At 38.1% G+C, this 72,089-nt stretch overlaps 1 long non-coding RNA gene across 2 annotated transcripts; it reads left to right on the top strand.

Moving 5' to 3' along the window:
* The first annotated feature begins 43,076 nt into the window (after window positions 1-43,076).
* Window positions 43,077-71,505, top strand: LOC107967882 (uncharacterized). Of its 2 annotated transcripts, none has more exons than XR_010150430.1 (3): window positions 43,077-43,187; window positions 60,737-60,953; window positions 67,934-71,505. It is a non-coding gene; the product is annotated as an uncharacterized LOC107967882 (long non-coding RNA). The 2 variants fall into 2 exon arrangements; XR_010150431.1 differs by lacking the exon at window positions 67,934-71,505 and adding an exon at window positions 62,593-62,868.
* The last annotated feature ends 584 nt before the right edge of the window (window positions 71,506-72,089 follow it).

Raw genomic sequence — 72,089 nt, 5'->3', positions numbered from 1 at the left:
AGCCTTAAGCATGGCCATAAACATTTATGGTTATCATTCATCTGCCTGATTCTTCTTCCCTTTGCCATCTGGGGATTTGACCTCAAACTTCAGCTGAAAGAAAATTGTCCTCTGTATCCCTCTCGGATTCACCCTGATGCCAGAGCTGCTCATGTGGGATCACATTGTACAGCCATGGACATGTGAGTGCTGTTTTGCAGCTGCATGCTGCACCCAGACTAGGCCCATCCATGGACCTCTCCTCTCCCTCAGTGCCCACTTGGTACACAATCAGTCTTCCTACTCCTTTTTTCAACTACCACAGAAGATTGTAAAGCTAATAACATAATCTATTCCCAAATATTTAGTACAAGAGGAAAGAAAGAAGAAAGGAAAAATTACTTCCATATTAAAAAAAAAAAAAAAACTATGGGGAAAGAGATCCAGTGGAAGATACCAGTCTAATTGGGCTTCCTAGACAATTATACCTAAGGTGATCTTGAAAATTCACTGGGCAAAGATAGTAGCTGAATCTATTCAGCAGCATCCCACGAATGCTTAAGAAATTATGTGAATGACCCCTTCCTGTGACCTTTAGAACTCAAGGAAAAAGATTGCAGAAGCATCAACATTTTTCAGTGGTTCCAAAATAATTCATTTATGCTGTGAATCGGTGCTTCTGTGTACATAGACTGACCAGTATTTGATAGACTGTCTTGATATCCATTAAAGGAGGAATTATGTTTATTAAATGGGGTAGTTATCACAGGATTTCAACTCTTTGGCCTCATATTTTCTTCCCAACAAAATAACCTCCACTTTTGAGAAGACAGCCTTCTATTTCATCACTTTTTCTTTACAATTTTTAATATCCATGAAAGGAATGACAAACTACATTTGAACAATTTCTTTTTTAAAAAATGATACAATTTTTAAGAAAATGTGGCACATATACACCATGGAATACTATGCAGCCATAAAAAGTGATGAGTTCATGTCCTTTGTAGGGACATGGATGAAATTGGAAATCATCATTCTCAGTAAACTATCACAAGAACAAAAATCCAAACACCGCATATTCTCACTCATAGGTGGGAATTGAACAACGAGAACACATGGACACAGGAAGGGGAACATCACAGTCTGGGGCCTGTTGTGGGGTGGGGGGAGGGGGGAGGGATAGCACTGGGAGATATACCTAATGCTAGATGACGAGTTAGTGGGTGCAGCGCACCAGCATGACACATGTATACATATGTAACTAACCTGCACATTGTGCACATGTACCCTAAAACTTAAAGTATAATAATAAAAATAATAATAATAATAATAAAGATACAATTTATTGAAAGCATTTTAAGCAAGTCCAAACCATGTATTATATAGATAAGAGTACAGAAAAATATGTGACTTGTTCAAGGGCACAGAGCAGAGCTTTAACTTGATATATCCTTTTCCATGTCTTCATCATCTGTGCTGCATTATGCTGACCCTGTTAATTTTCTCTGATGGTTTCCAGGAGGCTACTTAATGAACTTAATGAACTGCCACTCTATTTTCTCTTAAAATCCTTATGTTTTGTAATTGTCTTAAAATAATTCATTTGAGAGAATATTTTATCTATAAGATATGTAAACAGTAATATTTTAAAAGCAGGCATCAAAATATGAATATTAAAATTCACATATTCCCATATAGTTTTGCTTTTCAAAGTGGTTTTTCAGATAATTGAAACTCTATTGATAGTTTCTGATTATTTATAAACTACCACCTTGGCCAGATAGCAATTTGAGTAGCATGACCCTATCCTGCTGTGATGACTATAAGGTGAATGATTACAAGGTGGGATAATAAATATCTGGAGAAGATTTGGACCAAACAATAAAGTGCTGATCAAGTAATAGGTACACACAATTTCCTGAACCAGAAAGCCTCAGAAACTGAATTTTCTAAGGAAGGAAGAGATTTTTCTTCGTATCAAGAGATTAATTGATGAGAGATAGTGAGTTAAGAAAAAACAGCCTTCTTCTTAGGTCTCTCTGTGCAGTAAATGAATTGGTGGTATCATGACACATTCATTCTTTGGGAGACACTTTCACAGTTGATGGAGAGCCCACTGCAGTTGATAGCTGCAGAAATCATGATGGAAACCAGATAAACTCACTAACTTGCTAAGAAGCTTCTGTCAATTCAAAGTCTAGTCTTAATCTTATCATAAACATTATCTACAACGTGCTAATAAGATAAATAATTATGATCATTTACTTTGGCAACTTAGAGTTCTCATGGAGATTTCAGATATGTAAATTACTCTTACCTTTATCCACTCTTTTTTTCTGGATAACTGGCATATCTCTATTTGATACTATAGAGACAAATGCTTATTCTATAAGATCATTTATTACTAGTCTTAGAGACAAAAAAGTCTCTCATTTTGTTACATATAACTTGATACTAAAAAAATAATAAAGTTGAGTTTTAGCTAACTAACTACATTTTATAGGCTCTACTGATGAGGCGATTCTTTGTCTCAGGTAGCAATCTTGTTGACAGCCATTATGTCATCTCAGATAAAGTGTTGAGCTATTAAAAATCTTCAGGGAGTATGAACATATTCGATTCAGCTTTACATCTTATAACTACTGCAATATGGCCCTACTCTGTCAAAGTACATCAATTCCAGGAAAAGTCATCAGGGGAAGCAAAAACCTCTCAGCACAAGAGTGTTTTAATTAATGTTGTAAGCCAAAAATTATGGCCAATCGAAAAGCTAAATTACTAGGAGGCATCTAGACTGACTTTAAAAATTCTATTTTGTAATTTGATGAACATTAGGGCTCTCTAAAATCTGAAACATCAAAAAATTTTACACCCATTCATAATTTAAATACCAATTTATTTTTTGAAGTCAATTCTAGAGCAGGAACTAATAATGAAAACGCAGTTTCGGCAACATAACAGGCTCTGATGAGATAAATCTTTTATGTTCTTTCTAATAAGGTATTAATGGACAAATTTATATTGTTTATAATACCAAAGTTTTTCTGTAGAATCAAGCAGAACAACAATATTGGGTGTTTATGATGAAATAAGTTGAGATTTTGAAGCAATAAATTAAATTTTTTAGATCTAAAATATCTCATGTAAGAAAGAGCAATCAGGAATTTGAGTAATATCAAAATATCAGCAGTCCAAAGGGGCACATGTAGGAGTTTTGGTGCTTTGCTGGACCGTGAGAAGCAAAAGAATTAAAATATTTTGAAATCAGTAAGTATATTTTTAAAGCTTTATGTATAGTGTCTTGCACAAATAAGTGATTGATTCATGATTACTGAATTGGTTTGAACTGAATTGAAGAAAACGTTTTTTTCTTTTCTGGTTTTGAATATATTTATAACCAAGATGGTGAGAAGAAACAAGAGCTCTTAACATACATTCCTATTAATGGGTCAAGAAGAACCACAGAGGCCTAATTTCCTACTACTCATCAGAAGAGCCGAAATGCTTTTTTTAAATTCATTACAAGCATTTAAAGCTTAATGATTTAAAGTCAAATACTTAAAAGTGAAAGTCACATCTTCAGTGCATGTTCATACTTGTTTAGTGGTTTCTAAATCTGTGCTTGTAAACAAAATTATTCTTAGTCCTTTGACAACTGCTATTTGTCCTGTAGGAAAATTACTCCCTAAGGAAATGCAAATTGTTTGGTGGTACTTGATGGCTTTGTAGTAATTACCATGCTATTAGATAGCTCAGAATTAAGATAAGTCTTGGCATCAAAATTCCATATGGTTGATTCTAAAATAAGATGCTTAGATGGGCAGAATACTAAATGACATGCGTTGAATAAGTAAAATCCTGGGCCAGGTTTATTTCAAACCTGGGGCCATCACAAGTTGTATCTGAGATCAAACAAAGGTCAGTTGAATGCCTGTAATGTTTAATAAATAGTTGACAAAGTTTTCAAAAAAGAGCACGTCAGTAACATTACTTGCTGCACAATTACTATTACTATAATTATGATAGTCTATAAGCTTACCAATCACAATTTATTATTGTGGGAAATGATAGGAGGAAGAATACATTAAATATTTTTGAATTTTCTACATCTAATCAATGATGAAAACCACAACGCTAAACTAGCCTTTCTCTATACATTCCCTCATGTACAGAGATAATTAATTCCCATATACTCGACCATCATTTTTATGGGAAATATTTCTAACCTTAGTTCTGTAGATTTGATACTTTGCTTAACAATAATCACTCGTTCCTTACAGAAGTATATATTCAACACATTCGAGGCCCTGTCCTAGCTGCTTCTTGGATTTTATCAGAAAACCATAGAGGAAAAGCCTTACTTTTTTAATTCTTACTTTTTATTTTCAAATAATTTCAGAATTAGAGAAAAATTGAAAAATTAGTACAAAGAATTCTCGTGTATACTTTTCAACCAGATTACTCAAGTACTAATATTAATTACATGTGCATTACCATTTTTTCTTTAAATATATTTTAATGATGTTCTAAAATATACAATTGTATATATAATGTACATACAACATATATAATATGATATACATTTATTTCTGTCTTATGAAGAAAATACTTAGGTTAGATAAGATTCATTTAGGCATGAATTATGATTCAGTTGGCCATGAGTCCAATGTTGATGACTCAACGATGTATATCAAATAAGGTGTCCTTAAACAAAAGCACACATACAACAATATTATGTATTAATTGGGGCTATGGCTTGGCTATGTAACCTCCAAAATTCATGTTGAAACTTAATCCCCATTGTTGTCGTATTAAGAGGTAGGCCTTTTGGGAAGTGATTAAGTCATAAGGGCTCTGCCCTCACGAATTGATTAGTGCCTTATAAAAAGGTTGGCAGGAACAAGGTTAGGCCCTTTTTGCCCCTTTACTCCTCCATTCTCCTGCTTTGTGAGGATGCAGCATTTGCCCCTTCTGGAGGATAAGAAAGAAAGCACCATTCTGGAAGCAGAGAGCAACTCTCACCAGAGATGGATCTGCTGATGCCTTGATCTTGGACTTCCCAGCCTCCAAAACTGTAAGAAGATAAGTTTGTGTTCTTTATAAATGACTCATTCTTGGGTATTTTGTTATAGAAACATAAAAAGACCAACACAATGGGTTAATTAAATTGTATAATCAGAGACTCACGGGAATCTAACCCTGTATTTCTCCTAGAAGCAATGTTTACAGGAGAGTATTCATCAACTTAGTATTTTTCAGCAACTTTATATAACACAACTACTGTGAAAAACAAGAATTGACTGTAAGTTACAGTAATAATACCCCTTTATTCTTAAATCCTTTGTGTGAGTTTCCTAAAATTATAGGTATTCTTTTACATAACCACAGTAGAATTATCAAAATCAAACCATTATAACTGATATAGCTTATTTATATCATCTATAAACCATATTCAGGTTTCCCCAATTATCTCACTGATGTCCACTGAAGCAAAATAAAAATACGTACTTTTCTTCTTGGTCCAGTTCAGCATCATACATTGCGTTTATTTACCCAGTTTCCTTACTTTCTTTTAATCTAGAACAGTTTCTTCTTTACAACCTTGACTTTTTTTTTTTTTTTGGCCTTTTTTTTTATTATTTTACTTTAAGTTCTGGGATATATGTGCAGAACATGCAGGTCTGTTACATAGGTATGCATGTGTCATGGCGGTTTGCTGCACCCATCAACCTGTCATCTACATTAGGTATTTCTCCTAATGCTATACTTCCTCTAGCCCCCCACCCCCTGACAGGCCCCAGTGTGTGATGTTCCCCTCCCTGTGTCCATGTGTTTTTCATTGCTCAACTCCCACTTATAAGTGAGAATATGTGGTGTTTGGTTTTCTATTCCTGTGTTAGTTTGCTGAGAATGATGGTTTCCAGCTTCACCCACGTCCCTGCAAAGGACAAAAACTCACCATTTTTTATGGCTGCATAGTATTCCATGGTGTATATGTGCCACATTTTCCTTTTCCAGTTTATCATGGATGGGCATTCGGATTGGTTCCACGTCTTTGCTATTGTGAACAGTGCTGCAATAAACATATGTGTGCATGTGTCTTCATAGTAGAATGATTTGTAATCCTTTGGGCATATACCCAGTAATGGGATTGCTGGGTCAAATGGTATTTCTGGTTCTAGATCCTTGAGGAATTGCCACATTGTGCTGCCACCAACTGTGTAATTTGCACTGCCACCAACTGTGTAAAAGTGTTCCTATTTCTCTACATCCTCTCCACCATCTGTTGTTTCCTAACTTTTCAATGATCACCATTCCAACAAATGAGATGGTATCTCATTGTAGTTTTGATTTGTATTTCTTTAATGACCAGTAATGATGAGCTTTTTTCAAATGTTTGTTGGCCACATAAATGTCTTCTTTTGAGAAGTGTTTGTTCATATCCTTCACCCACTTTTGGATGGGGTTGTTTGTTTTTTTCTTGTAAATTTGTTTACGTTTTTTGTAGATTCTGGAATTAGCCCTTTGTCAGATGGAGAGATTGCAAAAATTTTCTCCCATTCTGTAGGTTGCCTGTTCACGTGACATTTTTGAATTGGTTTAGCTAGTGAGTTTGTTTGAATTTCCCTTAATCTGAATTTGTTTGATGTTTCCTCATGATTGGATTCAGGATGTTGGGGCAGGAGTAATGCAGAAGTGACATAGTGTTCCGGATGCATTATATCAAGATCTACATGATTTATCTATTTGTTCCAGCACTTGGTTACTTTGTTAATATAATGTCTGTCAGGTTTATCCACTGAAAAGCTACTATATTTCCATGTGTAATAAAGTAAATGTCTTTTGAGGAAAGTGTCCAACAATCATGAAATTAATACTAAAGGGAAAGGAAGAGAAAGAAATGAAGAAGATAAGTGTAGGCACTGGTAGTCTGTGAAGAAAATCAGTTAAGATAGTAGAAAATATGTGTATTCAAGGGCAGAAGTCTCTCTCTCTTTTTCTCAAATAGTTGAACATAAATTCTATATTAAATGGGAAAAAAAAGCATTCTGAACCTTTGGAAGGATGGCAGCAAAAGTGTGCTTTTTAATCTCCTCAAATCGCCACATAAAAATAGAGCAATTAGAATAACCAAACCGCAAATCCATGCCAAACACCTACAAAAATCTAGGTAACAAAATATGCTCATGAACCCCAAAATATGAGTAGGTAAGAGCCAACCAGTGACAGATACATACTTGTATAATATCAGCATCTTCACAGGTGAAAGCAGAGTGAGTCAACATGACATCTGACGGACCTGATAAAACCAAAATAAAAAACAGATCTTCACTGCAACCCTCAGGGAGCCAATTTGAGAACAGAAGCTGAAACTGGGAGGGATTTCACACATGTCAACATCAGATAAGAGAAAGAGGTCTGCAGAGAGGTTTGAAAGAGCTATAGTTTTGACCTCTCAAAACTAAAGAAACAAAGATTCATTCAAGGAGAAAGCTACACACAGCTGCAAAAACTGGTGCAAAGAGATTCCAAATTAAGCATAACTGGGATTAAAAAAAAAAAAAAACTAAAGAAAAATAACTTTAAATAAAATTGAGATGAGAACTAGAGTGTTAGAAATACTAGAAGCTCTAGAATATGATGTTAAAGAAAAATCCTGAACCATGCCTTCCTCCTGAAAGATTAGGAAAACTGATTTTATATAAAATTAAGTAACAAAGAAGAATTGAAGTCACACTCCATACAAAAACTATGAGGAAACTAACTGAAAATTTTTAAATGCCAGAAAGGCACAGCATAAAAGATGAAAATTATAACCTAATATTTGAAAATAAGCTAAAAGATTTTAAGAAAATTATATACAATATAAAAGAACAAAATAAAAATTACTCTTGAGTGTGGTGGTAAAAATCAGAAAAGAATTAGAAATAAAAGGAAAAAAGCATTTCATAAATGAAGACTTAACTGATCAGAACATTAAAGCAAATAAATACAAAAGACAATAATATAAAAATACAAGAAAAGGCCAGGCATGGTGGCTCATGCCTGTAATCCCAGCACTTTGGGAGGCTGAGGCAGGCGGATCATGAGGTCAGGAGATAGAGACCATCATGGCTAACACGGTAAAACTCCATCTCTACTGAAAATACAAAAAAAAAATTAGCCGGGTGTGGTGGTGGGCATCTGTAGTCCTAGCTACTCGGGGGGCTGAGGCAGGAGAATAGCGTGAACCCGAGAGGCAGAGGTTGCAGTGAGCTGAGATCGCGCCACTACGCTCCAGCCTGGGTGACAGAGTGAGACTCCATCCAAAAAAAAAAAAAAAAAAAACAAGAAAAGAAAAAAGATTTTATTTATATTTGTAAAAATGATATATTTTTTATTTGTACAAATTTATGGAGCACATGTAAAATTTTGTTATATGCATATAATACAGAGTGATCAAATCAGAATATTGACAGTGTATATCACCCAATTAAAATACATTTTGAACTATAGCCTCCCTCCTCTGCTATCAAACATTGAATTCATTCCTACCATCTAACTATATGTTTGTACTTTTTAATCCACTTCTCTTTATCCTTTCTTCCCTCACTCATTTTTCCCAGTCTCTGTAATCTATCTTTCCCCCTTTTTCTCCATGTAATCAAAATTTTTAGCTCCCATAAAAATTTAAAACAAAATGATAAAAAGGATTTGCACAACTGTGGCAAAACAGAAGAAAAGCAAAGAAGATCCAAATACATATAAAAGGGTACCACAAATTGGGGTTGGGGTGAAATAAAAGTAAGACTACAGAACAAATACTAAGACTATAATTGAAGAAAATTATTCTGAAATATAAAAATGATTTGAAATTACATATTGAAAGGGCATGCTACACACTTTACAAAACTAAAACAAAATAACCAACCCTGAGACATTCCTAGAAAAAAAAGTTAGCACAATTTAAAGATTAGAAAAAGAAAAACTTTTGGCGAACTGTTTACAAGACCAAGCCATTTATAAGAGAAAGAAACTCTTATTGTTACCAGACTTTTTGACAAAAGAAGAATTGAGTAAGGTATTTAAAGTACTGAAGGAAAGAAAATGTAAGCTAAGGATGTTTTATTTAGTAAAACCAACTTTAGAGTGTAAAGGGTATAGACAAACTGTCATCAGCATGTAAGAACTCAGGATATTATTCTTATGACCCTTTCCTGAAAAATTTGCTATAGAACAAGTTTCAGGCAAAAATAGGTACAGAGACAAAAGGGCTAACAATGGCCATTAAATATACATTTACTTGTGGAATGAAGACAAAATGAATGGAGAATGTAGTGTATATATCCTCTGACAATGAAGATACAATTAAGCTATAAAATAATGAAGAAGGCATATGCAAAAAATGTTTTAACTATATTAAGTCATCACTGTGGGTCCTAGTATTGGTATTGTTATTCTGAAAATGTTGTATATCAAATGTGGGAGGAGTCAGTAAATAATTCTGTGATATTTTAACTTTCTCATCTCCAGTGTTTTGAGAGCTAGGATTCTCAATGTGGGAAAAGGCAATACCAATTTAAGATAAAAGAGGTTGGCCAGGTGTGGTTGCTCATGCTTGTAATCCCAGCACTTTGGGAGGCTGAGGCAGGAGGATCACTTGAGGTCAGGAGTTCAAGACCAGCCTGGCCAACATGGTGAAACCACATCTCTACTAAAAACACAAAGATAAGCCAGGTGTAGTGGCACACACCTGTAATCCCAGCTACTTGGGAAGCTGAGGCAGGAGAACCACTTGAACCTAGGAAGCGGAGGCTGCACTGAACCAAGACTGTGCCACCACACTCCAGCCTGGACAACAGAGCAAGACCCCATCTCGAAAAAAAAAGAAGTTAAGTAAAACCATCACAGTCTGGAGTATGAATTGGAAGTTTCTTATTCCCCAGTCAGGTGTGCCAAAATGGCTTAGAAACAATGACCAATCAAATAGCAATGAGTGTGTCCAGCACACAGATTCTGTTCTGAACTGTTGTCTCCTAGCAAAAGAAAGCAATATTTTCTGGAAAAATAGATTATTACAGATTTGGAGGAGGAAATGCGCAAAATGAGCCTGAAACATGTTCCCATGACATACAACAACGAATGCATCAAAAACATTGAGTTGTGCCTGAAAAACTCAGAAGACAACCTGAAGAGGTTTGCAGTAGTCAAAGATATGGCAATTTGAGCTTTCAAATGGATTTTAACTGCAGTAGATAGAAACACATCAAATATGTTTCACAGAAATACATCGAATTATGTTTAATATACAAGTAGTTCCTAAGTAGTTTAAAAATCTACTTATTCTCTTTGCATGATCTCTTTTGTAGCTCATGGAATCTGTGTTGTAGGAGGGGGAGATATTATACTTGTTATCTGGGGCTTCAAAAAGATGTCTAGGGAACAGGCCTGAAGTTCTTCTGTGAATTTTAGTCTTTCTAGATAGCTCGATTGGGGAAAAATAAATAAATTAACCTAGGGGAGCAGTGAAGCTCTACAAGAACACATATAACTCTGGATGAGAAAGAAAAGGGATGTGGAGCTGCAGATATGTCCTTGGATAATGACAGGGCCACTGGGCACGGAGGCTCATGCCTGTAATCTCAGCACTTTGGGAGGGTGAGGCAGGCAGATTGCCTGAACTCAGGAGTTTGAGACCAGTCTGGCCAACATGGTGAAACCCCACCTCTACTAGAAACACAAAAAATTAGCCAGGCGTGGCGGTGCAGGCCTGTAGTCTCAGCTACTCAGGAGGCTGAGGCACAAGAACTGCTTGAACCCAGGAGGTGGAGGTTGCAGTGAGCTGAGATCATGCCACTGTGTTCCAGCCTGGGCAACAGAGTGGTAATGGGCTCTGAACTTATGGATGAGACCTGAAGGGGCATTGAATTTACTCCTCTTTTTGAAGCATCTTTAAAACTGGATTTTGAAATTTTGAAAATAATGCCTCTAACACTATCCCGATTGGCCATGGTTCTGTGCTATGGAAGGACTCTTGTCCTGGGGACAGAAACGTGGTCAGAATCCAAAGGAAAGGCTGCCGCCCCCCTCCCCCACACACACACCCCATTTTACTTCCTATTTATTTTCCTCTACCTTCTATTTTTGCTTCGCTTCATTTCGATTCCCACACTGTTTATCCCCCATTCTTAGACAGCTTCATGAAGAACCTCTGGACATATACTGAGGGCTTAACCTTGAATATGGATAAAATCAAGATGATTAACAAACATGATCTTTGGTGCCATAATGCTTTCTATATCAGTTCCTCTTCTGTGCACATTTTAATGCAGTTTATATCTCTATTTCTATATCAGTTCCTCTTTAATTCAAATTTTAATATAGTTTATATCTCTATGAGCATTTCTTAATGCATAAGTAATTCAGATTTCTAAATTACCAAAATAATGGCATGAAATCAACAAAAATGCCAATATTGTACGCCTAAAATTAGCAGAGAACAAAAAATATTGAAAACTTGTGTAACAAGCAGAAGTAAGGAATGAAAACATTAAATTTGAGAATTATCTGCTTTGGTGCAAGGGATCTACCAAATTAGAGAAATGTTTAGAGAAAATAGAAGTTGTCTGAGGAAACAACCACTTACCATTATTTGGTGTATGGCCTTGGAAAAAATATTCCTTGAAGCTCAGGAAGAATTTGGAGGATATACTGACATAGAAATTAAATTCAATGAAAATCATAAGATGAAAATGAAAGTCAACAGTGTTATGCATTCAGAAAATTCAGGGAGAAGGACCGGAAAGAGAACTCTAGATTGAGTCAATTAAAGATGACAAGTGAGAGATGAATAAGGGATTTTAATACAGGGTTAGAGGAGCTTCCAAATAACAGAATTATGGAGTAATTCAATGATACAAAAATAATAGTAATACCTGTGGAACACTGATGATATCTGAGGGTACAAGTCAAGAGGGAAATTGAATGATGTGTTGGTAAAAATAGCAATGAGATAATTTTTTTGATGTAGAGGAGAGATGAGCCCATCTAGATGAAGGAAAAGAAGCTTGCAAAGGATGAGAGTTTCAATGTTTGAAAGAGATAGAACATTGATGAATCAGGGTACCTGGAGAGACAGAAAGCAATGGTTGGAAAGCAGAGATGAAGAGCTGGCCTCAGGACCAATGTTTCTTCTTCTAGCTGGAGTACTCCTTTAAAGATATCCTCTAAAATGTAAAAATATTTGATTTCATGTTCTCACTTGAGCAAAATAGTGATAGTCCTGATATTGTGATGGTCCTAATAAAAGCATATAATGTGACCCTGCCCTCTAGGTGCTTACAATCTAGGTGGAAGAAAGGATAACAGACATAATATAATGATGGTGATAGTTAACATTATTTGAGTGCTTACCATATGTCAGACATTTAAGCTCTTAACACACAGTATTTCACTAAATGTGTGCCTGACCTTATAAAATAGTTATTGATCTGAGATACAAAGTTTGAGAAACTCATCTAAGGTCACAGACAAAATGGCACAAATATCATTCAAATCTAGTTCTGCTTGACTCCAAAGCCAGATGCTGTACTACTCTATATGCTACAGAGTAGATGATTAAAGGCTAAGGTTGGTTCTGATATGTTATATGTGTTCTGTGCAGTTGAGAGAATAAAGATCATTATAAACAGAATGAACAGGGTTTTCAACAAAAACTTGGAAAGCCATTGATTGTTGCTTTCTTACTTGACAGCCTTTGAGGACTAGCATAGCCAGGACTGGAGTAATGCCCTGGTGAAATAGGTAACTGTGACCATGGATATATGACACAAGTTTGCCTGAAGCAGTGCGTGAAATGAATTTATTAGTCAGATTTCCCCCGATTTTGGACAACTTTCTTGCTGAATGTATTTCTGGCTTTCCTTCTCAAAATGAAAGATTGTAGGTCACATTGTCATGGGAACAGTGGGAGGAAAAGGAAAGGCAATCAAATCAGGGTACCCAAAAGAATGGATAAAAATAGCTCTTCCCAAGACAACAAAACTGGGAAGACTGACTATGTGGCAGTGTCCCAGTGAGAGTGGACATCTGACTTCCCTGGTGTTATATACAGCAGCTCTAAGGTGTCCATTTGCTGGGTCTCTCTGCAGTGGCCATCAAAACTTCTTCACTGGTGCCAAACATCCTGCCTCTCTGTTATTCTTTAAATGACAGGTATTTCATTTATTTGCTACTCACCATAACACAGATCTGTTTTCATTGCCTAAGAATTAAATTTCTTTATTCAAATGGGATACAGGATGGTTCTCCATCCATATGGTGGGGGGTCTTTACATCTCTTCTCTTAAACTTCACAAAACAAGGCCTGGCATTTCAACTTTCTTAGATCTTCCTCTTTCTTTTTTTTTTTTTTGAGACAGAGTCTCGCTCCGTCACCAGGCTGGAGTGCAGTGGCGCAATCTCGGCTCACTGCAACCTCTGCTTCCCAGGTTCAAGCAATTCTCCTGCCTCAGCCTCCCGAGTAGCTGGGATTACAGGCACATGCCACCATACCCAGCTAATTTTTCTATTTTTAGTAGAGACGGGGTTTCACCATGTTGGTCAGGCTGGTCTCGAACTCGTGACCTCATGATCCACCCGCCTCGGCCTCCCAAAGTGCTGGGATTACAGGCATGAGCCACCGCACCTGGCCCCTATTTCTTTTTAGCAACTGGGAACATGATCTCTCACAGTCAAAGCAAGAAGATTAACTGAAGTCCCCTTCCATTTACTCTTACCTGAAGGTTAACTTTCCTTCCCACTCATAGTACTTCTGGAGGGTTGGGATCAGTGATTGTTCTCTCTTTAATTAAATTTCTTAATCCTAGGAATGACATTAGCAAGATAGTGGAACAGGAGATTTCGTCCTTCATCCTCCACGAAATGCCAGTTTAGCAACAATATATGGACAAAAATATCTTTATGAGTAGCCCATAATTTGCAGTAGTCCAGATGGGCACAAAAAGGAAGACAGCCATATTAAAGTTAGTAAAAAGAGCAATTTTATTTTACATCAGCCCCTCCCCCAACTTGACACAGCTTAGTACCGAAAGAGATCACCTCTGCCTATGACTTCTCCCCCTGGGAGAAAGAGAGAGTGGAAAATGCCTTTAATGTTCTAGTTTTTCAGCACGCTGCCCAAGGGGTTGGTTTCTGTCTCATCCCACACAGAACACTGACAGAACTGACACAGATTAAATGCCTGGGGGCAGTTAAGACCAAAGTAGAAAGGATAGGGGCTTGCTGCAGCTGGCAGAGCTGTGTGAGACTGAGAGAAGGTGAGAACCTGAGGTTTCTCCCACAGGAAGGATGGAAAGGAGTAGAGCATGCCCATGTCTATGATCTTACAATGCACTGTTTAGAGGCCTGTTTCTACCTCGCCTCACATGAAGCATTGACAGAACTAGCATACATCAAACACCTAGGGGTAGTTAAGAACAAAGAAGAGGAGGTAGACAGCTTACGGTGGCAAGCACAGCTCTGTGAGATTGATGAAACCCACAGAATCCAAGACTTCTTCCCCCAGAGAGGAGGGAGGAGCGGAACATGTCTTTAACATCTCTGGCCTTTCCACGCACTGCCCAAAAAGCTGGCCTCTGTCTCACCTAATCCAGTGTGCCAACAGAATTCTCATAGTTTGGTGGGGGCAACTGAGAACAATGGGAAAAGGGCAAGTGAACTGTAGTACTCACCACAGCTTAACAAAATTGGAAGAAGACACAGACTCAAGGCTTCTCCATAAGGAATAAGGGAGAGAAATGGGATTATGCCACATCCCAGCCTGTGGTTCAAACACCAGAAGTCAGACACCAGAAGAAGCAAGAGATTATGAGCTCTTGGAAAAGAAATAAAAAGAAAAAAGAAAAGGAAGAAACCAGTAAATCCCCTCTAATTTGGAATCTACATGCACATGTCAAAGGAGACATATTCATAACAAATAATTAAAAGACTTTCAGAATCTCTAGCTGTGTTGACTGTGAAGGTCTTTCCCTGATGAAACCAGACAGAACAAGAAATACAAAGAATCAGGAAAACCTGACACAATCAAATGAACAAAATTAATTTCCAGTAACCTGCACTGAAGAAATAGAGATTTGTGACTTGCCTGACAACTAATGCAAAATAATTGTCTTAAAGAATCTAAGTGAGTTACAAAAGAACATAGATAGACAATGATACAAAGTCAGGAAAATGATACATGGACAAAATGAGAATATAAACAGAGTTAGAAACTTTAAAAAAGAAACAAACAGAAATCCAGACCTGAAGGAACAATAAGTGAACTGAAAAAAATCACTAGAAGGTTTCAAAGCCAGACTTGATTAAGCAGAAGGGATAGTGAACTCAAAGATAGGTGATTTGGATTTATCAGAGGATAAAAAGAAAAACATGATAAAAATGAGTGAATAAATCTTAAAGAACTTATGGAAAACCATCAAACAAACCAATATACAAATTTTGGAAGTTCTAAAAGGAAAAGAAGAAAGAGAAAGGGGCATAAAAATCATTTAAAGAAATAAGGATGGAAAACTTCCCAAATTTAGGGAAGGAAATGGACATTCAGATTCATAAAGCCCCAAGAGTACTAAATACGATAAATCCAATGAAGTCTACATTAAAGACACATTACCATGAAGTTGTCAAAAGTCAAAGACAAAGACAGCATCTGTATTGGGTTAGCTGATCTTCAAAAAGGGTGCCAAAAATACCCAATGGGGAAAGGATAGTCTCCTCAACAAATGGTGTCAGGGAAACTAGAGATTCATGCAGAAGAAAGAAAGTGAACCTCATCTTACACCATATACAAAAATAAATTAACATGGATTAAAGATTCAAATATAAGACCTGAATTTATAAAGCTTCTAAAAGAAAACCTAGGAGAAATATTCCATGACGTTGGCCTATACAAAGATTTTGTGGATATGACACATAAGACACAAACAACAAAAGCAAAAATAAATAAGTGGGACTAACTCAAACTAAAAGGCTACCAAACAGCAGAGGAAACAATCAGCAGAATGAAAAGGCAACCAATGGAATGGTAGAAAATATTTGCAAAGATGGCCAGCAGATATATGGAAAGGTGTTCAACATCACTAAATATCAGGAAAGTGATAATTTAAACCACAATGATACATCAAAAAAGCAAAAGTTCATTTAAAAAACTCCAAAGATTATCCAAAAACCAAAAAATATCCAAAAACCGAAAGATAACAGGTACTTGTGAGAATGTCAAGGGATTGAAATTTTTATACACTGTTGATGAGAAAGTAAACTGGAGTTTCCTCAAAATTTTTAAAAATAAATTTACTGTATGATCCAGCAATCCTAACTCTGGGTTACATGAAAAGAATTAAAATTAGGATCTCAAAGGGATATTAACACTCATGTTCACTGCAGCATTCCTTGCAATAACCAAGATATGGAAGCAACCTAAGTATCCATCAATGTATGCATGGATATGAAAATATGGTAAATACATACTATACGATATCATTCAGCCTCAAAGAAGAAGGAAATCCTGCCACATGAGACAACATGAATGAATCTGGAGGACATTATGCTAAGTGAAATTAGCCAGGCACAGAAGGGCAAATACTGTATGAGCTCACTTATATGAGGTATCTAAAATAGCCAGACTTAGAAACAAAGAATAGAATGGTGTTATCAGGGACTGGGGAAGGGAAAAAAGGAGAGTTGCTATTTGTGATGTAAAAAGTTTTAATTATACAAGATGAATGACTTCTAGAGATCTGCTGTAAAATGCGGTGTCTGTAGTTAACAATACTATGTTGTCTACTTAAAATTTTAAGACTATAGATCTCATGTTAAATGTTCTTAATCAATTTTTTTTAAAGAATCTTAATCCTGGTACCCAAGGCCCTGAGTCTCAGTCTGAAATTCCTTGAATTCCTTTCTCCCAAGTCGTCTAGACCCTGGTCATGCAGAGAAAACCCTTGCAGAATGCCCTGGGTGAAATGCAAGTGAAGCCTGCCTTCCCACTCCAAAACACTCTTGATTCAGCTCCTAAGAGCATCAGCCAACCTACTTACAAAGACTAAACAGGTACCCCCTGGAGAGACTGATGCTTTGTGAAGTGGTAGATACATCAGGTTGTACAGAAGCCCAGTCTTGGTTGCCCCACTCTACTTTAGGCAAAAGCCCAGTATCAAGGGTTCTCCTGGCCCTCCTCTTTGCCTTGTAGGTAAGAAATCTAGAAATAGTTACAACTCTGTACCTCCCTCACTGACTTCTCCTTGATATCCCACTTGTAAAACAGGACTAAAAATAATATCACTCTGTTAGACAAAGCATGTAAAAACACTAGCGCCTATATTCTTGGAGCAATGCATGTTTCTACAGGTCTAATTCTTAATAGATTGATGGGGCCCATAGACCCTGAACTGGACTTTATAAATAAAGTCACTGATCATGCCCCTTGTCTCAGCAGAAGCTGGAGATGATGATTGTGTGTGTGTGTGTGTGTTTGTGTGTGTGTGTATCTTCTGTGAAAGGATAATCAAATCAGAGCCTGGTGCAGGGCATATGGGAAGAGTGCTTGATTGTGCCCCAGCAGGAAGAGCATTACTCATTGTGACAAACCTTCTTCTCCCTGGGAGGTGATAATGCAGCTGTTATTACTTTTTATAATCTCGCCAAAAAGTGCTAACACTGAGATTTTTATTCAAGAATTTAAACAAATTCAAAATAATGGAGCAGTCTAATAGACCAAATTGTACATGCAGTCAATGCAGTTTTATTCAGAGAACTAGCATTACGTTTTTTGACGTTAGGTGATATATTGGGGTAATGAAATTTTTAGTCCTTGGTTTCTCAATTTTAAGAATATTGCTATTATTTTGCATTCTTGGGACTCTGCACTGACTTAGAATCAGTGAGATTCACAAAAGAACTTGATGAATGCTGCTAGGCCCTTGCTGGTATAATTTAGATTCAAATTAAATATATGCGGGGTTATTTTTATTTAACAAACTGGCCTTAACCGAAAGTTTCATTTTCTATTTCCCTTCAATAACTCCTCTCCTAACAAAACTAGAAATGAGAAGAGATATGTGTTTGTATTTTAACTTTAATTAAAATGGCCAGTGAGGCTGTGGAAAACTTCTTTTCTGTGGATGTGTTGGGATAGGGGGGCATATTTATGGGTTTAAAATTTGTGTTGAAGAAGGAAAGTGGAAAACTCAACAAACAAAAATAGCAACGAGAACAGGTAGCTGGAATCATGAACTTTTAATTTAGCACCATCACTCATAAGAACTTAATGAATACACAAACACATACAGCATTTAAATGTTTTTATTTTGGTTTAGAATTGAAACCAAAATGTTAAACACTTTAAAAATGGAAATAGACATAATTCTCCTTCAAGAAACTTCAGATTAACATAAAATACTATCACTGTCATTTAGAAAATGCCTTTAACATTTTCAATGCATTTTTAACCTATGTAATCTTATTTTATTCCTATGACTCCCTGGAAGATAGGTAAAATTATATTATTAGCCATTTTTCCCTTCAGGAGACTGAGGTATCTGAGAAGAGAGCAAACTATATTCACTGAGGTACCACTGTTTTTACTAGCTATATATTGAATCCTTTTTAATTTTCAAAACTGGCCTATAAAGTAAATATTACAAAGAACTCTGAGGTCCAGAAATATTAAATTATTTGCCCAACGTCACATAGATGGTAGATGTTGCAAACAAGATTTAAAGTCTAAGTTGGGTCCAGGCATGGTGGCTCACACCTGTAATCCCAGCACTTTAGGGGGCCGACGTGGGAGGATATCTTGAGCTCAGCAGTTCGAGACCAGCCTGGGCAACATAGTGAGACCTGGTCTCTAAAAAAAATTGTTAAATTACTTGGGTGTGGTGCTGTGTGCCCAAAGTCCTAGCTGCTTGAGAAGCTGAAATGGGAGAATTGCTTGAGTTCAGGAGTTTGAGGCTGCAGTGAGCCGTGATCACACCACTGCATTCCAGCCTGGGCAACAGAGTGAGATCCAGCCTTAAAAAACAAAACCCAGGTCGGTATGATTTCAAAATCCCCTATACCAGATTATCTACATAGAATGTTAAATTACATGCCACTAAAAAGGCTAAACTACTCAGTTGAATAGCGTTAAATGAATTCAGGTTTCCTGAATCCTAACACCATGCAGAGGTAGAGGAAATAAGAATCTAAAATAATAAAATGCTTTGGCAAAGCTTATATGCCTCAGATTTAAAGTATAGTAACTGTCAAACAGCTAATAAATTCAGTTGTAATTATGAAAGGTTATGGAGTTTTGAGGGGTTTTATATTTGAGCCTTAAAGAAGGAGTGAGTGAGACTGATCAAAAGTTACAAAGGACTATTATAACTTCAATTTTATGTATGTCTAATATAGTGTTTACCAAACTTTGGTGCACATCAGAATCATCTGAGGAGCTTGTTAAAGAGATAGCTGCTATAAATCAACTTGTAGGAATTTAGCCTAAGGTAGCATTACCTGAATGGTAATGTGAGAAGCTAAAATATGATCTGGGAAAGGAGGGCTTCTGGACAAACAAGAGTGGGAAATGGTGTTTGTGTAAATCCTACAAGTTGGTTTTACATTCAAATAAGCTTCAAATTTGTGCGTTGAACAGGAAGGACTAGGACAGAGGTTCCTAAAGATAACACACAGCCCTGGGAGAGAAGGATCCTGGAAATTTAGCATCTCTGAGCTGCAGAGAAAAGAAAAACATGCAACCAGCAAGCTAAAATAAGATCAGAGGCTGACACAATTCGATTTCTGCATCAGACTGAAAGGACTTAGCCAGAGGCAAAAATGCAGGCTGGGTCATGAGATAGCGAGAAGCGAGGAGCGAGGTATAATGTGGGTGAAGCTGGGTGGTTCAGGCTTTTAATCCAGGAGTTGGATTTTTTGTGCATTAATGTGCATGCTTGCTGCCTGTCTGGCATGTAGTGGACAGCCAAGTGGAGTCTGCCGTTGTCTACTGGTCCACATACTGTGCTTATTTCAAAGTCTGTCTGAAGGTTCTCCTCCTATGGGAAGCTTTCCCTGAATTTCTTCACCTCCCCAGGGGCCTTCTGTTTTTTAAGTGTCTTTGCATTTCACTTTTCCAATTTTCCTCTTATTACTTGATTTCAAAATGTTCGATACTAGTCCACAGAAAGATGATAGCAAAACTTTATGGTTATCAAGCGCCTTGTAATAAACAAACCCGACACTTAACAGCTCAAAGCACCAACTGTTTTTGTATTTCTCGTGGCTCTAGGGGGTGATGGGGTGGTTTTTCTGCTGGGGCTCTGGAACAGTCACAGGATCAAAATGCCCTCATTCACACAGTTGCCATCTTGAAATTCTTAATAAATTTCATCTTTAAGTTTGTATTTGGTAGGTGAATAATGAGGTGACAACGGAGCAGATGTTGGTGGCTCGGAGCCCATTGCCCCAGGATAGCTTCCTGGCTGCACTCTCCTGCTCTCTGACTCCTTGGGTCCCACATGGCTTCCCCCTCCCCATACCTGCCCCATGACCACTGCCACTCTCTGCCCTGTCACATTGGTGGGTGGAAGGCCAGGGTTCTGCTACTGCCAACGTCCCCTGACAGGAACCTGGGAGCAGATGTGGGGAAGATCAAGGTCAGGGCTGCACAGCATATTGGGACATTCAGTATCTTGGGGTATGGCAAGGGGTCTTTGGTCCCACGTGGGCTGGCGACACCATGGCATGTTTGGCAGATTTCTTGTGACCACAGCCAGTCAGCTCCTGAGCCAGCCCAGGCACAGAAGCATTGGACCTAAGGAAAGCGAGACTGACTTCCCTGCCCCTGGTTGGGGTTCGAGTTTTTCTTTTGCACTGGACTTGGCAAATTATGTGGCCGGTCCTGGGTGCTGGCTTCCTTCTGGGAGCTCAGCTGTGGCTGCTGGCTATTGTGGGGGTGGGGAGAGGTGTCTTTATTATTCTCCATATGGACCTTCTGATGTTATAGCAGCTGAGGTCCAGAAAGAGTGTAGCAAGAAGCCAAAACAGAAGCTGGAAATTTCTTAAGGATCATCCTCGAAAGTTACACAGCATCACTTTTGCCACATTTTATTCATCAAAATAATCACAAGAACCGCTCAGAACTAAGAAGAAAGGGAACATATTCTACCTCTTCAAAGGATTGTGGCAAGAACACAGGTAGAAGAGCATGTAGGACCCTTTCAAGTACTATACAGCTGAAAGCATCCAAAGAGTGTAATGTTTAAGAACATGCCCTTCGGAGTGAGTCAGTCAGACATGGGTTCAGATCTCTGCTCTACCACTACCTGGGAACTAAACTCTAGTTTCTTTAGTTTCCTCATTTGTGAAATGAAGGTTGTTGTGATGGTTAAATAGGATATGTACAGTGTTTGGCAAATATGCAATGTTCTATGGGACCTACTGTTACAGGTGAAGTCACCTGTGGTGCTACGGGAGAGATAAAAGCTTCTCCTGCGAAAAACTCTAATAACCATAAATTTATTATTCATTCCTTTGGTTTATGGGTTTAATAGTGAATGAAAGTCAAGTTGGCTATGGCTAAATATTTACTGAAGGCTGTGTTTGCTCTTGGTTAACCAAGAAGTGCTCCTACTGTTCAAAAATACAAGTAACAATGATGAAACCAACCTTTTAACATGAAGCAATTTTTGGAAACTTGGCCAATAGTCAATTTTGATAGAAGGAAAGAGAACATGAAGATGCTACATATCCATCTCAGAAACCAGGGTCCCACTAAATAAACAAAAGGAGAAACTGGGCACTGAGGACCCATTTCTCTTCCTGAAGAAGGGTGGTGATATTCTTCATCACCATAGGGGCCGGGCAACCCATCTTTTGCTTAACTTAACATAGTGCAAGAGAAACTTCCTCAGTAAATGTTTAAGCTCATGTTTTATTATCATCTATGTGCTCTCTGACATTATGTGGAATGCAAACAGTTGTTGCTAAATCTGAGAATATCTGACATTTAGCCTCTGCACAACCACGGCTTGCTTAATAGTAAAAAGAATTTATACCTCCTCAGTGAACAACAAAAATATGCTTTCCTCTAAGCCTAAAATCACATTCTGATTCTTACTTTCATTTGAGTAATAATAGTTATTGTGATGATAATAAAATTAATATAACATCTCAGGGAATCTGTCATTGTTATAACTGGAAATGAACCAGTGAAGAAAAGGTGAAGAGAGACCCTTCTGGCTAAATTGACTGAAACATTCTGCAACAATGGAGAATAATAACATACAATTAAGACTGAAAGTGACCTGAGGCTTTAAATCAGAGTATTTAATGGAACATGAAGACCAGATAAAGGTCAGCAACTCAGAAGTGACCTCCTGGTTATAATAGATAGGTTAGAAAAGATCCCAAACCTTTTTAAATGTGTGTAACTTATCACTTGTGAAATGTGAATTGTTGCTCAATTCGCATTGAAGTAAAATCACATTTTTCATTTATTAAAGTGACAAAGATTGTTACAAGGTAACACTCAGTACTGGCAAGGGCATAGTGAAGAAGGAAATGGTACTTGTGGGAGTTCACGTTTCTGAAAAGTAGTTAGCCCAGAATTTATCAAGTAGAACACGAAAATTTATATCTTCTTATCCAGTGATTATTATCCAGTGATTATCCTTCTAAAAGATCATCTTTTAAAAAGTTAGTACTATAAAAAAAGATATGTTCAAAAAATGTTAAAGACAGCAGGATTTTTTCTATGAATGAATTTATGTTGAAAAGATGAGGCTGCTACAACAGTGAAACTTTCAGAGCAATGTAAATGGCCACAACGATAATATGATGGTTTAATCATGACACATCCCAGGAACAATATATGCTGCCACTTAAAACTAGGTTTTAGAAGACCCCTAATAGTGCAGGAAAAATTTTCACAAAATGATATTTGGTTAAAAAAAAAAGGGCAGCCATAAAATTACAGAGATTACTCTTTTCTCTAAGGGCTTTGACATGAAACAAGTGGAAGAGGGAAAGATGGAAGTTGGCAAAGAGCATGTAGATCTATCCAGAAATGCCTCCTCCACTCTAAGCTCCTCCAGATAATAGAGCTCAGCTACAGAGAGGAGAGATACAGACAGTGGGGACCAAGGCCAACTTCAGGAGCAGTAGTGGGGTGCAGAGGGTCTGCCACTGCTGGTTGACTGAGACTGAAAACAGACTGTGGATGAAGGGTCAGGGTCTTGAACAGCAATGCATCTAGAAGCCATGCTAGAAATCAAGAGACTTTTGTCTGTTTGTGCTTCTGTAAAAAAATACCTGGGACTGGGTAATTTATAACAAAGATAAATATATATCTGAGTTGTGGAGGCTGGAAGTTCAAGATCAAGGTACTGGCAGATTTGGTGTCTGGTAAGGGCTCTGCTTCGAAGATGATGCCTTGTCGTGGCATCCTCTAGAGGGGATAGGCACTGTGTCCTCACATGACAGAAGGGATGGAAAAATAAAAAGGAGCCTAGCCAGGCAGACCGCTTGAGTTCAAGACCAGCCTGGCCGACATGGTGAAACCCTGTTTCTACTAAAAATACAAGAATTAGCCAGGTGTGGTGGTGCACTCCTGTAATCCCAGCTACTTGGGAAGGCTGAGACAGGAGAATCACTTGAACCTGGGAGGCAGAGGTGACAGTGAGTTGAGATCACACCACTGTACTCCAGCCTGGCCAACAGAGCGAGACTCCATCTTAAAAAAAAAATAGCCAGCTAGTTTCCTCCAGTCCTTTTATAAAGTTGATAATCTCGATGACATGAAGGTGATGAAGTCTGCACTCATGACTCAATCACCTCCGAGAGGTCCCACCTCTTAATACTCTCACATTCGTCATTAACTTTTAGCATATGATTTGGGGGAACATGACCAGACCATAAAAAGGAGGTTGTGATTTTTTTTAAATAAAATTTGGAGATCCATTTCAACTCCTTTTTTTCAGAAAGCTAGGAAGCCATAATCCCATAATTGCCATTAGACCAAAAACTTGGCCAAGAGTTCTGCACATCAACATGTCTTCCAATTTGCAATCTGATAGGCAGATTGTAGAAGAATTCAAAAGACATGAACAGGAATCAAAATTCACGAACCCAACACATTGACTCAACAAATATTTAGTGAGGTCTTACTATGTACCAGGCATTCTCCTAGTCCTGAATATCTGGCAGAGAATAAAGCAAAATCCCTCCTCTCTTGTGCTTGTATTCTAGCAAATAAACAAATATATATGTCAGGTGGTGATAGTGGCTATGGAGAAAAAACAGTAGAGCAGAGTGAAAGTAGAGCAGAGTAATAGAGGCTGGTGTGATCATAAAAGGCTTTTCTGGTAAGGTAACAGTTAATAAGTTTGAAGGCCTTTCTAAATTGAGTAAAGAGTTAGTCATGTGGATGCCTGAGGGAAGAGCATTGCAAGCTAAGGGAATGATATGTGCAAAGGCCCTGAGGGAATAGTGAGTTTGGCATGCTTGATAAACAGCAAAGAGGACATTGTGACTGGCACAGTGAGAGTGAGACAGAGAGTGATAGAAGCTCCAGAGCATCCAAAGATAAAGCCAAGGACAAGATCACACAGGGTCTTGTGGTGTAAGTTAAGTTTACATGGGATGGAAAGACATCAGAGGTATAAGCAAACTAGATTAAATAAGAGACTACTGTGGCTGCTGTGTGGCCAATAGAGAGATGAAGAGCAAAGGAGGAAGAAGGGAGATCCATTCGGAGATTGCTGCAGTTGTCCACAGACATATCTTGGTGGTCTGTTAGTGCTGGAGGTCATGAAAGATGATTAGATTCTTGCAAATGTAGAGCCTTAGGCTTGGCAAATAGATGAGAAATGAGTTGAGAGAAAGAGAGGAATCAAGAATGACACCAAAGTTTTGGGAGACGGCATTTACCAAGATGGGGAATTACTATGTCAGACAATATGAACATTTCTAAGGCTTTCAATATATTGCCAAGGCATTCTCAAGATAGATTATATCTTGATTGGTTCTAAGACCATCTGATTTGGAAACATATTCCAGGCTGCTACAAGTTTGGACCATTAAGGAGTTGAGAGTATTTGTGATGCTTGGACTTTTTAATTTGAACCAGGGATGTGGTTTTTCTGTATAGGAGAGTCACATATTTCAGTATTATCTAGCATGTAGTAGACACTCTGTTTTCATTTACTGAAATATTGGGATATAATGGAAAGATCACGATCTTCTTCATTAAGATTTAATATTCTCCCCCACCTCAGTGATTCTACTCTTCCTCCATTCCACTCTTCATTCTATTTTCTCTTCTCTCTCTTCAAAAACACTGTTCTAGGATTTCAGGCTAGGAAGATCCTTTTTTATTTTTATTTATTTATTTATTTATTTATTTATTTTTGAGATGGAGTCTCACTCTGTCTCCTGGCTGGAGTGCAGTGGCACGATCTTGGCTCACTGCAAACTCTGCCTCCCGGGTTCAAGCGGGAATCTCTCTTTTTAAAAGACCACATCAAATGGTCAACTACTGTTATTTTGACAAGATAGTAGGCAGAAGGCAGAGAGCAGGGTGAGGAGAACATGAATAACAGAGTCCTAGCACTTTGCATATCTGCAGACTCAACTGGACACAGATGGATTTAAGAGGATGTGGAAGACAGAGCCTTTGGAACTAAACTAGACCCATCTGATATGTATGGCACAAACCAAAGTGTCAGACTCAAGAGTAAGCACTGAAAAAGAAATCCAGTCTGGCTCCCAAGAGTGTGATCCAATCCTGTTCTGGTTTTAACCTCAGTGTGACCTAAAGTTTAGAGCACCATAAGGCTTCACCAGAACCTATGTAATTTCCAATATTTCGGAACCTGCACTGCAGTTCAGCTTCCAGACATCTCATTTACCTCAAACTAGACCACCAAGCTGCTGCACAAATCTAATCATTATGTGAAAATTTCAGCTATATGTGAGACTATAGCTTCTGGGTTCAGAGTCCCTCATACTCACAGTGAAATGCAGCAAAAATATTAAAAAGAAAATATCTCTAAAATCCCAGTTTAGTGCTTAGGACCACATCAAGTTAGAGTCCAAACTGAGTCTAGTCATTTCTTCATCAGTTTTATAATCTTTGGTAATTATTTTAGTTATTTGTTACTTGCATTTGTCTGTCCTCCCCACTAGGAAGTAACCCAGAGGAAGTCAGGAAATATGTGTATCCTGTTCAGCATCAAATCCCCAGTGCCTAGCACATAACAGACACTCCACAGTTATTGGCTATTGAATGAGTATATAATTCACTCATTAACAGAAGTTGGGTCAAAACTAAGGACAAAATTGTCAAAATATAGAAGATCACAGTAATATTATTTAACTATGTTATTATTCATTTAAGTTTTACACCATTACTACATCCAAGAGGACTTGAGCTGTCTCCTAGAGATGAAAATATGATTCTCATAACACATTTATTTGCAGGATATAAAGATGAACATTTTAATACATTATTTTATAAATATTTAACTAAGAAATGCTCTCATTTTTGCCAAGAATATATACAATTTGTGTATGTGATCCTATAAGTCATTTTTCAGCCCATTCTGCTCAAGAGTGATGCTGTTTATTTGAGTTGCAATGATCTCATCTTTTCAAGATAAAATCCAGGTGACACATTTATTAGAGTGTTATAGGCTTTCTAGCAAAAATGCTGTATTCCAGATTTTTTATCTCCATGTATTTGTACAAGTCACATGTGGAATTGAGAACTGACAGCACTTTATCTTTTAAATCCAACATTTCCTAATAGGCATTTGAGAAACATCCGATTTAACATGTTGGTTATAGTGATGTTTGGTCTCTTTTGATCAATATTCAATACTTATTGGGTGTTTGGAATGTAGTGTTAATGTTCCAGGAGAACAAAAATACACTATCAGGAAATCTAGATGCTTCTTATGAAACCTGCTGACATATTCTTTGGATACTACTAACCCATTTTAATTGACTGAGAAACAAAAACTGGATTGCCAAATTTATATTTAATTTAAAACCTATCAGTGGGCCTTATCAAACCGAACTTCTGATAGAAATAGCTATTATTTATGACATTCAGGTTTGGCCTTTGTCTTAGTCCATTTTGTGCTGCTATAACAGAATACTGCAGACTGGATAATTTATGAAGAACAGGAGGCTGAGGAGTCCAAGATCCAGGTTTGGTGTCTGGTGAGGGCCCAGCCTCTGCTTCCAAGATGGCATGTTGAACACTGCATTCTCCAGAGAGACAAATGCTATTTCTCACATTGCAGAAGAGTATAAGAGCAACGAGAGAGCAAGAGGTAAACAAATTTCTCCATTTATAATGGCAATAATCCCACCCATGAAGGTGGAGCCCTCATCACCTAATCATTTTTTAAAGGTCCCACCATACTGTGACAATGGCAATTAAATTTCAACATAGTTTTGGAGGAGGCAAACATTCCAAACATGACAGCCTTCTTTACAGACTGTGGTACTTCACCCATCTAGGGGTGGACACGCTTGGCAACAGCTCTTTCTAGAGGTCTGCTATAGTCTGAATGTTTGTGTCCCATATAAAATTTATACATTAAAATTTAATAGCCATGTGATAGTATTAGGAAGGGGTGCCTTTAGGAGGTGATTAAGTCCTGAGGGTAGAGCTCTCATGAATGGGATTAGTGACCTTAGGAATAAAACTAGAGGAAACACTCTGGGTCTCTTTTTGTCTTTCTATCCCTTCCTCCTTGTGAGGACATTGTATTTTTCCCCAATGCACCATCTTGGAATTAGAGACCAAGCCCTCAACAGATACCAAAACCACCAGCATGATAATCTTGAACTTCCAGCCTCCAGTACTGTGAGACATACATTTCCATACTTTATAAATTAGCCAGTCTCAGGCATTTTGTTGTAGCAGCACAACTGGGCTAAGACAGAAATTAGTACAGAAAGCATGGTGTTGCTATAACAAATACCTAAAAATGTAGAACTGACTTTGAAACTGGGTAATCAGTAGAGGTTGGACAATAAAGATATGTGGTATTTCGTTACAGTAGCACAAATCGACTAAGACACTCCTGCTTTCAGATTTCCCTTCTTTTTCTTGTAACACCTCCAACACTATTTAACATTGACTTCAGGGTCAGTATAAAAGTCACTTTCTACAAAAACATTTCCAGGTCCTTGCTTCCCACCCCCAGAACCCCACATGTATATTTCTTCCTATGTACCTGTAGTATATATTTTTTTCCTAACAAAGAACCTATTACACTTATTTTAATTCATATTTAACTGACTCTTTCTCATTGTTGGACCGTTGTGTCATAAGAGCAGAGACCAAATCAATCCTGCACATCTGTGTCACTCTAACACCAAACATGAGGAAATTTAGACCGTCTTTGTCAAATGGATTTAAAAAATGATCGAATGAATAAATTCCTCAATGAATAAAGAATTTGCCTCCACCTCTAAGAACAGCATGCAATACACAATGTCCTAGTACCCTTGCATGCCATGCCATGCTGTGTTATTGATTACTGCAGCCTCTTTTGGAGTCCAGAGCCCCTGTTACAAGGCATACAGTACACGGTAGCAGAAGCCAGCTCTTGCCTTCATCCGTGTTGCCAGGAATACCTCAGGAAATACTCCAGGCTTCAGAATGGGCCATTCACACAAATACAATCCAACCCAAATACATTTTACCTTAGAGAAATTTCTCCAAGTGTTTTCAAATCATTGATCAGTTTGCTGTGTGACTTTAGGGCTTTCTGTATGTTTTCATGGATATATCAAAGCAAAGTTAAAGATGGGACAGAAAATAAGGTGCTTTCTTTGGCCTTACCTGGTCTGCTTTCAAATATTCTTTTCCTTACAGAAGGAATAACATGTAATGTAAGAAATTCTCCATCTTTCTCTTGTGAGAGCAATGTCTCTAACAACTTTATTTCTGTTTCTGTCTTGTATTTCTTCTCTTTATAATTAGTTTTTGAATAGATTAATAGAAGGCTAAAACATTCAATGTGTCCCTCGCCTTTACCTGAACAAGTCTTTCTGTCTGTTTCTCTCTCTCTCTGTTTGCCTCAGTCTGTGTACTCTGTCTTTGTGCTGAAGTAATGGTGAGAATTATATGGGTCTCCCTGGCTTTTTGCCTAGAAGAGAACAATTTACGGATTGAATTTACTTGAAAAAAATCTAATGTCCACAGAAGTTATTGACCATGCTACTGTGCTTCCTATGGTATGATCAAAAAGCTCCAGTGGCTGCAGAGGCCTTGGGCTTTGCTGCTTAACCATTTCATGCCCAGCACATGTAGATTATATATACTCCTTAATGCTGACTGACCCTAAACTTCATTCTCAAGAGCGTTAGGGAAGGTTTTAAGGTTGTAAGCTAAATGCAACTTATTCAAAATTTTTCTTACTTGAAGCCCTTAATTTGCTTAAAATATATTTAGTCTATATAATATGTGTCAGACACTAAATCCTAGAATTACAAAGACCAATAAGAAAGAAATTACAGGCTAATGCAGGAGATGGAAAAGAAAAGAACCAATTAAAATGCAGGATAAATGTTATAACCAAGATAATTTTAAGGCTTGGGGCACTTAGACTGGGCATTTCCCTAAAGAGTATTGATGAGTTTTTTGTTTTTTGTTTTGTTTTTTAATTATCTTAACCATTTTTAAATGTACAGTTGAATGGTTTTAAGTATATTCATATCAAAGAGTATTATTCTGAGAAAAGAATAACAGGAACTGATATCTTTTTTTTATATTCTTAGAACACCAAGTTTGGTAACGTGGGCATATTTGCTTTGAGTGATGTTTGCCTGACTCTTTGGCATTTATTATTCTTGCCATTTTGTGCTATGAAAAATAACTTTTAAATCCAGTAAAAGAGATTTGTTTACTAATCTCCAAACAAATTTCACATTTCCAATCCCATGTCTCTGATCATGCATTTTCTCTTGTCTAAAATGCCTTTCTCTTCTTTTCCACATACCCACAGCTTTGGTCAACCTTCCCCTCAAGGCATAAAACAAGCTGCCACTGAAATCTGCTTTCTTAGATGCTCAGACCGCCTACTTCCAGAAGTGCTTCTCATATCTGACACCCATAGCACTTGTTTGAAACTTAGTATATGCTACCTTGGAATGTTATACAATAGACCCATATAATTCTCACCATTACCTCAGCACAAAGACAGAGTACACAGACTAAGGCCAGCAGAGAGAGAGAGAAACAGACAGAAAGACTTGCCCAGGTAAAGGCGAGGGACACATTAATATGTTTTACATATATATATATATAAATGTTTAATGTATATATCTTATCTAACCACCTAAGTTACAAATCTCTCAAGGGATGGGATTGTGCTTTGCTAATAAAGCACATATGCTAAGAACCTGAAGCATACATTTAAAATTCATTGAGCACTTAGTATGTACAGATATTATTTTCCTAATTTTATGACAGGAATACTGAGAATGAAGAGACTAAGTGGTCTGCTAGAGGCAGAGCCGAGACCAGTGCAATTTCCAAGGAGGTGCCACATGGCATAATGGAGTGAATATGGGCTTCTACAGAGATAGAACTTTCTGTTCCAGCTCTGGTATCTGAATGGTTTGGGCAAGTTATTTACATCTCAGAGCTTCAGTTATTTCATCCATGTAATCTGATGATAATGCCTACTTTGTAGAGTTGTTGGTGTAGAGTTGTTGGAAAGACTCAATGAAATGAACAGCACTCAGTGCCTAATAGGGCCTCAACAAATGATGGCTATTACTACTACTCTTACTCCTACTCCTACTGCTACTACTACATGCGGCTATACTGATCTTATAGGCTTCTATGCTTATTACATGTCTCTAGTGCCCCACATAAGTACCTAGCGCATGGTAGGTTCTCAGTAATGGATGTTGCTTTTGCTATCTACACACTTATCTATAAGCCAGGCTGATATTCAGGCAGTGCATTTCAGCTATTTCAGCACAGTTACCAATTCTTTATGGCTGATGTCTATTCTGTTTTGATTGGTCAGTTCCTTCCATATGCATTATAAAATATTTTGCACAACACATCTATCAATAATATTGTGGCGGCATTGTTTAAGTGTTTTACCCGGTGTGGGTAACTACCCATGACTAGTGGTTCTACCTTTCTCCGTCGGCCAACACAGGCCAGAGAAAAGCCTCCCACACAAATAATTAGTAGGCTAACATGGTTTCGAAGGCTGTTCACAGTCTGTATAACATTACTCATTTAGAGCCAACCTTGGGTAAGCGTTCTCTGCAAATACTATACCAGGAAGCTGGATATCAGGAAGACAGCTTGAAGTTGGGTTTAATCAACCACCAGCTATGGAATTGATTTCCTTGTCACTGTGGTTCAGGAATTCCCATTTGGCCACATTTCTGACATGTCAGACATTTTCTACATGTCATTTAATTTATGATCCTTTCTCAATAATTGTGATTCCCAGCTTACAGATGCTTTAAGAAGAGGCACAGCGTAGCAAGTTGGCTACTCAGTCATCTCAGATAGAGCTGCTCTTCAGGTCTCAGGGAATTTTGCATTGTACCTTTGACCTTAACACAACTAGGTAGGTTTTCTGAAGAAGTGGGCATAAGCAAAACTCCACTAAACATCTGGAAGCTATGAAAAGGTAAAACCGCTGAGCCAGATAAGACTGTTACCTGCATTATCATTATTCTTTTGAGTAAGGCTGTGTGCACCAATGGAGCAAGTGCAAATGCACACAGTGGCTTTTTTAAGTACCTCCGCCTCAGGTGCCAGGGAACTGTTCTGGCAATAGCAGCCCCTTTCACCCTCTTTGCAGCATTCCTCTGACAAAGAACGTATTGTCAAAATCCAAGCTGAAAGAATGTGCTGCTTGGGAGAGCAGTAACAGTGATTAAGGGGCATAAAATGCAAGCGTGCACTTGTAATGAAATTGCTCTGACTTACCGCCAGGTTAGTGTCTGTGATTGCCATAGTATGCCTCTGTGATCAGTCTCAGCATAATGAAAAATAGCAACAAATCTTAGCTTTTCACGTGGCTTATATTAGGAGTAGATAGAAGTGTTTTCAGGGCTAAGGTGGTAATGGAGAGGAATCCATGATGCAGAGAATAGCAACTAATGCTTATTCATGGATAAAGGAGGGCTTCTCTGGTTGAAAGATATATCAGTTGGAAGACTCACTACACGCAGGTCCTAGTGATTTAATGTCTCTGCTCAAATGTAAAAGTTGCCCTGTGTTTCTGACTATCCCATATTTCTGAGAGATTATATCATTTTCTTTGAGAAGTAATATAGCTCTACTGCAGGTGGGAGTCAAGAAAGGTATAACTTTTATGGAATAGAATTAGACTACACACACACACACACACACACACACACACACACACACACACACACACGAAGTAGGAAGGTCACTTCTTGTTATTTATCCTAAGGAAATATTCATGGATGCAAGCAAAGGTTTATTGTAAGGCTGTTCATTGCTAACCATAGACCACTCAGATGTCTAACAATAGGAAATTGGTTAAAAAAATATTGGCACTTCCATATAATGGAATATCATGCAGCAACAGAAATAGAAATACTTGTAAAAAAATCTTTGGTAAAAAGAAAAATGTTTCTAATATTTTAAAACATATTTATATTTATATAGTAGATGATAAAGCTGGAAGAATATACATAAAATGTGAACAATGATCATTTTGGGCAGTAGATTTTGGTTGCTCATTTAGTTTTTTTTTTTTGGTTTTGCTTAATGATAAAAGAAAGTGCATTATTGCTAAATAAGGAAACATTTTTTGTTCCTTTATAGGAAAAAAAGGAAATATAATAGCTATAAAAATAGGAGTGTGAATCAGTTGTGAACATATATAATTATACTCAGAGCTATATACTTGTCTCTATATATAACTATGATTTTATGTTAATATGTGGCATAGGTTTAAATTTTATCTGAGGTTTTTTTTCTAGGCTGTGCACAGAAAAAAATTATCAGAGCCACATAAGAATGTCATTCATTTAGGTTTCTTTTTTTTTAAATCATCTGTGCTCCTACCATAATGGATAACTTACCACTTCCCAAACACATCCTAAATATTCCCATCTTGCATGCTATTTTTCCTCCTTGGAATGCCTTTTCTCATATATCTTTGTAAAGCCCGAGTCAAACCTTACTTTGTGAGGGTTGCTCTAATTCTCCTAACTCAGAAATAGATTTTAATTCTCATCTCTCTAGACTTTTGATATTTTGCATCTTAAGTGTTATGTGTGTACCTTCTCGTCTTTAATAGAGTATAAACTTATGGAGGCAGAGGTTTTACGAATCTTTGTATCATCTAAAAATGGGAGACACTGACAGAGTAGGTACTTAAATAGTTACTGAATATATAAATGAATTCACCTAATTTTCAGAATATACAGATAGGCATGTCTGACTTTGCTTGAAAGTCTGACCAATTTTAGGACTGATCTGAATGTGAAACCAAAATGAGATACACACTTCTGACTATTTTGTGATTTAAAAAACTATTTCCAAGTTTAATTAGTACTCACTTTTTGAAACCTTTCCTGATGTAGTATATAACTCAGTGAGTATTTATGTAAAACAAGTACTGCAAGGGAGGTACTCTGAAGGACTATAACAACCACATTTTATATTCCTTTCCAGGAGAATCTTATTTGTAGGGATTCACAACAGCAAAGGCCAGGAAAATGACAGCTGAAAATGGCAGTCTTTTGACACTTGCTGCTGAACAGTCTCTCCCTTTCCCCACTCCTACAAGGTCCATGCTGAGAACTTCTGAAATGACGTCTTGGGTTGGAAGCACTTTGCAAACCATAAAGGGCAAGGCAAATGTTAGTTATAATTACTACTATTCCGAGAATGCTGCTACAAAATGCTTGTGGCATGAAATCTTCCAGTTTGAGAAGGTGAGTTTGGTATGCCTGAGTTGGTGCTGCACTAGTTGTTTTCCTTTTGTATTCAAGAACGGACTTCAGGGACCTGCCCTCTGTGGCAAATGACTTGTTTTGTAAATGTCAATGATTCAAAAATGTTTCTAAGAGAGATTCTCACCACATACAAATCAGAGGCTCAGCCAAAATACAGTGATACTTGAGGCCAACACTCAAGTGACTTTTACATTACAACTTTCACTCTGACCTAACATTTCAAAGAGGGCTTAGAAATGAACTGACACCCTTTCCAGAGTTCTCATTTGCTTCTCAGAATAAAGCAAACTCTGATTAGAGCTTGTGATTGGCAAACATTTTAGTAACTATGTTTGCATTTGTTCAAACTATTGTTCCATAGAGCTGATTCACATGTGGTTTTGTTTGCAGACAGTTCTTAAGTCGTTGGTTCTAAATTTAGCTTTAATCCCTTTGGGAATGAGTTCTGTTTACAGTTCACAATGTGACTTCCTAGTTTGAAGGAGGAGGGAAAAGTAAGCAAATCCTCTAAGATTTATAGAAAAGCACTTTCTATCTCATAAGCTTTCTTAAAAATTCTGGGAGCCTGATTAAGCTGCCTGCTTCTCAGCATGATGCCATGTAGGGGAAGCCAGAGGTGATAGAATTTGAAAACCCCTCTACAGTATAAGCCAAAAGAAAGAGAGGGCAAAGAAGGAGATTTATGGCTTCTATAGCTGTCAGAGGCTGTGGAAATAAAGGAGTAGGTCAGTGTATTTTAACAACAAAGAAAATCCGAAGCAAATTCAGTCCTTTAGATACTTATTCAGCTCGTCTAGTTTTGAGAAATGATAAATACAGACTATTACAGCCATAGGATGGTTGTTATCCTGTCCTTTTCTGCTCTCACTCCCTGATCAATGCATACTCACAAATATTATTGTGGGCTTTTGCTGTGGAGTATTACCAGAAAACACAAAATGCCTTATGTTTTAGAAACTGATGTTGTCCAAGCATTGGGGCCATCTCCCACGATGAGAAGATCCAATGATCAATGGAATCAGAGACTGACTAAATTCATCCAGGTGGATGGTTTAGGGTTCATGTTTAGGAGACAGCCTAGAAAACAGCTATGGCTGTTCCTGGCTGTGCTGGTTTCAAAACTCACATGGTTGATTTGCTGCCATAGCCTTAATCGCTTCAATGAAAAGCACTAATTATTAAATTGTTTTGAATCCTTCAGAGCGTAGCTCTATCCCTACTACATGCATCTTTTGGTTATATGTTATAAGGGGTTTTAAGTAAATAATAATGAAATGACCGTGAATTCCAAATAGGGTGACTATACATCCTATCTTCCAAACAGGACATTTTTGAGAGAAAAAGACTTGCTATTAATTATTTCTCAAGGAAAACACATAACCCATAAACCAGCACTGTCCATGAAATCTTGGTTTTATTTACCTTTTCTCTCTTCCTTTCTTCTTCCCTATGAAAGAAAAAAATTGTGAAAGCCTTTGAAATGAGACAGAAAGATTACTGGGTATCTTCAATGGAAAACCAGGTATTATGTAAGCACATCTTTCTGGATTAACTGATTCTATAGGGTTTCTGCAACTTCATTGTCTTTGAACAATTGTATATATTTGTGAAATAACTGAGTGCAGTGGAGATGTTTCTTGTCTATAGAGACGCAAATAAATTGTATCTGGTGGAAATGTAATTGATCTTTTCCTCTCTCTGTCTCCAATAATCCAATTTTGCAACTGCTTATTAATGTATTTCAGCATTATTTATAAATTATATATGTGCAATAGTTTGAATTCATCTTTGAACAGGTTGTGACTTCTGACTGGGTCCCTCATTAATAAATGAACTAAAATCTTTGACATGTGTTTGGCATGTGTTGACATTTATAAGACTTACCCTATAAAAATATTCCCTAGTATGCAAAATTTATTTATTGTCTTCTTTTTTTTTTTTTCCTTAGGTCATCCAGAGGCCAACACATTCTCTATTTCTCCATAAGAATGGTCCCTCTATGGCTAAAGAGATTGCACCTTCTGAAATCATTCATTCACATATTTTATATGTATTGCGTATTCCCTAGGTCCCAGGCATTGATATGATACTATATACAGAAAAGACTGTAAACAAGCAAGAGTGGAAACAGGCAGACCATTCAGGAGTCTCTTGTCCCAATGGCAGATGAGGGGGCATGAACTAGGATTAACATACTCTTACTAGAAATAGATGAAACCTTGAAGGAGGAGCTGACAGGATTTTACCAGTGGAGTGGGTACTGGGTAAAAGGAAAGCGAGAAGCCAAGGAATTACCCCTGCTTTTGGTATGATTAACAGGGTAGTTGGTGGTGCCAATTTCTAGAGATTGGAAAGACGGGTTGAGGATTGATCTGAAACACCCATTCCCCCAGGTGTTGATCATGGTGACAACTGGTAGCTTGCAGCTTAGTTCTTCTTCCTGTTGACTGACCTCAGCTGACCAAGGTCACACCCTCTTCTTTATCCAATGACTAGGTGATATGAAGATAAAGTCTCACCTCATTGTCTCAACTTGATACAACTCTACATGCCATCCGAGCTCTGGGTGGCTCTCTGGAATAACCTGAAGCTTTTGTTGTGATGGTAGCAGCAACTTCTCCCCCTGCCTAATCCTGCTGCCTGCACCCTAGAGCAATCTCTAATAAACTTCCTACCTGCAAATCTCCATCTGATAAGCTCCTTTCCAGGAACTCAACCTACAACAGGGAGCTGCAGTTAAAGAATAGGTAGTCTTCCCACACATCTTCCACACTCCTGTAATCAGGTGTCTAAAATAGACACTTGACAGCAGATCCTTACTGATGATTCTCCTTCCCACCACATCCCCACCCCACCAATCCCCCAAAAAAGAAAAAGTAAATTAATGGCTTTGTTGTCCATGGCCAGCCTCTATCAGTACATCTTGCATCATGGCCTCTATATTTTCCGCCTCTTCTTTTACGACTTTGCCATAACTTCCACCATAACTTATGTTTTTAATTACAGCACCTATTCCCTGTTGTCTGGACACTGTGCATTTTCATAACTCTCTCCTTTAATAAAAGTTCCTGATAACTCTCCTTCGACCTAACCTTCTTCTCTTAGTGGTGAAACTACCTATAACCCAAAACCTAGTTCGAAACCATACTCCAAAATCTATCAATTTTTCATGAAATCTTCCCCAAAGTTTTCCAAAAGGACATGCCTCCTCTCTCTGTCCTCATAGCATTCTCTCTTATTTTTTATCTTTATGTGTCTGCACAGTTACTCCATGAGCTCCTTGGGGATGGAGAATGCCCGGCTATCACAAAGCCAGGAGCATAGTAGGATTAAGACCTACTTCTTGATCGTCTGATGAGCCCTTGTTAAGCTATTCATTCTCTATCCTCACATGTCTAAAAAAAATAGAGTGAATGCTCTTTGTTCTAGATTTGGTCTTTGGCCATCAATTGGTTCATTTTTTGCAACTTCTGAACTGGGCAACAGAATGAAGATATGAATGTGAAGAATTATCTCCTCCCCACTTAAAGCCTAGATCTGGCTCTGGGAAACTCCAATAATTTTATTCCTTTTCATGGCTCCAATCTGGTCTTTTTACTTCTCACAAAACTATATCTACTGCCAAACTTTGCCAGCTGAAATGGAGTTTTAAAGTCTAAGTGTGTTGAAGAGATGTACTTGAGTCTCCACTTGCCTCTTTCCTGCCCACCCTGCTATATCCCCAAGAGCATCTACCATCTTCAGGTCTTGTAAATGTATGATCCTCTCACTACTAATTTGGTGAAACTTGTAACTAAGAATAGGACATCATCTTTCTCCATGTCTTCTTTGCCTCCTTTTCATGTATAGAGGATCTTCTCTGCCTTGACTCTTCCAGGGACCTTGAGATACCATCTTTGTATGTATCTTCCAAAGAAACCCAAAGTAAAGGTAGAAGAGCAAATATGTGGTCAACTCTGGGGTTCAAAAAACGCTTATTAATGGCAAGAAGAAAAAAAGAAGGGAGGAATGAAGGAAGGAAGGGAGAGAGAGAGGGAGGGAGAAACAGAAACAATCCAATCCAGAGTTCTATTCTTGCTGCCTTCCACGCCTGTAGAAGGTGTAAAAAGCTTCCTCTGCACAGAGAATAGGCTCGTTCAATAGGGAGCAATTTCAAAACTCTGAGGAAAATGTAAAGGAATGATATAAGAAGTCAGTACTTCAGATACTCCTTCATACAGCTATAATATCAAGTCATATTTTTAAAAATGACTCCAGGAAAAAAATGTATTTTTTCTCAGGAAGATTTATTTTCAGATAAATTTACTTTAGACTTTCTTAAAAACTCTGAATCCATGAAAGGCTGATTTTTATGGTAGAATTATGTACTTCCTTTGCAAGGATGTGAGCTTATTGAACATAAGGTTAAAAGGAAAATAAGACCTCAGAATTTTCTTACCCTTTAAAAACACACAATGTTTTCGTGCCCTTTTGATGAAAAGTGTTGGTGGCGTAAAAAAACTGAGGGTACAAAATACCTAATAGAAGCTCATGAAAATTTAAAATTCATTAGTTGGGAACTTACGATAGTTTTGACACTGGCTAGGTTGACGTTGTTGTTGTTGTTGTTGTTTTTCCATTGCCTGTGATAAGGTATTTTGAAGCTATTAAAAAATACAAATAGGTATTCAGGGGAAGTAGTTAACTCTTTAAGAGCAGAAACTTTTGGAGTATTTTGCCAGCATCTCTTTACTGACAAACAGTATTATCATTATTTTCAAACTCATTCAATGAACCAAGTTAGATGAGAGCTTCTACACCACTGTGTGGGACTAATTGAGACTCTGGGTGGCCTGAGAGTGGAAAGGCTCCTGTAGGTGCCATCTGTGTCTCTCACTTTGGGTACATTAACTTCTCTCTCTACCCTCCATGAGTTGCAGAAAAGCTGCTCTCTGAGAAGCTCGCTGTCTCCACCGTCCTGGGACCTACTAGCTCTGCGAGGGGAGGAACTGGGCTTACTGATCTTTTATTGGCAATGTCCATCATACAGTGAGTACTAAACATGTGAGCCACTATTATGTAATTATATGTCATAGATTTACTTGCATTTTATTTTGAAATATCAATTCCATTTTTCTCTTCTTCATTCCTGCGTCCTTCCCCTATCCCCCAGTCATTCCAAATGTGCCTAGCATTTAGCACAGCTCTGTTGGCCAAAACATGGATCAATTGCTTATTTTGGACAAAGAACTTCATTCCTTCCTAGCAGGTGTGTGTCTGTAAATAACCTCAAGAATAACCTTAAGAAATATTTTCTCTCTCTCTCTAATGACATTTAAAGAAATGAGGCTTTCTAGATAACAGGCTCCACGGCCATGTGAGCACAGTGTCTACACAGGTGGCTACTGCCCAGCCCTCAGTGGTCTCCTTAGAAACCAGCCTCTCTGCACAGTGAGTCAGAGGCGGCAGGAGGAGCTGGGCAGTGAGTCATGTCAGGAAACGGCATGCTCCGTGTGCGAGCAGATGCCGGTTTATTTCACTGATTCATTTCCACCTACTTCCTCCTACCTCTGTCTGCACTCTCAAATGAACAGAAAGTTCATTCATCTCGCTTCTTGCCTGTGATGCTACATGCTCCCCCTATTTCTCGGAATGCTTACCATAGGCCCCCACAATGCTGGATGCCGTACAGATCAAGCCACCCCTGTTCTCTGCGATGGGACACTCTAAGAAGGAGGTGTCACCCACATTGTCATCCCTGGTTTTCAAGTTAACTGCCATGATGGACTTCATGATGAATTTGTGGATTTTCTCACAAGCCCTCACACCTCTGTCCTTTGAGCATTTTGTCAACAGTGGACAACTGCTGTGATTCTTAACACATTTAAAAAAAAATGTGATCGCCTGTAGTCAAGTTTCCCTGCTTTGGAAGGGAAGGGGATCCATTTTTCAACTCAGAATTAGAGGATGAACCTGTTAACAGGGAGAGGCTGAGAAGAGAAAAAATGGGGAGTTAAATTCAGCTCTAAACGCTATGGAGAATCAATAAATATCGACAGGCAAGGGGGCAGAAGGAAGGAGAGAGGTTTTGCCAACCTCAACGGATACCTGTTAATAATACCAAACAGCAATTTGTCATCAGCCTGGCAACACCGGATTTTCCCCAAGGAAAATCCAGGGTCCCCTCCCAGCAGTTCTTGGAGAAAGAGCTTAGGGTTCTGAGTTCCTGGGAGAGGATGGACTGTAGGCGGGATCAGAGTACTGAGATCCTGACAATTAAACCTGCTTACATTTTCCCTGCGTGCAGACGTGGTGTTTGGAAACAGCAACCTCCAGCCATCTTGCTTAGCTCTTTGGGGTTCTGGTCATACATACATCTTTCTAAACTTCAAAAGTCCATGCAAGCACACTGACCTGGCAGGTTATTTGAATTCTTGTTCTGGTTTACAAGTCTTTCTAAGACATTTACACCAGAGCTAGAAGAAAGAGACCGGATTTTGGAAATTGCTCACAGGTTCGAGAGAGGATTACTGGAACACAAGAGCCCGGCGGAGGTTGTCTACTTTTTCTGCTAAATTGCACAGTAAATTCTTTCAGACCTTGAGGAAGAGATTAGAGAAAGATAAATCAGAGTGTTATAACCCTGTGCTGAGTCACAGCTCTGAGGTTCTTTTATATTGCTGGAGGCAGCTTTCAAAATCCGCTGTTTGCGTGTGGCTAGAATAAGGATTTGTCCCTCAGTCTCAGGACATATCCTGGTCGTGTCTAGTCCTTCAACCTATAATTCCAAATCAGATGAAATTTCTCTCCAGATATTGTGAAAAATACTCTCTATATCGCAAGGTTTTTGTTTTTTTTTTTTTTCCTAATGTGTAAACATTTCTCTACCTGGCATATCAGCAAGTCAAAGACCCAAATATTAATTGTCCTTCTCCAGATTGTGTGTGAGTCACAGGACTAAGCTCTGTGGGGTAAGAAACAAATTTTTGAAGACACAGTCTCTTGCTTCCAGGTAGTTGGTCCCAAGCTAATAATAATAGGTACCATTTATTGCAGTCTGCTGTGAGCCAGCCATTTCACATTCATTATCTTATTTAATCATTTAAATAAATAAATCATGTGTTGTGATTTATGCTATCTTAATGGGTTTAAAAATCATAGTCAATTCTTCTGGTTCTGTTGAAATGTATTCATGCAGGTAAACATCTTTAATCCCTTATTTAAAAATTAAGTTATTAAAATAAATGCAAATTAAAATGTAAGAATATGAGTAGCTTGCAATGTAACAGGGCCAGTTTCTTCTTCATTTTACAGCTATAGAAACTGAAGTTCAGAAAACTTAAGTAAAAATGGCAAAATCCCAATTAGAACTAAGCCTTTGAGTCCAAATTTGAGTGTTTTCCTTTATACCACATTGCTTCCCTGTTCTAGTTTTAGAAACAACATAAATTCTTGAGAAGTTAAATAAAAATACAAAATTTAATGTTATGTCAAGTTAATTCAGGACATGCTACAAGACAGCAGAAAATAAATTTCCAAATGTGCAAGTAAGAGGATGCAGCCCCTACTGAGAGGGAGCCTAGCAAGTCTGAACTAGGCCTTGAAAGTAAAATTTGGACACCTTGAATGCAGGGGTGGAGGTCAGTATTTTTCAAGTTTCCCTTTCTTTTTTTTTTTTTTTCTTTTTTTGAAAAAAATACTATTTGATATCTTTTATGCATTGCAAAGTATCTATGGATGGAATGAGATGTCTGGGATTTGCTTATATTACTCAAGAAAAAATAAGTAAATCAATACATTGGGGGGATAGATTAAGCGATGTTGGCAAAATGCTATTAGAGGTTTATGATAACTTCAACAGTGCAAATTATTTGATAAATGAGAGTTCATTGCTCTATCTTCTCTTCTTTTGTGAATGATTGAAAAGTTCTACACTCACAACTTCACAAAGAAAGTGTAATTGCTGCAGAAGTCTTTGTACAACTGAGGAAGCCCATCTCTAAGAACAATGATAAGAAACCCACCCTGAACTTTTTCAACAGGTAAGCTCATTTAAAGGTGATAACCAACAGCAATAGGAAGACAGGAATGTCCTCAAGAAATAGTCTAAATTTTAATGACAACATTGTGATTTAAATGAAGATAAACCTAAAAAGGCAGAGAGATTTCAGATATCAAAAGATTGATTCCATGACTCAAAAGCATAATGAGTAATCTGGAGTCAGAGGCAGGTGATATTGACTGAAGCATAGGTCTCAATTATTTCTTGAGTTAGCTGGTTCTCCTCCTCTGCTGCTGTACTCTTTCTGTGCCAAATGAGTAGCTTTTCTTATTTCATCACCGCATTTTGACTCTAATCTGAGAACATAATCCTTATTTCAGTTCTAATAAAATTATATTTTTATTTCCATTCATAACAAAGCATCGCACAACAGTGTCATAATTACTATGAATTTCTTGCTTACTTTATTTCTCTTTAATTGGAAATTTCAAAGGATTTAACCTATTGTTAGTGTCTTGGTTATATCTACACACAATCAAATACATATTTAACCTCTCCTGGAACACAGCTAACAAAGGCACTTGTTTCAGAATTGGCCGGTGGGGGGAATTTTTCAATTAGTTCATTATCCCAACATTTTATAAGCAGAATCTGTGAAAATTCATGGGCCAGATTTTATCAGCTCATGTGTGTAATGAGGAAGGCACGGAAATTATTAAATTAACTGATAGATTAACATACACTTGGGTACAAAAAAATGCACCAGGGCTTTTAGGATTTAACAATAGCTCATTATTTTGACATGACACTGGGATATGATGAGGTTTCTCTTCAAATAATCTGATCAATCTTTTATTCTTTAATTCATAGTACCCCCTCCTTTCTCCTTTTTCCCTTTCTGCCTTTGTTAGATGCCCAGGCATGCCACAGTACCAGGCGTTATCAGTACCAGCTCACATTCCTTTCCTTATTTGGAAAGAGGACTAACTTTCCAGCTCATTACAGACACCGCTTCCCCTTTCCTCTCCACTTTCTTTTGCGTGCCCACCTTATCTTAAAAAATCAAATGTTTAGCCAACCAGGATTAGTTTAGGTTGTACGACCCGACCCCGGCCAATGGGGAAAGGTTACAGGGGCAGGACTTGAGTCAGGAATAAAGGCTCTCGTGCCCATTTGTTCAGGTGTGCTCTCATGGTGACTGGCCAAGGAGGAACCCCTCTGCACAGAGGTAAAATTGCTTTGCTAAGAATCCTTTGTTCGAGTGTTCAGTTTTCTTAGGATTTTGAGCATTACTCCTAACAACACCCTGTGCCTAAAAACTACTAATGGGTTAGGAAGATAACTCAATTTGTCTAATTTAGTCTCTGAATTAGGAAGTTTCTTACTTGGGCTTACTTAGCTGGAAAAAGACCAGAATCTCTCCCAAGTCACCTGGAAGGGCAGAGCTTCCATGCAGGACTGCATGTTTTTTTGGCAACTAAAATGGTGTCAGGTCTGGGCCTGTCCTTTCCCTCACAGCAACCAAGTCCTCTCTATGCATCTTCTCCATGTGCCTCTCTCTACCAAGGGCATTTTTCTAGCTATGCTGCCAGTATCAAGATACAAAATGAATACTGGCTATTTCTTGTTAAGCATATCCTGAATCCCCATCAATTTCTAAGTATTTCACACAAATTAATTTATTTGATCCTTGCAACAACTGCTGCTGAACTTTGACTTGCATGTAAATTGGTCTCATCTTGATCCAGAGTTAAACATATAACACAATTTTATCTTTGGTTTCACTAGTAACTCACTCAGCCTCTCCATTTCCAACTTCAGATTATAGAAAGCAAAGATCTGATTGCACCAGCTCATTTCTTGAGCCATGCTACACAAAGTCATCCTGTGGGTTAGCTTGCCTTCAACCCACTACAAAGCACTGCAACATTCAGCTATGAACTGCAGGCAGTTCACTTTGTTCAGAACATAGGACCAAAGCCAGCTATGCCTGTGAGTTGGGTGGAATTCCTGATAAGGAGTTGTAGGAGGGACAGGTACTATTGACATCACTAGGGTCGGGGAAGAAGCAGGATATCACATGCCTGGGAAATTGACCTATGATCTGGGAAGCCTTCTCTTGCCATTCACACGTGAATGGTGTGTGTTGGGACCTGCTCACATTTGGGCTGAGAGATGCATGAATGTGGTAACTAAGCAGCCCTCAGAGTCCGTGTCAGAGCCTGGCTATTATGTAGGTAGATCAAGGAGTTACTTACATAGTGTGGTTTGAGGGACCTCAAAAAATTCACTTCTTCCAAAATTTGTCTCCCACTGGCTGTAACTATGTCTTACATCCACCATTAAAAGAGTTCCTTTGGGTTAAAGCAGATGATAAGGAGGCTCCCTGCTTGCCTCTGTGTTCACCACTCCACCCTTCTCATTCTGCTTTGCAGTTGCATTGCAGCCTCTTAGCTCCTTCCACATGCTCCGTTCCTTTTCATTTACTCAAAATGGAGAGTGCCCCATTCTTAAAGCCCTCTGATGCTTGACTAATTTCTACTTGCTCTTCAGGTTTCAGAAGATACTAACTCCAAAATCTGGCTCCACTAGTTATGTACTCTGGCCAATCTCCCCTATCAAAGCTCTTATCTACCTACTGTGTACTTCATGTTTTATGAGTAGCCTTGACTTCAAACTCTCCTCTGAGTCAGGACAGCTGATGATTAACCTGGTTACAACTACATAATCAAACCCATCACAGTGCCTGGTACATGTTAAGTGCCAATATATATTTGTTAAAATGAATCAAAATAAAACTGTTACTTATAAGTGGAAAGTCATTAATCGTTGTTAAGCTGCAGACACAATTTACGTCGGAGATTCCCTAGGAGGGTGGTGGGGCACGGTCCATAAGTCAAATGCATTTGGGTATTACCTAGAAAAGCTAAAACCAGGGAAGATAAGACCTAGCGATGAATACTCTAGGTTTGTATACTGTGGAGAAAGAGGGCATCCCTAAAGGTGAAGGTTGCATGTCAAACAACGCTGCCCATATCTAAGTTAGTCCCAGTTCACACAAGCTTTATTCTGGACCTGGTGTGACTTTTGTAGCAAAGCCTCATTGGCCTGTTGGTTCTGTTGGTGAAAGACATTGCATAGAGGAGTCTGGATGGGGGCCACAGAACCAGAAATGAGACCTATTCTACCTGCCAAGTCTATAAAAGGGGTGAGTGAAAATTCTAAGTAAGTAGACTCCCATTTCCATATTTGAAGTAGGTGATTAAGCTCTAGAAATGGACTCCAACTACTTGGGGGTCGATTAGTTCTTATGAACCTTTTCTCTTTTTCTCTGGTGAGGAAGTGTACATTTATTAACCAAATAAAACAGAAAAGAATGTTCTTCAGAGGAAAATAGATGGTAATGACCCCAAGGAGATTCAGTTTTTCATAAGACACAGTAGATTTTGAAACACAGAGGAATGTTTGATACTTGATAGGGACTCATTTATCTTAAACTGAGTTTTACATTCATGTTTTACAGGGCTTTTCTATGAGTTACAAAGTAGTGGCTTAAACTGTTAAGGTTGGCCTGTGTTGATGATTGAGCTTCTTTTTTATTTGTTCGAACAAGAGACTAGTTTTGATTCACCCAGTCTTACAATTACATTGTGAAATCATATTTGAAGACGTATAATATAATAATCACTGTTGACAGATTTGATGCTATATGTCAGTCCTTTTTAAAATGTTTTTATTAATAATGTTCTTGAAAAATGTGAGCAGGTGAAAAGAGGAAGGGAATAGATATGGAAAAGAAACAAGACAGAGGCAAAAATGAAGGAGGGGGGAAGAAAAAGGGGGGATAAATCTCTCTGCCTTACCTCTCTCCTCTCTAGGCAAGAGGGTTTACAGTCCCATTATGATTTTCAACAGAAACTTTTACATCTCTTGGAGAGACATCTTCCACCCTGAATCGTACAAATGTAAGGTTTGAAGAGTGAAAAAAAAAAAAAAAAAGAATTTAGCTAGGATCTAAAAATATAAATTCCCCAATTTAAAGTTAGAATAGGAAAAAATGTATTTCAAGAAGAACCACCTCACTAACTGACTTTTAAAATATAGTTTTGCAATTTTTTTTACCTCAGTTTATTGATGGACTAGAGAGGAAAGATAACTATAATCTTAGAGAACAGAATTTTTAAAATCACATTTATATTTTAGGATGTTGCAGAAAACATTAGAAAAAAAACTTAGAGAGGGCCAGGCACAGTGGCTTATGCCTGTAATCCCAGCACTTTGGGAGGCTGAGGCGGGTGGATCACCTGATGTCAAGGGTTCGAGACCAGCCTCACAAACATGGTGAAACCCTGTCTCTACTAAAAATACAAAATTAGCGAGGCATGCCTGTAATCCCAGCTACTTGGTAAGTGAAGCAGGAGAATCTCTTGAACCCAGGAGGTGGAGGTTGCAGTGAGCCAAGATCATGCCATTGCACTCCAGCCTGGGCAACAACTGCAAAACTCCATCTCAAAAAAACATAAAGAAATAAAAATAAAAATAAATAAAATAAAAGCTGAGAGAAAGACAAATCAATAAAGAAAATTCTTTTAGCTAGGGAAAAAGCCTTTATGAAAAAAAGGAGTTGAAATCCAGGCACTAGGAAATATCTTTACAGGCACTGGAGGATGGTGTCCTTTGAATCTACCTTTTGGCAAGCAGGACTAAAGCACCTGAGGACTCGAATTTGTGGGGTTTTGTTCATGCTGTCTCTTGTAAAAGGTATTTAGATAAGGTGCCGTGAGTATTCCCTGAACCATGTTCACTCAGAAACAAGTAATTCAAGGGACTCATAGCCCTCCACCGTCTCTTTAGAACTAACAGGCAAGTCTCTGAATAGGAGGGAGGAAACAGACTGCCTTCAATAATGGATTCTGAGAATAGCTGAACAGCGTGGGTCTGCTGACAGCGCCCCCACTCCCTGGTAGACTGCTTCTGAAAAAGACAAGGGGAGAAAGAGTCCAAAATATAGTTCTCTAGGCCACCAAGAGATGTGGAATTGGATACGGCTCATGAAGAACTGCCTTTCACCCCAAAGTATATTACTATGCAGCCTCTATTTCACTGGAGAAAGAAATTGCATATAAAGATGGATGCTAGCCATCAGACTTCAGGTGCTAAGTCATGCTGTAACCATTGGATCACCTGGGAGGGTAAGACCTGGGGAGGAGTCTGGGCAGAGATAATGAAAGGAAAAGAATTGTTTCATTTCATCTGGAAGTTATCTTTTATCTACGTTGTCACATTTTAACTGCTTTCATGCCATTTTCCCTCTAGAAATTAAGAACATCTTTTACTGGAGTCAGACAAAGTTGGACAACTTTTCCCATTTACAGAGTACGTGACTATGGATAAATTACTTAACCTCTCAGTGACTCGGTTTAAAATGGAAATAGCAATGTTATCTGCCTCTCAGGGCTGTTATGAAGATTCAATGAGATAATGCTCATGACATGGATAACCTTGGATGTGGCTTTGTTTAAGCCCCGCAGAGACATTGGCACTACTACTGTGGTGGCTGCTGCTCTGTGTCCAAGGGCCTTTCATTTTGTGTTTAAGGATGGGGGAGAAGGAGTAGGTACAGGTGGGTGGTCAGCACCAGAAGCTTACACGTGACTAGTGTGTGTCTGTAATAAAAAGGAAAATAAGCCGTGAATTGAAGAAAGAATATTAACATTAATGTTGTCTACAAAGGCCAGAAAACCAACAGAGATTTACAACAACAACAGCAACAAGAAACCCTAGAAAATATTGATTAGGTTCTGCAAAAGTAAATAAAAATAGTGTCAGTCAGCTAGCCACTAATTCTAAGCAGTCCTATCCCCCAGCGTAGGACAGAAACGATTCTGCATGTCATTAATACATAACAGATTCATTTTGCTGTAAGTTTAATTTGATTACTTCACTAAATTCTGTTATTAATACTCAGCCTTCTGCTGCTCGTGTAGCAGGGCCCCCTGTTCACGATTTTTAGAAATAAAAGGATGTATTTGCTCAATATCCACCCAGAAGGAAGGGACATGATGTCTCCCTACAGCTAGGATGAGAACGGGCTACTGTGGAACGTGAAGTGGAGAAGGCACGGTGGGCGCTGCTCTGGGACAGAGATGCTAATGCCAATGGAGCCACTTCCCGCCAACCTAAGGTGGGGAGTGATCCCCTCACATGCATTTCACAGGTCCAGTCAGATAACAAAATCCTCTCCAAGTCCTTCCACAAACAGAATTGAATAAAAGAAATGGGTTACAAAGGTGATGAAGAGTTGAGATGGCAAAAAATAAAACTTGGAATAGCAGCATCCAGTCACCACCATGAATCTAAGGGTGGAGTGGCAAGAGGATGGGGTAGCCTTCATTCCCAGAGTCCAAGAGCAGGAAACAACACTGCAGGAGAGGGTGGCACATGGTAGGTGTTAGAACCTCAGGGAGAGGTACTACTGACCAGTGTTAGAGCCATGAGGAAGATGCAGCTGCTGCCAGATCAGCAGATGGTTCCAAAGCTGAGCAAGATGGAAAAACCTACCCTATTTTTCCCTCTTCCAGCCTTGCAGCCTTCTGCCAATGCCTCCCATTGGCCAAAACTACCCGGAAGCCAGTCTTAAGGGAGCCTAGGAAAGGTAGTTTCCTAGGATACAAGGCAAAAGCAGGGAAAGGAACAGAATGGAGCTGATGAAAGCAAACAGGCCAGCACATCATGTTTGATTGAAACACTTTGTGAAAACTGACCTGTGGTTGGATGTGAGTTAAGCTGAACACCCTTACCCAGGAAGCCCACAGAGAGTAGAAACAGCCAAGTCACACCCCAGACCCCTCAGTCTAGCCAAGTCATGCAAGTCCCCACTGGTGAAAGACAAGGAACTCTGGGTTAAGGAAACTTTTTCTCTCTGCTCACTGTTCTCTGTTGTCTCCTCTCTGAAAACAACTGTGTGTTAATTGATGGTTATCAGAGTTGAAATAGATAATAACATATTCATACAATGCAATCTAATTTGCTTAAATCAATGGTCCTTTGTTTCAGATTATCCATTCAAAGCTTTTCCTCATCATCCTTAGTAATTGAAAGTTACACCTCATGATTCTCAGAATAATTAACTTCTTAGATTTCTGACTTTACGACTAATACAGCTTTGTAATAAGAACATGTTAGATTTGTATAGATCTTTGCAGCTATGGCTCCCAGTCACGTGCATTATCCCATTTTGCTTTATACTCTGAGGGTCTGAAGTGAGGGAGAGAGAACTAGCATTTGTTGAATATTGATGATGTGCCAGGCACTGTGTCGAGAACTTTCCAAGGATTAATTCAGTTAATCATCACAACACCCCAATGAGGCTGATATTATTATTCCCATCTTACGGACGAGGCAACTCACTTGGAGGGAACTGTTCTGTTTAAGATCACACAGCCAAGTCCAGGACCCTATCAGAGTAAAAAAACTTACACCCACACACGCCCCTATCACACACACATAATCTTGTTATATATATGATATGTATGTATATTATAAATTTCATATATGTATATATTTATAAAATTTACTCCATAAATTTTGTGATTTTTACAAAAGCCTATATTTACAATTCAGTCATTTAGAAAACTTTAATATTTGAACAATTTCTTTGATGTTACATGTGCTGCTTTGGTATCAGAGATGAAAACAAAAAGGCCTCAGGATGTGACTATTGAATGGCTCTGGTTTTGTATGTACAAAGTTGAGTCCTCTTTAAGCTTCATTTACCTTCTGTGAAATGGGAATAATATATATTCAGTTGAAACACACAGCAATAATATATATAAACACATAATAAAAGTGCCTACTCCATATAAAGCTAGATGATAACAGTTGTCATTGTGCTTAGAGTATTCCATTGACAGTTACGAACTCTGTACCCATTACTGCACTAGGTGAGATTTTTCCTTGCACTTCATTCATGACATAATGCTGAAGGGTGTGCCTCTGACATGTGTTTAACGCTGCAGATGTTCTTAGTGCTCAGAAACATCCCGCTCAATGTTTCCATTTTTGTTTAGCAGAATGTAGTTCAGGAAAAAGTTCTTGTTAGGATCCCTTTCTAATGTCAGGGAGTGAGCACATTTGTAAGCATATAAACCCTGCCTAATTTAAGAGAACTCTGTTATATTTGGATAAAAACAATAATAATATTGATAATAATAGTGAAAGCACAATAACAAGTCAGTTTGCAGAATCCCAGCCCCAGCACTGCAAGGCAGAATATTGAGGAATGGCCCATCGATAATACCTCAAACACTGGCACACACTGTATTATAATCTTACTTATTGTAAGATTGATAATACAAATTTATATTCTGTGTATATAGCCAAAAGAATTGAAAGCAAGGTCTTAAAAAGAGATTTGCATGTCCATGTTCCTAACGGCGTTATTAACAACAGCCAAAAGGTGGAAACAACTCAAGTGTCCATCAACAGATGAAAGGATAAGCAAAATATGGTTTATGCCTACAGTGAAATATTAATCAGCCTTCCAAAAGGAAGGAGATTGTGGCACATGCTATAACATAGATGAGCCTTAACAACATTATGTTAAGTGAAATAAGTTGAGCACAAAATAGCAAATATTGTTTGATTTTACTTATATGAGGTACCTAGAGTAGCCAAATTCATAGAGACACAAAGCAGAATGAGGGAGTTCCTATTTAATAGGCACGGAGTTTCAGTTTTGCAAAATGAAAAATGTTCTGGAGATAGATAGTAATGATGTTTGCACAACCATGTGAATGTACTTAATGCTACTGAACTTTATATTTGAAAATGGTTAAGATAATAAATTTTACGTTATGTGTATTTTACCACAATTTAAATTTTTGAAAAAGAAGACATACACACACACACTTACATCCACACACACACACACACACACACACACGTGCAAGATAGTAAGACAAGGCATTTTACCCAGCCTGTAATCCCAGTATTTTGGGAGGCCAAGGTGGGTGGATCACCTCAGGTCAGCAGTTCGAGACCAGCCTGACCAATATGGTAAAACCCTGTCTCTAATAAAAATACAAAAATTAGCCAGGCATGCTGGTGTGCACCTGTAGTCCCAGCTACTTGGGAGCCTGAGACAGGATAATCGCTTGAACCCAGGAGGTGGAGGTTGCAGTGAGCCAAGATCATGCCACTGCACTACAGCCTGGGCAACAGAGCAATACTCCATCTCAAAAAAAAAAAAAAAAAGAAGTATTATTTTCCATAGTTACAAAATACTATGTGAACCTCTGAAGGCGTTTATAATCTGGTGATGTCAGGCACTAAATAAATAAATTGATTACAAATTATGATAACCTATGAAATATTTCATTCTATTTTCTTCCCCACCATAAATATTTGTTTTTCTAAAGTTCACATATCCTGCGAGGTCAATTTCAAATGCTACTTCCTGCCCTGTTCAGCAATCAGAGAGCTACTCCCTTCTAAGCCCAATTAATTACACGCTACACTCTCTTGAGACTTTCAGCATATTTGGCTGTATGTTATGCTCACTAGATTTGAAGCCAAAAGGTAAGGTCTACATTTTATCTCTCTGTGTCTCATGGTACCTAGCACAATATAAGTATTCAAAAATATTTTTTGGTAAAAGCTGTGATATCCTCAAAGTACAAAAATCACAGATTTCGGAATTTGGGGTGCAAAGAGGGTGAAGGACCCCCTAGGGCTAAGGATTTCCTGGGATGTCCTGGGATGCAGTATGTCCTCTGCTAAAAGGAGACATACTGGGCAAACCAAGACAAGCAGGTATCCTGGCTGTAAAATGCAGTATCCTAAAACAACATGGGTGCTTCAGTTTGTAACTCCACTATATACACCTGACAAAATACACTTCTCAAAAGCAAAATAGACATGAACACCAGAGTAAAATAACAAGAAACAATTATACGTAAGTCTTAAGCCTTCTAACCGGAACTCTATTTCTGATATAGTCACAGTTTCTGCTCTTAAACTCACAAACACTACATAAAAGAGAGTTTGATAATTTCCCTTTCAATATAATTATGAAATCAACACTTCTTTTCCCATTTTGGAGAGAAAGAAATAAATCCATAATAAAGATGCTAATTAAAAATTCCTACATCTCACATTAAAGCCATGGCAGGTATTAAGAGTACTGAATGTTCCAATTAAAACCAGGATGCATTTGCCTTACAATATCCAGTTCCACTCCCTCAGGCATCAATACAAAATTAAAACTGGATGCTGGGAGCCTGAGTGCTTTCATCTAAGAGCATGTGCAGTAAGACATCACAACGTGCTCATAACATGCTGATCTCATTTCAGCCTCCAGCAAAGGGTTGTCGAGAGATGCTAATGACCACTTTATCCTCCCCTTGGACTTACTCTATAGAAAGCTATTTGTGCCATCTCAGAGGGCCAGCATGACCACCACTCCACTGCTCTGGGACACCTAATAAGTCAGGAGAAAAAACACCAGGGACTTATTCATCATTCACTTGTTCATTCCAATGCACATTTGTTGGGCACCTAACTAAGGATGTCCATGGTTCTGCTAATGGCCATGAGTACAAAGAGGAATAAGACTATTTCCAAGGGGCGGTTTACAAACCGATGGGGAAATAAAGTACAAACCAACGGGGGAATAAGGAGTAAAAGGGGGCAATTACTTTATCAGGGAAGGTCAAGGGAAACATCATGGGAGAGGTGACGTGTGTGTTGAGTCCTGAAGAATCCAAAAGTTGCAAGTGGAGGAATGGAAAGGAAAGAGAGATGCATCCTCTAGAAAAGAGTATAGGATATTCCCTGTGTACACTTTCCTGGACCTGTTGTAACAAAGTACCTCCAGCAGGGCAGCTTGTACAACTATTCATTGTCTCACAGTTCTGGATGCTGGAAGTCTGAGATCAAGGTGTGGTCAGGGTTGGTTCATTCTCAGGGTTATGACTGAGAATCTGTCCTATGCTTCTCTCCTAGTTCTAGGAGTGTACTGGCAATCTTTGGCATTGGCTTTGTAAAAGGAAAATATCTTGGGCCCTTTCAAGCTGGGACCGACTCAGGGCAAATCTGCCTCCCATTCTATTCATGTCATCCCTTGAACTCACAGAGCTAGATGCATATTCTGATTGCCTTCTTTGAAAATACTTATCCCAAACCAGAAGAATGCAACCATCTGTCTCTCACCTATATGTGACCTGAAAGCCCCTAGTGGGGGTCCTTGCTTTGAGCTGTCTCCGCCTTTCTGGAATTTTCAGGGTTCACAGCTTTTAGACGCATCACTCCTATATCTGCCTCCGCCTCTGCATGGCATTCTTCCCATGTGCACATCTATATCCAAATTACCCCTATTTCTAAGGACATCAGTCATATCCAATTAAGGGTCCACTCTACTGCAATAAGACCTAGTCTTAATGTAACTGATTACATCTGAAATGACCCTGCTTTCAAATAAGGCCACATTCTGAAGTGCTGGGGAGTAGGACTTTAACATATGAACTTGGAGGGGGAACATAGTTCAATCCATAATACCCCGGAAAAGGAGTCAGACAAATTAGCACATGGGGGAGGGGATATTTTTAAGGTAGCAGCATATATAATTTTTTTTAAATGGTAGAAGAGAAGGGTGAAGGCAAGGCTTTGAAGCGATTCTAGAGCCATGCTCAGGGTTAAAGAAAGTTGAAATATATGCTCAGATCTTCTGGGAAACATTGATAATTGGTGATGGGATGAAAAGATTCCCAACCATAAATTAAGGGAAATGCTGCATTAAACAAACGTTAATAGGTTTCTTTATAATATAAGCTTCTCAGAAGCTGTAACATGGCAACGTGCTTTATAAACCTAGAAAGGTGAGAGTATGCAGTGCTTATAAAACTTCTGTCTCTACAGAGACTTTTTTTTCAGTTACTTCCCATTGAAAACTGATATGGACATAGTCGCTGCATGCACTTTCCACCTGACTCCTTTTATATCTCTGAGCTCCAATTCCCTTATTGGTAGAGCTGGATAATCATAGCTTTTCGTAAGTTCAGTCCCCGTGAAGTGAAGAGAATGCATATGGAAGTGATTACGAAAAGGTAAACCACTATGCACATGGGAATCCTTGGAAGCCTCTTAAGCAGCGAGTGGGAGTTTGTAAATTTATTGGAAATCAGGTAAGAAAGCAGAGTAATCATTTGGGAAAATAAAGTCCCCAGGGAAGTGGAAATCCATGTTTTCATCCAGTCAGTATCAAAAGCCTTATGGAAGCATCCCTTGCTTGGGCTATTCATGCCTTTCTCACCCATTCTCCCTATTTGTACTTCATTTACTCATTCAACTAATATTTACCAAGCCCATTATTATGTCCTAGGCTCATTGCTCAGCATTCTTCAGGATGTGCTTTTTCCAAGTAATCTCCATAAATTACTTGAATTCAATCTGTGCTCCGCTTCCTGTTATCAACTTGGCACGTATTGTCTGCATCACATGATTTGACATTTGCGTATGCATCGGCTCAAACCATTAGCTCTTTGCTTCCATTTGTATTTTATGTTCCTCCTAAATGAGACTAAATCTACCCTAAGCAATTACTAATAATACCCCATGGACCCCCAACTGCACTGTACACAATACTAAATATATAGAAGATAATAAATATGCAATGCATGAAGAAAATTTTGCGTCTTGGAGAATAGAATTTCTGTAACGTCATGCTGACTTATCCTAATGTTACACAGACATTGACAACAAAACATAGAATGTGAGGATACACAAATTACATATTTTTATGATTACCCATAATCATAATTGTTCAATAATTCCTAAGTGCTCATGTATGTAAGAAAACCACTGTGTATAAGACCAGCTTTGATTCAAAAGAGTTGAGCTTGCCTCTCACCAGCATGGAGCTATCATAGACAATAAGAAATGACAAACAAATAACATGAAATGGGAAGACAACATCTGTTTACAAAAATGATGATTCAGACATGGGGGAAATTAAGACCTGATTTATTTAAATAAATGGCTCTTACCACATTATTTGACCATTGGGCTCTTTCTGAACAATTTTTTTTTTTTTTTTTTTTTTTTTTTTTTTGAGACAGAGTCTTGCTCTTTCGCCAGGCTGGAGTGCAGTTGTGCAATCTCGGCTTACTGCAAACTCCGCCTCCCAGGTTCAAGCGATTTTCCTGCCTCAGCCTCCCTAGTAGCTGGGATTACAGGCACCTACCACCGCGCCTAGCTAATTTTTGTATTTTTAGTAGAGACAGGGTTTCATCATCTTGGCCAGGCTGGTCTCGAACTTCTGATCTCGTGATCCACCCACTTCAGCCTCCCAAAGTGCTGGGATTAAAGGCCTGACTGAACAACTTTTAAAAATTATTTAAGGAAGTTCAAAAGAAAAGTTTATTTTTGTTTGAACCCTAAATTAAGGTCATTTGCAGATTACATAATATATTGAATTGCTAAATTAAAAAATCACCAAATTTGCTGTGAAGATCTAATCAGTGCTTCTAAATCTCCAATTTTGTGCTATTTGATGTGTTTTGTTAATTTGTCAGGTGGATGCACTGCATTAAGGTTGAAAATCATTTCTTTGGGAGGAAATTTTATTTTTATCAACTTTAAAAAATGACCATAATTTGTTCAGAAAATATTTTGTCAAGAGTTTAGCTCATAAAAATACTGAATGTTAGCTTGCTGATCTAATAAGTCACTCCCCACATTATGGTTGAGGAAAGACACAATAATAAACCAAAATATGGAGCCAATAATAATTTCCTTCAAAAACCTTGCATATCTACAGATGAATCAAAGGGGAAGAAAACAACCAGACAACAAGCAAGTCCCTGGAGAGTGCCTAGCTGTCTGACAGTCCACGTTTACTCATTCAAAGATGCCCTTCACATATCCTGACCCTCTTTCCAGCACTTCCACCGCTCAATGCGGAACGTTATTCTGATTCCCTTCCAATCAAGTTTAATAGTTGTTTTCATCTCTCCAGCACTGAGAACTCCATATATCTGTTTCTTTTCAAATATGGTTTTAATTCAGGAAATACAAAAATGTACAAGAAAAAATGATAAATAGATGCCTCTTGTGAGTATAGTAGCATCAGTATAATAGAAAGAACACTGACCTCAGAATTAGAACACTCTGGTTTGAAGTCAAGACCTTCTGAGCCTTGGTTTCTTCCTCTAAGGATATTAACCTCTCAACATTTTCTAATTCATAACATTCATCTAATGACTAAGTGAATGAATCTCACAGGATCATCTCTCTCTGTCGTATTCTACTTTGTCATCCCTCTTTGCTTTTCTTATTTAATACCACTCCTTCATACTACCTCCTACCTCCTTCCTTTTGTACTCCCAATTACGCAGTGGTTTCCTTTTCTGTGACTTTTCACTTGCAGTCACTTCTCTTGGTTTCTTTATTTACTTTGTACCTCTATCTCCTTTTCTCTTTTCCCACACCAACCTTAAGCTTGGAAAAGCCTCCTGTTTTACATTTCCAAAGTCAACTTCTTCCTGTCACACAAAACCTAACAAAATTCACTCCCTCTGCCTTTTATATGCTCGCAGCAAACAATAAATGATTAAAGTGCTGATGGTAAACTCATCTGCAAAAAACATGTATTCTGAGCAATGGATTTTGGCAAAGAAAAGATAGGGAGGAACTGCAACCCACTTAGAAACAGGTGTAATTTCTCTAACCAACCGTTAACACATTTGTGCTACCATAATTATTGCTCTGGCAAATACTACATTGTCATAGAAACATTGTTTCCCAAACACTTATTTATAGATTTTATTGGTGGCATATGTTAACCATGAAGCAGTTTCCACAGTGTTGTTGTGAGCTTTGACAATGAAGAGTGATAAGGAACACGATTCAGCTTCCACAGCTGACCCACTAAGTGGAAGTCTGTAAAACAAGAAATTTTCCCAGACTTTCTATATGTCAAGGCGAGTAAAGCTGGTGATCCCCCAGATGCACTTCTTATCATAAGGTTTATTGCCCCAAGGAAGAGAAGTAAATGAACCACCTAGAGGTAAGAAATTCACAAGGGAGAAAATGAGGCTAGAACACAGGGTTCGATCTCATTTGACCAACTGTGCAAGGGAGGGAAGGATATCCTGAGTCTCAGGAAAGTAGCATCTCAATCTCCTTGGACTTGATTCTAGGAGTGAGAGCAATACAAAAAAGGAAGAAAAAAAAAAAAACAAGAAACAAAGGGAAGGAGAGAGGAGGGAAGGGGAAAGGAGGGGGATAAAGGGAAAGGAACGGAAAGGAATGGAAAGACACAACAAAAGCCCAGATAGTATAAAGGGGCAACAGAAGTAAAGGGGATCTGTTACCATTTCCTATTTCAAAACTGGCTAGCAGGCTGCCCCGGAGCTGACATGACAGGTAAGGCAGAATAAAGTGGTGGTGTGGCAGAGGGAAGGCAGGAGAGCACCTCTACATCCTTTTAGCACAAATGTGACAGGCCCACTTGCCAGGGGTTATGGGGAGGTAGCTGACAGTTGAGGTCCAAACTGTTTTGCCAAAGAGCCACTGAGGCGAGGGATAAGATGACCTCCTAGCAGAGACTTGGAGCTCACAAGCCTAGGCCGGGACTAGATAGAATTTTCCTCTAAGATTCCAAAGAACTACATGCCAAAAGAGCCAAGGTGAAGCCAACTTTGCTGTAGGCCTGCATGAGAACCATGGGGTCCCCACCATATTAAGTGGATATAGACTGTGAGGCACACAAGCCTTGGATACCTCATCAGCAGAGGCAGAGAGGACAAAAGCAATTCTCAGACATCCACTGTGCCTCAGCAAGAGGTCAATAGGTGCTTGCAGGGTAGGACAACAGGTAGATTAGTTGCTTCCCACTAATGCTATGGGAGCTGTGGAAATAAAGACCAATGAAATGCTGCTATAGCAAGGGAGTCAGCCACCATCACTTTTGTTTTGGTGACACTCAAAGTCAGGGAGAGGACTGGGAAAGCTTTGTAGGGGAAAAAAGGAAGGCTTCAGGTGTGCCTCAATTAGAGGCTGTTGGTGTGGGAAAGCTGTAGGCAGGCTAACCAGAGCCAGGCATGCTATGGCATTGATTAGGGGTGCATATATTTGGCTTTCACTGGGTTAGTCCTAAACTGGAAGTGCGTACAAAAATTAGGGAAGCTGTCAGTTGTTAATCAAGTCCTGGTTGTCTTTGGCTGATTGTAACAGTAGTTATTGTTAGGTTCTTGGATTGTCACTGAGGATAACAGTCTGGCTTCCTTCAAGTCGGACTTACATAGCAGGCTGGCTTCCTGGGCTGTTTATTGTAGATAAGGGAGTCGGTTTCCTGGGCAGGTTGCTGCAGACTGTTGGTTGAAGTTCTAATTTTTATATACAATCTGGCCAATGTCAGTTTGTATATTCAGTTTCTCAGAGCACAAAGTATCCCCTGCCACCTGGGTGGCATCTTGGAAAGCAGATTGAGAAGGAACAACTCGAGAGAAGAGGAATAGCTCTTTTGGAGAGTTCAAATTTTGAATTGATTGGATATTTATTTTTTAAAAAGACTGTGTTAGCCATCAATAGACTGTGAGGTACACAAGCCATGGATGCCTCATCAGCAGAGGCAGAGAGGACAAACAGAAAGAGACTGTTGCCTGAAAGTGAGGAATTTACCACTAATGATCAATTTAGTTTTTGTTGTTTGTTTTTCTGCTAGCAACAGAACTAGAGAATCCAAAGCAAGATGAAATTGGGTTAGGAATATAAAGATTTACATTTTTTGCACACACCATCTGTGATGTGCAAACTTTGACCCTGTTTTATTACACATAGTTTACAAATGAGGAATCTGACACTAATAAGTGTTCAAAATAACAATCATTAAAACCATATATTTCAAGGTGCCACTTTCTGGGATACCCAGGACACTTGAACAGAGAAAGGGGCAGTTATGCCACTTGAGGGTCCAAACAATGAACACAAACCCAATAGACTACAGGTCGAGAATGTGGAGAAAACACCCATTCCCAATAAAACTAACTCATAGATTTTCCAGTTTTGTGAAATTTCAGATTTTGCATGCCATTGTTCTTATAAGCACATACACATGGCAATCCAAGAGTTCCCAAGTTTGACCTCGATAACATGGACAGAATCACTGAGCAAAACGATAACAATTTGGGATCAAATCACCCAAGCAAGCTAGGTGCTCTTGTCCTGGAAAAGAGTTCTCAGTGAGAACTTAGTGGGAGGCCCACACAGGCCTGTGGACCAAGCTTTCCACAACAGCACCTCTGTAAACTAACTTGGCTCACTTTGAAAAGCTGCAGACAAAGTCAAGGGAGCAGAGGTTATTTAAGTGAAGAGAATAAATAGCTCTGGGCTCACTGTGATTAGTTAGAAAATAAAATGAGATTTGATGAAGCACCTTTGTATTCATTCCAGAACTCCAAATCACTTCTTATTATGAATATAGGGTAATACAAGTTGAATATCATATAATTAATGTTCATTTTGAACACTCTCTGGAATTCTAATTTTTAAAAGCCTCCCTTAAAATGTCTTCCACCCTGACAGCCACATTCTCAAATGTTCTAATGCCACCTAAAAAGACCATGTTTCATAAATTCCACATTGATGTTATAATAAAGTAGCAGAATAATTTTAGGATTTATTTCCATTTGATGATTGCCCTATTGCTTTTGAAAATAATGACTCTCAATTATTCTAATGTGAGATGCAATCACTTTATTACATTACCTAAATTTGTCTAGATATTGCAAGGCTTTAGGCAGCTCCTAGTAAAGACACACAATGTTCCCATTTCTTTCAATTACGCTTTTTAATATTAATTTCCAAAAATGGCATTTTCCCTTATTCTCTTATTTACTAGAAAATAAACATTAGTGTGTTGCTCTTAAGCATGGTGGTTTTACATTTATACATATGGTCCCTATTTTTTCTTCTTATTCGATTAAGGATAGAGGTAGGTAATTAAAATGAGTATTTGACCACTTAATTATCTACTGTGTGCCTTTGCCACTTATTGTGCTTACTATCTTCATTTTGCAAGAAGAAAGGCTCAGAAAAGCTAAATAACTTGCCTATGACAACACAGTAGTAAGTGATAGACATACTGGGTTTGTCTGAATCATTGCCTCTCGCTGCCATTCCAGAGAGGGTGAGAGGGCCTGGTTCTCTTCACATCACATCAAGTCAGTACCCTCTCTTTCTCTTCTTTTTGTCCTCTCTTACCTGATGCAGGAAGCTGCTCTTTAAGAATACCGGCAATGAAGCCAAGAGTTCTAAGTTCAAACTCTGTATCCTCAACAGGTATTAGCTATGTGATAGAAAGTGCACTACTCCCAATGCACCAAAATTAATACTAGTTTGGGTTATAAATTGCTCCGTAAATCTCAGGGCTTAACCCAGTAAAAAGGTATTTCTTGCTGCCATCACAGTATAACACAGGTAGGAAAAATCTCCTCCACATAGTGACTCAGGGATCCAGGATGTCTCCACCTTCTGGTTGCAAAGATGTCCTCCCATGACCCAGCTGACAAATGAGAGGGAAAAGAGGGCATGTGGGTGAAAGGCACTTTGACATGTAACCATTGGCCAGAACTGGTCACTTTTCATCAGCCAACAGGTTTAAACTAAATGCAAAGGAGACTGAGAAAATATCAGTGAGTACATGGATATCAGTGAATAACAGTTTCTGCCACATTGGGCCAGTTTTTTAATTATTTTTTGTTTTCTTGATTTGTCTAGGTCTCTGTTTCTTACTTCTATGAAGTAAAGATAAAGCACTTAGCAGTATGCTTGGCACATAATGTGCATTTACTCCATGTTTTTAAGTTTAATACATTATATAAGTGTGTAAATAGGCCCTCAATAAAGATGAAAAACTACGTTCTTTGGATCAATGAGAGGAAAACTGAGAGAAGAAAGTGGATTTGCCAAACTAAACTTCAACAAAGATCCCCAGGTAAGTCATATTTTAGAATTCTAAACACAAAATTCTCCTTATAACATTATATGCTGGAGAAAAAATAAGAATCTCAGCAGAAGAATAAGTAAGTACTTCGAAGGAAGGAAAAAGGGCAAAAAATGTAGAATGGGAGGGTTACGAGACAGAGAAGATCATTTGTTTTTGTTGTTGATAATATTTTTCTTCTCAAAATTAGAAGGCCAGGAGATAATAAATAAGTAGAGGAAAATCCACTAATAACTATGATGTCTCTCTGAAAATACTAACTAGAATTGTTTCTGCTTCCAGTTTTCTAAATTCCCTTTTACACAGGAATGAGTTATTCATTTAATAAACTGGGATTTTTGTCCCAGCTTTTCAAATCTCCTCACTGATCTATATCTTTCAGCTGCATGTCTTATGTGTTCCAGTATTTTAGTATAATTTAATTATTATTTAATGCTTTTTCATATCTCAATCCATTTTTCCTCCCCAAATTTCCTAAATTATCAAACATATTCTCAGGCTTTCCATCTCTGTAAATGATCTTTCTAATGTCAAGCATGATAGCTACTCTACTTTGATAGAGATGTAGGAATCGTTTTCTGAAATGTAATGCACATTCTTTGTAAGTGCAAGAGTAGCATAAAGTTCAGGGGAAAAAAATTAGCTCACATTTTAGTAGCTTCCTTTTTACCTTATTGCTATTAGACTTTTTGTTTGCTTTTTTTCTTGCTTTTAAGAATAATATCTTTATTATTTTGTGTAAACAGTTATTATAAAAATGATTATTCTAAAAATACAAAACAGAAAGTTTAACTACTACAATATGTTTGACAAAATTAATTTAGACATGTTCACATAGAAAATAGGATAAGCTGATAAAAATATATAAATGGAAATAATCAAATTATCGATTAGACTACTTATTACTTTTCAATTAAAAAGGATGGCTTTTCTCTCAAAGGTAAGGCACACTCTTTTTCAGATTGTAGCATCTCTGAAATCCAGACATTCTCATAATGGAAAGCATCTTATGTCATCGTGGCCAGGAAGTGGTCCTGATGTGATGTTCATTGCTTGGACCTGCACGAACTTGACTGCCATTCTTGGTGGCCTGACCGACCAAATGCAGCCCTTCAACACTCAGGCAGGAAGGAAGTCTTGCTTATTGTCTAAAAACCTTTCTTTGACACCTGGTTAAAAAAAAGATACACATACTTGCAATTGAATAACACTGATTATCTCTAGATTATAAACATTTTCAATTTCTTCTTTATATCATCCATTCCTTTACAGCAGCACAGAAATAGACTAATGCAGGGGATAATATAAATCTATGAAGATTTACTGGGGACTCTGAGTTGATAGTAGCCTAAATTTTCACCTCCCGACTATTCTCTGAATCATGAGAAGGTTTTCTATGAAAAAAGAAAATGGAGATGAGTCTGAGCACAACTTCTCCATGATCTCCAGGGGAAGAAAGTGTGGGGTGCAGCAGCAGAGGGGAAGGTGAGCCTCTACTGAAGCTCAGGGTGAAGATTTCTTGCTATGTGGAGGTCCCAGGTCATGTGGACCTACTGATATCGCTGTGAGGAGTAGGGTCTGCTTGCCCCCTAAGAAGTCTGAGAAAAAAAAGATTTTTTTTTTTTTTCAGATGGAGTTTCACTCTTGTTGCCCAGGCTGGAGTGCAATGGTGCGATCTCAACTCACTGCAACCTCTGACTTCCTGGTTCAAGTGATTCTCCTGCCTAAGCCTCCTGAGTAGCTAGGACTACAGGCGTGTGCCACCATGCCTGGCTAATTTTGTACTTTTTTTCTTTTTTTTTTTTTAGTAGAGACAGGGTTTCACCATGTTGGTCAGGCTGGTCTTGAACTCCCGACCCCAGGTGATCTGCCTGCCTCGGCCCCCCAGAGTGCTGGGATTACAGGAGTGAGCCACCGTGCCTGGCCAACAAAAAGATATTTTTTAATGTCCACAATATAGAGTTAACAATTTTTCCGACTGTGTTTTAATCTGTTATCCACAAAAGTGGCATGAAAACTAAGGATATAAGAATGATAAAAGTAAAGTAGTGAAAAAAAGATTGATAACTAAATAGAAACCAAAAAAACTATAAAAGTGAATATATTATGATCAAGTAGATATATCAGCATGGTTAATCTGAGAAATGCAAAGATTGTTTTAACCCAGGAAATTAATTGACATTTACTACAATAATGATATAAAAGAGAAAACTCACATACTATCTCAACAAATTTTGAAAAAGTATTTAGTATAGTTTAACATCTATTTATTACTTTTTAAAAATCTCTGAAAGATAATTAATAGAAGGGAACCTTCTTAAACTTGACAGAGGAACTTTCTTAAACTTATCAGTAAGCATCATACTTAAGGGGAACACTTTAAATACATTCTTTTTAAAACTCAAAAGTTAGACAAGAATATGCTGTATCACAGAAACTGTTTATATTATGGTCAATGCAAAAGTCAAGAAGAAGAAAAAAGAGTTCTAGTTCTAGCTATGGTGGAGTAGTTGGGGTCCTATGTAAACCACTATAATAGCTGTGTCAAAACTATTACAACAATTCTTTCTAGACAAAATTCTTGAGAGAAGCAAAGAACACACACACACAAAAATGGAAGCTGGAAGGCACTAGGATGACATCTTTTTAACACTGAAATTTTTAAAAAACCACAAAAACAAAAAGCCTGTCAACTTCGAGTTCTATACCGAGTGAATGTATCTTTCAAAACTAGAACCAAAATAAAGATGTTTTTAGGACTATAAACAATCAAAGAACCTGTTGCCAGGGGATGTTTACATGAGAAATAAAAGAAGATTTCCAGGGTGAATAAAAATGTTACTATCAGAAGCATAAGACTGCAAGAAAAACTAAAGTGCACCTGAAAGAATACACAGGTGAGCAAATAGACATAGATACGAACTGTTTAAAACATCAGCAATAATAATATCTTGGGGGATTTGGAACATATATGAAAGTAGAATATAACAAAAATAGCACAAGGGAGGGAAGGAGTACTAGAAGTTCAACTTTCCAGGCTTCTCTGTTTGGGAAGTGGTAAAATACCAATCTAACAGGCTGTAATGAATCAAACATAAGTATTATAATTTCAAATGCAACCAATACACTCATAATAACAAATTATATAACTGAAGAGCTAATAGAGGAGAAAAAGAAATAACAGAAAATCCTTGCTAAATCCAAAAGCAAGGAAGGAAATGAGAAGAAAGGGTACAAACAGATGAGAAAATAGAAAGCAAATATCAAGGTAGTAGACATAAATCCAATTAAATCCATCATTAGAGTAAATGAAAATAGCATGGAAAATACAAGATGAGCCTGGAGCATCTTCTAACACCAGAAAGTAAGGCAGTGCTTAAAAAACAAGAATACCAGCATAGCAAATTCACAAACGCCAAAGCTGGAACAATTTAAGCAACTAAATAAAATAGCCATATTTTCTCTTTGCCCTAAAAGCACTCACATTGGCTGGCCGTGGTCCCTTGCCTGATAATTGACCCAAAGCTTTAATTTTAAAGGACCTAAGCTATTAATAGTCCTGCCTACACTGCATTGCTATAGTTTTCATTTTTGGTAACACCTTTATTGAGATACTCTTCACATATCATACAATTCACCCATTCAAAGTGTAAAATTTAAAGGCTTTTAATATATTTGCAAGGTTGTGCAACCCTAATCACAATCAGCTTTAGAACACACTTATCACGCCCCAATCCCCTGCCAAAAAAAACCTGTAACTGTTAGTAGTCACTTCCCTACTTACCCCTAAGCCTCTCGACTTTAGGTAACCACTAATATAATTTCCATGTTTGTAGATTTGCCTGTTCTTAGCATTTCATGTGGGTGAAGTCATATGTAGTTGGAGTCATATAATATGTGGACTTCTTTGTCTGGCTATTTTCACTTAACTTAATATTTTTCAGGTTTATCCATGCCATAGCATGTGTCAGTACCCCATTTTTTATGCCTAAATACTATTCCATTCAGTATGAAACATATAAAATATACCACATTGTATTCATTCATTCATCAGTTGATGGACATATAGACAGGTTGTTGCCACATTTTGGCTACTATGAGTAATGCTGCTATGACCTTTGTGTACAAGTGTTTGTGTGGATACATTGATGTTATTACAGGACCTAAGAGGACTGAGAGGCAGGCCAGAGGAACTCTTGCATTGCAGACATACTTTTCATTATCTCCATTGCATGGTAGCAACCAACTTTCCCCTTCATTAGAATCCATCACTCCAGCTACTACAGTAATTTTTTTTGTCAATTTATTTTATTTAGTAATTCAGAGCCCCAGATGGTTAGGTGGTAGTCTCGACTTCTAGTTAAATAGATCCATTGCTATATCTTTTTGGAAGTTTTCCTTGCTTAGGAAACCCATAGATCAACAATACCCAAAGTCACAGGGGTAGGAAACAAAAATTTTTCTAGTGGATCACTGGAGCTAATAGAAAGAAAAGCCACTCTCATTTTCACCCCTTGATTCTCAGACCCGTGATTCTTAAACATAGAAAAACTGAACAATGGAATAGGGAACGATTAGAGTATATATTGTGGGCTGGAAGACCTGCCAGATGTTGAAACCCAGCTGGTACCAGAACTGAATCTTTAAAAAGCGATTCCACTTTCTATCAGATCGGATATTTCAGAGTAATATTAATGTGATATATTAAAATCAGGAAATTCTACAAGCATAAATCCATTGCTATATTGAAAATGAGTTCTTTGGTCAAAAGCAATGTCGTTAGCATAGCGGCCTTGGTAGATGCACTGTAATTAGGGACAGCAGAGTAAGCATTATATTCTAGTGAGCAGAAAGTTCTGTCCCTTCCATGATGAAAATAGTTCAGCATATCAACCTGCCAACACGATCCCCCTGAGGAATAATGCCATATTAAGGCCTTATCACTACTTTCTGCTGTTGGCAGGTGGGACATTCAGTAGCAGTTGAGCCAGATTGGCCTTAGTGAGTAGAAGTCCACATTATAGACTCTATGTGCAACTTCTGTCTCTGCTGCTATGACAACTTTGTTTATGAGACTTTGGGGTGAGTTTAAGGTAAGATAAGAAAAGAAGGTGACTGACGTCCACAAAATATGTCATCTTGTCCACCTTATTATTAAGACCTTTCTCTGCTGATTTGTCCTTTATTGAGCATTCACATGAGACATGAATATCTTCAAATTCTGTACCCATTAGGTGAGATCAATCCACAGACCTCTTCCCTAGACTTCCTTTTCACCTGTGTTTTAATTCTTCTTCTTCTAAGTCCCTAACCCCAAAGCCAAACCATTAATCACTGCCCATGACATGAGGTAAATCTGTACTTTTGGCCATATTTCTTTCCAGAAAACAACCAAATGCACTTCTCAAAGCTCTGCTGGCAGAATTTTTCTTTATCACTGTCCTTCGGGGCCACCTGGATGGGGCTACAGTGCTGCAGACATGTACTTTCAGGTAGTGACAGCAAATAATGCAGAACCATGTGTAATGCAGATCTAAAGGTTTTCTTCTACAGTCAACTAGATATATAAAAACTCCTCAAAGGCCCAGCATGGTGGCTCACGCCTGTAATACCAGCACTTCGGGAGGTTGAGGTGGGAGGATCACTTGAGCTCAGGAGTTCAAAACCAGCCTGGGCAACATAGTGAGACCAGATATCTAAATTTAGGGGGAAAAAAAAGAAGAAGAAGAAAACTCCTCATAAGGACATAGATATGAGTTGAAGGCAAATGTAGCAGTTTTGGGCAACTGGATGCTTGTTCATTGCTTTCAGGACCTTCTCAAACTCAATATTATATTATGTTTGAGATAATAATAATAGTATATGTTATATACTCATATAACCATATATATAGTTAAAAGCAATGTTGTTTGCATAGTGGCTTTAGTAGATGCATTGTGTTTAGGGAAAGCAAAGTATTGCATTCTAGTGAGAAGAAAGTGCTGCCTCTTCCATGATGAACATAGTTCAATGTATCAACCTGCCAGCAAGATGTGTGTGTGTGTGAGTCTGTGTGTGTGTGTCACTTCTATGTGATGATCAAGGGTTGCTGTGCATGCATAACTTTATGACTTGGTGCATCAGATAACATTCATTCAGGATGGGCAACTCAGGTTATATTGCAAATTGGTCCATGGTCAAGCATTCAGGCTAGTAGCAAGTCAGAAACTGTTTCTTAAAAAAGTAGCTATCTGCACAGATTGGCATAACTTTTATCCCAAACCATAAAGAAGTGCACTGTCATTCTCCTGTTGAGACTTGCCAAAGGCTCCAAACAGCATCTCTATCTGCCACAGATGCTTCAAGCACCATGAGATCTGGTAGGTCATATGGTCCAAGTGAGAGAGCAATTGCACAGCAGCAAGACCTGTTACAGAGCCTACTCTTGTCCTGAACCATGCTAAGAATTGGAAATCTTTCTGGATACTGAGTAAATGTATCAGAGTTGCATATTCAAATGAAGTATATATTGCTTTTAAGATCTAAAGATGCCCACTAGGGTTACTGCCTCTCTCTTCGTGGTAGGATTATTCAAATGTACCAACTTGTTCCTTACCTTGAAAAAACATTTCAACATGGTCCAGATGAGAAAACGTTTTCTAAAAAGAACCCGATAGTAAATATTTTAGAGTTTGCAGGCCACATACAGTTTTTATTACGTAGTTGTCTTTTAAAAAAGATATGTGATCATTCAAATATGTAAAAAAATATTTTTAGCCCACAGGCCATATAAAAACTGGTCTCTGACCAGTGTCACTGTTTGGCCTGTGAGTCACAGTTTATAATCCCTGCCCTAGAACACCAGAACTCAAATTATTTTTGTCAGGTGGCAAACATCTGGATTTTTGTGGAATTTATTTTATGCCTTCAGGCATGCAAGTATCTTACTTAGGCATCTACTAAGGAATACTTGTTACTTTCTTGCTCACCAGGTCTAATCAACACCATCACCCCCACGCCGTGGACCAGTGTGATTTTCTATGGGATGGAGGGATGAACAAGGCTGCTATAGATCAGGTTATGACAGGCCTGGAGAGTTGAGCACATTTTTAACAACAGCTGCAATTGAATTCATCACTGGACGAGTTTTACGATAAGCCATGGTCATTCTTCAATATCCATTTGTCTTCTACATATACCAAATAATGAGTTTAATGGGGATGTCGGGAGAGTCGCCACCCCGTATCCTTAAAGTCCATGATGGTGGCACTAATCTCTGCAGCCCCTCTAGGGATGTAGTATTGCATTTGATTCACTATTTTAGAAAAGGAATAGTTCCAGTGGCTTTCACTTTCCCATCATAATAGCCCTCTCTCCTAGAGTCATGGAAGCAATGTGGAGATTCTGCCAGTTCTGCACATGTCAATTTTAATTATGTGTTTCAGAATTGGAGAATAACCACAGAATGTGTGCAATGGGCCCCCTGTGAGACAAACCCAGCCAAACTCCATCGATCACTTGAACTTCAGAATTTCCTACTCTGCCTGGTGGATCAAAGTGACATTGGAATCTCTAGGAACTGGTATCAGTTCAGAGCCAGACTATAGTGATCCCTAAATAGTCTGGTTATTTTGCCTTCCCTAATGCATAACCACCCTGGTAAATGGCCACAGATCCCCTCGGAGAAAACTACAAAATGACAGCATCAATTTTTAGCTATGTTGCGTTGTCCCTCCTCAAGGGGACTTGGTCTCCTCTTCATTTAAGGGACTCTGGACCTGTCATCTGGCTCGATTCTTGTAATTGAGGGATCATGACTGCCTTTCGTGATTCAAGTCAGGCTTCCAGATAAATACATGCAGCTTTTTACTTATACGAATCAAGTAAGCCCTTAATAAGCCAACTATTTCAGGTCTAAGGACACCATGAATAATTAGGCAATGCTGACAATCTCTGTGGGTAAAACTACTACGGTTATTGTTCTAGTTCTGCTATTTATTATGGTAACCAGCCCATCTTGTTATGGTGATGAGTGCATTGCTGCCCCTTGGCCCCCGCCACAACAGGATCCCATCATTTCCATTGAATTCAAGAATGAAAGTATTTCTTTTGCCCCATGGAAATCATCGGCAAAGTTAAAAGATATACAACAGACTGACAGATATCCAAGATCAACATAGATCAAATAATTTGTTCATACAAAGAACTTCTACAAATCAACATGATAAAGAAAAGTAATCAAATAGAGACATGGAAAAGGGATATTAATAAGCTGAGGAAAAATCTTAGTGGCTAAACATGTAGAAATATTCAATTTCACAATTAAACTCAACCTTTTAATTTGCAAATAAATGCACATTAAAATAATGAGAGACCACTTTACAACCATGAGATTGGAAAAATTTAGAATGTTGCATGGTGCCAAGCATTAGCAAGGTTATAGGGCAATGGAAATTCTGAGGGAAATTCTGAGGCGTGTAAGCAGGTGTAGTCATTCAGAGAACCATCCAGGTATATCCTACATCTTAACATTTCCATCCAGACAAATTATCTCACAAGCTGATGAGGAGATATGTATAAGATTTTCAACATACCATTACTAGTGGAAGTCAGATATTGGAAGCCACCTAGATAACCATCATTCGAGAAATATATTAATAATTTTTGAAAAGTAGAATATAGTTGTGAATGCACACTGTGCAACATAATGCAGAAAGTCTTGCTGAATTTTCTTGCCAAAATAGATTTTTTCCCTAACTTTTCATTCTATATCCCTATTATCTCTTTGGTTCAAGTGAGCTTTATATGCTGAGAGATGTCATGTCTGTAACAGCCAAAATCAGATCTCCATATTCCACTTTTGGAGTATACTTAACATGATAGCAAAAATGACCTTAAAATATATGTGTAATATAAGTGTTGCCAAATAGGAATTATGGTCCATCTTCCCGTTGATTAAATTTTCATATTATGTTCTCAAATAAGATTTTACAGTTTTCTTCACTTATTCAATCATGTATTAATCCAATAACAATTTATTGCTCACTTACCGTATATTCAATCACTGTTCCAGACACTGGAGTACGACAGGGAACGAGATGGACAAAGGCTTCTACCCTAGAGAAGGGTGCTTTCCAGCATTTTAGATAATAATCATGTATTCAAATACATATAAAACACAACATTAAGAAGTCAGATGTGCTTTGTAGAAATAGAACATTTGGCTAGAGAGAATTTGGAGAATATATAGGGCAGATCCTATTTGCAATTGTCTATTCTTTTTTAGTTATTTTTATCCCCAGCTAATTTCAATTTTTTTCACTATTCTTAGTGGAGGAGACAGAGTGTAAGGAGTAAAACAATACTTCAAAAATTATTATTATTGTTCTCCAAAACACTATTTAGGTAAACCCTTGAAATAAATAAACTAAAAAAGGAGAACTCAGAGAACAAAAATAAACTCCTAGAATATTAAAGATGTGATAGTAGAAATATAAAACCCAACCTCATAATGGAATATAATTTTAAGAAACTAGAACACAAAGACAGAGATGAAAAACTGAAGATAAAAATAAAATAGAGAATCAGTATAGTAAAGGAAACATAAAAATAAAAGATACCAGAGGAGAGAACAGAGACCATACAAGGGAATAATTGTCAAATAATTCAATAATAATAGCAGCAATAAACTACTCAAAATGCAGGGTGTGATTTATTTCAGGTGGAATGAGCCCACCTCCCAAGTGCTTAGCACAATGGTTGAAAAATACCTCACACCAAGTCGCATTAGTGGGAAATTTCAAAGCATTGGAGACAAACAGACATTTATGGAAGCATCCATGGTGAAATCAGGGATGAGGTGGACACATTTTATGTTGTTTGTAAATGTATCGAAGGATTTTTCAATCTTGCAGAGGATTTGGGGATGAATAAGTAACAGGCTCACAGAAAACTCAGCAAAAGAAAGAAATACAAAGACTACAAGAAAATGTTTAGATTACTTGAAATAAACTATATTTTAACATAAAAGGAGAAGAGCAGGTTGGAATCCACCATAATGTTCTTCATTGTCATCTCACTTTCTTCTTTACCTCCTCCCCACTGTCAAAGAATTGGTTTGAAGGTAAATGGCAGAAAATAACTCCTGCTATCGCCCTGATTTTCATTCCTCTTTCATTTTTTCTGGATTTTGAGAATAAGAAAACTCTTACTTTGGGTTTTCTGTATCCTCCTCATTCCTCTTGGTTTACTATTACTCTTACAATGGTGTCTCCTCTCTGAAAGGGAAATAAAAGCTTTCTCCAGTTATTTTTCCTATATTTCTATGTCTGATGATTTCATGAAAAACAAACTGTCTCAGTTTCTTATCTGCAAAATGGACACCATAATCTCTCTATTTCCAGGTAGTTGAAAGCAATCTTGGCTATAAGGATGTTAGAACACTGTCTGACCCTGGTGCAGGGTCAGTGGTGGTTGTTGCCAGTAGGAATAGTAGTAGTAGTACTAATAGTAGTAGCAGCAGCAGCAGCAGCAGCAATAGTGGTTGTAGTATGAAATACTAGTCCTTGTTCACTCGCCTTGTTGCCAAAACTGAGTCATGTCACTGTGTGCATAAAATGTAATTGATAGACACAATATGCCTTGGACAGCATATGCACTCAGTAAATATTTGTTAACTGAATAAATCAATATATATGGGAATGAGTGCTAGGTGCTGGAGGCTTTTTTCTGTTAAATTGACTGGCCTATTTACAGAGAAGTGATCTTTCTGGTTAGATTTCTCCCCAGAGAATTCTATTTTTATTTTAATTGAAGAGTAGTTATAAAAGCTAATTGACTATTTGCATTTGCAGGAAACTATTCCTACCTCCCATCAACCCCAAACCCCAAGCGGCAATCAATATTTAGAGGTTTACACCTATACCCATGGCTTAAAGGAAGTAAAGCCCAAGATTAATGTATACAGCTTGTCAGATATGTACTTAGACATTTTTTTAATGAATCCAACTCAGGCAAGTCAGTAATTAATGCCATAAAATTCAACTCAACAGAAACTCAATTGAAAAATGAGAACAACATAAGAGAGTTCTATTGAAAGAATGGCTGTCCAAGGTTGCTATTTTTAAAAAGTAATTCAAGGTACTGTGT

This window comes from Pan troglodytes, chromosome 14 (genome assembly GCF_028858775.2).
Source record: "Pan troglodytes isolate AG18354 chromosome 14, NHGRI_mPanTro3-v2.0_pri, whole genome shotgun sequence".
NCBI classification, from domain to species: Eukaryota; Metazoa; Chordata; class Mammalia; order Primates; family Hominidae; genus Pan; species Pan troglodytes.
The sequence above is the reverse complement of the archived record's forward strand: the minus strand, read 5'-3'. Positions and strand labels throughout refer to the sequence as shown.